General features: G+C 50.9%; 2 protein-coding genes across 2 annotated transcripts; one reads left to right on the top strand and one right to left on the bottom strand.

Annotated features, from left to right (window-relative positions):
• Positions 1-18,555: 18,555 nt before the first annotated feature.
• LOC128138498 (ADP-ribosylhydrolase ARH1-like) lies at positions 18,556-23,108 on the bottom strand. The gene is made up of 7 exons (XM_052779739.1): positions 23,035-23,108; positions 22,738-22,961; positions 21,658-21,756; positions 21,479-21,584; positions 20,274-20,353; positions 20,018-20,201; positions 18,556-19,329 (listed from the first exon to the last, which is right to left on the bottom strand). The coding sequence occupies exons 1-7, from the start codon at positions 23,043-23,045 to the stop codon at positions 18,957-18,959; spliced, it is 1,077 nt and encodes a 358-aa protein (XP_052635699.1). The 5' UTR covers positions 23,046-23,108; the 3' UTR covers positions 18,556-18,956.
• A 7,869-nt stretch (positions 23,109-30,977) lies between these two features.
• Positions 30,978-42,280, top strand: LOC128138487 (uncharacterized). Its single transcript, XM_052779737.1, has 9 exons — positions 30,978-30,987; positions 35,217-35,495; positions 36,951-37,010; positions 37,461-37,532; positions 37,993-38,064; positions 38,265-38,336; positions 39,939-40,046; positions 40,854-41,001; positions 41,189-42,280. Exons 1-9 carry the CDS (start codon positions 30,978-30,980, stop codon positions 41,571-41,573), a joined length of 1,206 nt encoding a protein of 401 aa, XP_052635697.1. The 3' UTR covers positions 41,574-42,280.
• The last annotated feature ends 26,873 nt before the right edge of the window (positions 42,281-69,153 follow it).

The raw sequence follows: 69,153 nt of genomic DNA, 5'->3' as shown, positions 1-69,153 counted from the left end.
GTCTGGAATCGAAAACTGATGCTTTGGACCCTGAACATTAGACTCTGCAAACTACAACTAAGCCTTTGCACCCTGAAAACGAGGGGTTTGGAGCCTAAAATGAGCATTTGGAAGGCAAAATGAAGATTTTGGACCCTAGAAATGCAGCTTTGGGCTCTACAAATGAGGCTTTGGACCTTCCAAATCAGACTTTGGGGCACAAAAATGATGCTCTGGGCCCTTTAAAATGCATCTTTGAACCTTAAAAGCGTGAACCCTGGAACTTTGGACCCCCCCAAATGAGGCTTTGGACAGTCCGGATGTGGCTCGGACCCTAAAAATGCCTGTCTGGATACTCAAAAAGCAGCTTTGGACCCTGAAAAAAGGCATTTTTGGAGCATAATGGGAGGCTTTGGAAGGCTAACACTTTGGATAGTAAAAATGAGGCTTTGGACCCTAGAAATTCAGATTTGGACTCTATAAAGAGAGTTTGGACCTTCCAAATCAGACTTTGGGGCACAAAAATGATGCTCTGGGCCCTGAAAATGCATCTTTGAACCTTAAAAGCGCAAACCCTGGAACTTTGGACCCCCCCAAATGAGGGCTTGGACAGTCCGTTTGTGGCTCAGACCCTAAAAATGCCTGACTGGACGCTAAAAAATGGCATTGGACCCTGAAAATGCGACTGTTGAAAATAAAATGAGCCTTTACAGTCTGAAAATGAGGGGTTTGTTGCCTAAAATGAGGCTTTAGAAAGTAAAAATGAGGCTTTGAACCTTAGAAATGTGGCTCTGGACTCGACCAATGAGGCTTTGGACCTTCCAAATCAGACTTTGGGGCTTCAAAATGATGCTCTGGGCCCTGAAAATGCATCTTTCATCCTTAAAAGCGTGAACCCTGGAACTCTGGACCCTCCAAATAAGGGCTTGGACACTCCACATGTGGTTTGGACCCTAAAAATGCCTGTCTGGAATCGAAAAGTGATGCTTTGGACCCTGAACATTAGACTCTGCAAACTACAACTAAGCCTTTGCACCCTGAAAACGAGGGGTTTGGAGCCTAAAATGAGCATTTGGAAGGCAAAATGAAGATTTTGGACCCTAGAAATGCAGCTTTGGACTCTGCAAATGAGGCTTTGGACCTTCCAAATCAGACTTTGGGGCACAAAAATGATGCTCTGGGCCCTTAAAATGCATCTTTGAACCTTAAAAGCGTGAACCCTGGCACTTTGGACCCTCCAAATGAGGGCTTGGACACTCCAGATGTGGCTTGGACCCTAAAAATGCCTGTCTGGACGCTAAAAAATGGCATTGGACCCTGAAAATGTGACTGTTGAAAATAAAAATTAGCCTTTACACTCTAAAAATGAGGGGTTTGTTGCCTAAAATGAGGCTTTAGAAAGTAAAAATTAGGCTTTGGACCCTAGAAATGTGGCTCTGGACTCGACCAATGAGGCTTTGGACCTTCCAAATCAGACTTTGGGGCACAAAGATGATGCTCTGGGCCCTGAAAATGCATCTTTGAACCTTAAAAGCGTGAACCCTGGAACTCTGGACCCTCCAAATAAGGGCTTGGACACTCCACATGTGGTTTGGACCCTAAAAATGCCTGTCTGGAATCGAAAACTGATGCTTTGGACCCTGAACATTAGACTCTGCAAACTACAACTAAGCCTTTGCACCCTGAAAACGAGGGGTTTGGAGCCTAAAATGAGCACTTGGAAGGCAAAATGAAGATTTTGGACCCTAGAAATGCAGCTTTGGACTCTACAAATGAGGCTTTGGACCTTCCAAATCAGACTTTGGGGCACAAAAATGATGCTCTGGGCCCTTTAAAATGCATCTTTGAACCTTAAAAGCGTGAACCCTGGAACTTTGGACCCCCCCAAATGAGGCTTTGGACAGTCCGGATGTGGCTCGGACCCTAAAAATGCCTGTCTGGATACTCAAAAAGCAGCTTTGGACCCTGAAAAAAGGCATTTTTGGAGCATAATGGGAGGCTTTGGAAGGCTAACACTTTGGATAGTAAAAATGAGGCTTTGGACCCTAGAAATTCAGATTTGGACTCTATAAAGAGAGTTTGGACCTTCCAAATCAGACTTTGGGGCATAAAAATGATGCTCTGGGCCCTGAAAATGCATCTTTGAACTTTAAAAGCATGAACCCTGGAACTTTGGACCCTCCAAATGAGGGCTTGGACAGTCCGGATGTGGCTCGGACCCTAAAAATGCCTGTCTGGACGCTAAAAACTGGCATTGGACCCTGAAAATGCGACGGTTGAAAATAAAATGAGCCTTTACACTCTCAAAATGAGGGGTTTGTTGCCTAAAATGACGCTTTAGAAAGTAAAAATTAGGCTTTGGACCCTAGAAATGTGGCTCTGGACTCGACCAATGAGGCTTTGGACCTTCCAAATCAGACTTTGGGGCACAAAGATGATGCTCTGGGCCCTGAAAATGCATCTTTGAACCTTAAAAGCATGAACCCTGGAACTCTGGACCCTCCAAATAAGGGCTTGGACACTCCACATGTGGTTTGGACCCTAAAAATGCCTGTCTGGAATCGAAAACTGATGCTTTGGACCCTGAACATTAGACTCTGCAAACTACAACTAAGCATTTGCACCTTGAAAACGACGGGTTTGGAGCCAAAAATGAGCACTTGGAAGGAAAAATGAAGATTTTTGGACCCTAGAAATGCAGCTTTGGACTCTATAAAGAGAGTTTGGACCTTCCAAATCAGACTTTGGGGCACAAAGATGATGCTCTGGGCCCTGAAAATGCATCTTTGAACCTTAAAAGCACGAACCCTGGAACTTTGGACCCCCCCAAATAAGGGCTTGGACACCCCAGATGTGGTTTGGAACCTAAAAATGCCTGTCTGGATCCTAAAAAAGCAGCTTTGGACCCTCAAAAAAAGGCATTTTTGGAGCATAATGGGAGGCTTTGGAAGGCTAACACTTTCGAGAGTAAAAATGAGGCTATGGACCCTAGAAATTCAGATTTGGACTCTATAAAGAGAGTTTGGACCTTCCAAATCAGACTTTGGGGCATAAAAATGATGCTCTGGGCCCTGAAAATGCATCTTTGATCCTTAAAAGCGTGAACCCTGGAACTTTGGACCCTCCAAATAAGGGCTTGGACACTCCACATGTGCCTTGGACCCTAAAAATGCCTGTCTGGAATCGAAAACTGATGCTTTGGACCCTGAACATTAGACTCTGCAAACTAAAACTAAGCCTTTGCACCCTGAAAACGAGGGGTTTGGAGCCTAAAATGAGCATTTGGAAGGCAAAATGAAGATTTTGGACCCTAGAAATGCAGCTTTGGACTCTGCAAATGAGGCTTTGGACCTTCCAAATCAGACTTTGGGGCACAAAAATGATGCTCTGGGCCCTGAAAATGCATCTTTGAACCTTAAAAGCGTGAACCCTGGCACTTTGGACCCTCCAAATGAGGGCTTGGACACTCCAGATGTGGCTTGGACCCTAAAAATGCCTGTCTGGATGCTAAAAAATGGCATTGGACCCTGAAAATGCTACTGTTGAAAATAAAAATGAGCCTTTACACTCTAAAAATGAGGGGTTTGTTGCCTAAAATGAGGCTTTAGAAAGTAAAAATTAGGCTTTGGACCCTAGAAATGTGGCTCTGGACTCGACCAATGAGGCTTTGGACCTTCCAAATCAGACTTTGGGGCACAAAGATGATGCTCTGGGCCCTGAAAATGCATCTTTGAACCTTAAAAGCGTGAACCCTGGAACTCTGGACCCTCCAAATAAGGGCTTGGACACTCCACATGTGGTTTGGACCCTAAAAATGCCTGTCTGGAATCGAAAACTGATGCTTTGGACCCTGAACATTAGACTCTGCAAACTAAAACTAAGCCTTTGCACCCTCAAAACGAGGGGTTTGGAGCCTAAAATGAGCATTTGGAAGGCAAAATGAAGATTTTGGACCCTAGAAATGCAGCTTTGGACTCTGCAAATGAGGCTTTGGACCTTCCAAATCAGACTTTGGGGCACAAAAATGATGCTCTGGGCCCTTTAAAATGAGGCATTGTACCTTAAAATCATAAACCCTGGGACTTAGGAATGAGGCTTTGGACCCTGAAAAGGAGGGTTTGGACCCTAAAACTGAAACTGTGGGTCCTCCAAAAAGGCTGTGGGTACTGAACAACAGGCTTGGACCCTAAGTACGAGGATTTTAGTCCTCAAATGGGGCACTGGACCCTTACCATGAGGCTTTGGACGTGAAGGAAATATGCAGTTTTGCAGCCTAAAATGAGGCCTCGATAGCAGACTCTGGGCCTTCCAAATGATGGTCTGCGCCCTCAAAATGAGTCTTTGAACCTTTACGAAGCGTGTGACGGAATTACTCCTTCATTGTTTATCATGTTGAGCAGCTGCATGGATTACTAATGTTTCACAGTATTAATTCAGCAGGCTCTCAGTCACTTACTGAGGACCTGCGATGGGTAAGGGGTCTCTCTTCCTTGGGCAAGGATCTGAAACCTTGAGAGGTGTCCCTGCTCAAGGGGACAGTCGCTGGGCGTGCAGTCCAGCTGCACTTCAGGGAGAGCTCAAAGCGGGCACAACCTGATGAGCGAAGTGGCTGGCTGCTAGCCAATAGCCGAGACGGGCTAGATGTCTTCGTTTCCTCTCCGGTATCTTGTTCTGTACTTTGGTTATCTTGCACTTTTGGGTGTCGAAACCACCTTTCGAAGTCTTTTCCGAGACACCTTCGCTCCCTCGCCTGTGAGCCAGGGGCTCCCCAGCTTGCAAGTTCACCCCCAGGACGCCAAGGAGCCTGTCGCTCCTTAGTCACCCCGCACCAGAGCACGGCTAGGGGTCAAGTGTATCCATCCCACCCGTGCCGGCGAAGGACCGCCGTGAACAACTACAAAAGCCGACGCTCTTCCGCAGCTTCCCGTCCCCTCAGAGCTTTCCCTCCCCTCAGGGCTTTCCCGCCTCTCTGCCGCCTCCCGAGAGCGGCGCTGGGATTGGGCAGTGCAGGCCCAGCTCTGATTGGCGGCGCTTCCCGCGGCAGCAGCCGATTGGCTGTCGCTCTGCCGGCCGGGGAAGGCTCTGGGCTGGAGGGGGGGAGCGCTCCGGGGCGGGGGGGGGTGGTTGTCATGGCAGCGGCGCGGCGCGGCCCAGCCCCTGCCGCGGCCTGCGCTGTCAGGCGCTGGTGGGGGGGGCTCGGGGCCTGCCCTCAGGAGCAGCACCGCGAGTTACCGCTGGGAAGTGTCAGGGAAATTCCCTTCCCCAGCGGGAATCCTGTCGGCCAGGCTTTAGGGCAGGAGAGCGTATGAACTTTGTGGCTGTAGCTGTGAGTTCAGCACAGGGGCTGCAGGGTGAGGAGGTGCTGGAATGTGGCCGCAGGCGCTGGGGTTGCTGCTGCCGAAGGAAGCCAAACAAAAGGCAGGGTGCTAGGGCAATCCAGCTTGCTTAGAAGAATGAGCACTGCCTGCGACTAGCGTCAGGCTTCAGACCACCCTGTCAGGATGGCTTTGTCCCCTCAGAGCAAGTAGCGAGGCTTTAAAAACGAGGCTTGGGGCCCTAAAACTTAGGGTTTGGACCCCAGGAAGGAGGCTTTAAATCCTCAAAAATAATGAACGTTTGGGCCCTACGATGAGGCTTTCAGCCCTCCCAATTAGGCTTTAGGCCTGAGAGAGTTAGACCCCCAAATGAATGTCTGGACCATAAAAATGAGTATTTGGACGCCCAGCGTGCGGCTTTGGCCCTTAGAAATGAGTCCTTGTATGCCCCGAATAAACCTTTGGACCCTGAACCTGAGGATTTTCTTTTTAAGTGGGGGCTTAGACCCTACAAATGAGCATTTGGGCTGTCAAAATGAGGCTTGAGACCCTTCAAATGAGGAGAGGGATCCTACAAATGAGGCTTTGGGCCCTACAAACGAGACACGCAGGGAGAAATTGTGGCTTTAAAGATGAGGCTTTGGACCCTAAAAATTAAGATTTGGACCCTAGAAATGAGGCTTAGAACCCTAAAAACGAGGCATTGGACCCCGAAAATGAGACTTTGGAACCTCAAAATTTGGGACTAGAAACAAAAGACAAGAATTTGGACAATAAAATGAGATTTTGGACTCTAAAAGAACGATCGGGGTCTTATAAATGAGGCTTTGGAGCCTCCAAATAAAGCTTTGGACCCTAAACCCAGTCCTTCGTTCCCTAACAAGAGGGTTTAGACCCTACAAATCAGTATTTAGCCACTCAAAATGAGGCTTTGGACTGGGAAATCAGGTTGTGTCCTATAATAAGGATTTGAACCCTATAAATGCATCTATGGATCCTAATAACGAGGGGTTGGGCCATATAAATGGGAACTTTGACTCTCATCATCCCAGTAAACTAAAACTGAGGCTTTGGGCTCCAAAAATGAGGCTTGGTACCCTAAAATGGGGGCTAAGGCCCTACCAGTGAAGCTTTGGATTCTAAAAATGAAGGTTTTGATCTGAAACTGCCTCTCTGAGCCCTAAAAATGAGGCTGTGGACAAAGAATGCCCCAAGCCTGTCAGTGTTTAAGAGGCATTTGGACAATGCCCTCATTAACATGCTTTAACTCTGTCAGCCCTGAATTGGTCAGGCAGTTGGACTAGATGATTGATGTAGGTCCCTTGCAACTGAAATAGTCTATGCTGTTCTATTCTAAAAAACCGAGGCTATGGGAGCTAAACTGAGGGTTTGGACCCTAAAAATGAAGCTTTGGACATTCAAAATCAGACTTGGGGCATTAAAAGTGATGCTTTGGGTCCTTAAAAAGGCTTTGCACCTTTGAAGTGGGGTTTGGAACTTACAGATGAGGGTTTGTATCCTAAAACTGAGGTTTTGGACCTTAAAAATGACTTTCTGGACCCCCAAAAGGAGGCTTTGGGCCCTAAAAATGAGGCTTGCATCTTGAAAATGAGTGTTTGGCTCTTAAAAATGAGTCTTTAGAGACTAAAATGAGGCTTTGGGGCCCTTAAATAGGTTTTTGTGCCTTTAAGATGCAGCTTTGGGCTCTCAAAAGGAGGCTTTGTACCCTAAACATGAGGGTTGGGCCTCAAAAATGATGATCTGGGCCTTAAAGAGGAGGGCTTTTTTACCCAAAGTGTGCACAGACCTTGTAGCCCAAGGGGCAAGACTTGGATGGTATTCATACCTCAACCAGGCATGTCCTTGAGCAGCCTGATGGGCCCTGCCGTGAGCATGGGGTTGGGCTGGAAACTGCTTGATGTCCTGATTTGACGAGCTCAGCTGGACAGGGTGACACTACAGACTCCCCGGTGAGACACATCTCACCCCAACACTGAGCTCCTGGTTCTGGCTCTCAAGTTTGGCACTTCAACAAGATATTCAAATTCCCAGCCTGGCACTCTCAGATCTCTTGCAAACGGTGCAGAAAGATCTGCCCCTGCAAAGTGAAATTCAGCTTTACAGACACTCATCACACTGTTCCCCTCAGGAACAACCTTCACTCAAGGTCAGGCTTGAATTTTTAGGGACCTTTGCCCCAGATGCTGGAGGGGGTCCTAAGCAGAAGCTTCCCGTAAGGACGGTTTGGTTCCTGGGTTGAATAGGATGGATTTGGGCAAGGAGGAAAATGCCAGGAAACAGGAGGCTACGTGATGAGTGTCATAGTGCTGGGACTGGAGATGGACCTTCTTGGCCCATGGGATGGCCACATGGGGCACCTACTTGGAGGATTTCCTAAGTAGAGATATAAATAGGATATAAATTGGGTAAATTGGGAGTCAAGAGCCCCAAGTGGAAGTAGAAAGTCCAGCCCAGCAGAGCTGGGCTCAGCCTTGCTCTCTTTCCTTCCCTGGTCCCTTATGGCCCTGGGTGAAAGCTCAGGTGGCCTCCACTGCCCCTGCCATAGGTGCCCTCCATGCCTCCCGAGCTGCGCTCGCATCTTCTCCTTTCCCCTCCAGGGACTTTCAGTTCTTCACAACATTGCTCCAAGTGTCTGGTTGCCCTCCCTTGCCCTAGCAAGCAGGTTCCTTTCCATAGCGGCCATGAAAAAGGTCCCTTGGATGGAAGAGGTCCTGAAAGAAGGTCCCTCAGATGGCCCTGCTTCCAGGACCATGCTGGGCTGATCTCAGAGCCATGGCCAACTGTAAAACCCTTCTCCCCCATTCCAGTGAAGGACCATTGCAAACAATTTAAAAAGTCAACACTCTTTTGCAACCTCTCCTTTGTGTTTTTACTCATCTCTTTCCCGAGCTCCTTGTGTCCCAAAGACAGATGGGTTTCTTGAAAAGAAGAGAGACTTCTAAAACAGTACTGCACGTTTTGGGAGCTCTTTGCCCACAGGAATGGCTTCAGGTCAGGACACTGAGGGCAGGGCAGCTGTTTCTCTCCCTCTGTTTGCCCCTTCTCTGCAGCCTCTCCAGCAGCAGTGGTTTGCTCCCAAGCTGTGCCAGGCGCACCCAAAAAGCCTTTCTTTTCCCACCGGGGATGTGAAGGAGCAACGAGCTGGGAAGAAACAGTCCCCTCTCTGGCCCAGAGCAGCCTTGTGGTTAGTTAGACCTTCCAAACATGGCCACATAACATGCCCTTGTGTGTTTCCTGAGGCTACAGAAAAGAGAACGCCACTGGAAAATGAGTACCGTGCCCCAGGTGATGGAAAAGCCCAAGGTGGCAACTTAGCCATGACATCAGTTAGAACTAAGGGCTCTTTGAAGAGTCCCCACCGTCCCTCTAAATCTGCATTTCTAGAAGGAAGCAGCACCCCAGAACACAGATTCAAATCATGTACCTGTTTTGCTCCGGGCACCCCAAGCTCTGGTCATTCTGGCTTGGGTCACTCCGTCCTGGGTAGCCGTGATCTTCTCTTCTGGTAGTAGCATCGCATTGACCCCTCGTCCACCGGTGGCATCAGAAAAGAGGTGTTATAGAGGGGCACCTCAAGTGGGCTGGTTTCAGGGCTTGATGGCGAAAGTATGGCTATTCGGGGTGGTGGAGACAGGGTCTGGACTCCGCAACTGTGAAAGGTCTTTCCTTTGGCCATCTTCAGCTCTCCACCTTCATGGGCATCTTTCTTCTCTCCTTTTCCCTTTCCCCTGCACCTTGGAGGTTTTGCTGCCTGTGCTCGGCCCAGCTCTGATGCTCGGCCTTTGGGTGCGGGTTTGCCCTTGGGTTGGCCAGTCTTAGGCTGCTTTTTGGCAAAGGAGGCCCCTGGGATCTCTGGCAGCCGCCTGGAAGGACACAACAGGAGGAGTCTGCCTAAGGACACGGTGGGTTTGGGGCTGCATCCTGCCCGCAAGCCGTACGCCTGTTTGCGCAGCCTCTGGCAGCTCAGCTCAGGAGAGGAAACCCCTGAGCTGAGACCCTCGGCTGACACACGGCTGTCCCCATGCACAGCTCAGGAGGCCATGCTGGGGGTCTCCTGAATGGCTGGAGAGGAACCAGCCCTGTGAAATGGGGAGCTCCCGGCAGCCTCATCCCACCCCTCCAGGCGCTGCCTTCACCACTGTTGGGCAGCGATGAACGGCAAGTGTTTGGGTCTGCGGAATGGGCTCTTGCCGGGTCAGAAAATGACCCTGTGCAGCACCAGCACTGAACCTCCAGACTCACCTGACCCGCAAGTTGTTCCTCATCTCCATCACCGCCTTATCCCAGAGCTGCTCACCTTCGTTATTAGTCAAGCTTGAATTAGCAGGCATGGGCGGTTCAGGAAATCTCGCTGGAACCGGGAAGGAGAGATCTCGTCATAAGAGCACTGTTGTGACGCTGCCGGCCCCACTGATACACAGGGGCGCTCAGGCCTCTTCCCAAAACATCTGAGTGGGCTGTTCTGCTTCCCTCACAGCTGCCAGAGGCCTCATGCCCTCCTCAACACTAGCTCTTTCCCAGCCCCTCATTTCCACGGTGTAATACGGTTTTGCAGCCACACCATTGGCGCCAGATTTGGGAAAGAGGAGCAGGTGCTGTTGAGGTGACAGTCTCTTTTGGAGATCTAATTCCTCGGGGGTGGGTGGGGAGGGGGGGACAGGGTCGTGGATTGCACCCTCCCACCACACCCTTGGGCGCATCCCACCCCAGGGCTCTGTTTTGGTGAAGCCAACGAGTCGTCGGGAGAAAAAGCTGTGCCAAGCTGGTGTGAAGCTTTGGTGCAAGTCAGAGCCTTTTGACTATCATCACCGGGGACATTCTCATCAGATCACAGAAGCTGGTTGCCCGCGCTATGGAAACGAGCCAGAGAGGTGGCAAACCCTCTTTTTTCTTCCCCTTGTCCTCAGCAGGGACATTTCTCAAGGCCTTCAGAGGGTCCCTGGGTGTTGGTTTGGTCACAAGCTCCAGTTCAAACCTGGAGACAAAGAGATGACACCAGCATGACCCACGGCACCAGCAGCCCTTGCCGCTTGCCGCGATCACCTGCTCACTGGCAGATTTTGGCACTGTTGTAGAGGCCGTTGTTTTCTCAAGTCAACTATCCCCCATCCCTGAGGGCTGTCCTAGGAAATGGGGTCACCTGCCAAATAAGTCCAGGTCACCTAAACTCCTCTGCCTGTGCCATCAAGTCTGCCTTACAGGCTGGGGATATGAATGATCGTCACTGCCTGTGTCTCCATGGGAGGACACCCATGGTCATAAGGAGCAAATGCTACCAAACTGCAGCTGAGCAGCTGCATCAGCTGGAAACATACTCACTCAGGAAAGATGATAACACGGCCAGAGAGAGTCAAGGAAGCAATGGATGCCACCCGGGACACCACCATTTTGAGCAGCTGGGGGACCTGCAACAGAGGAGCATGAAGGTGGCAGGAAATCCTCAATGTGGCCGAGGCACTCCATTTAGGAGGAGTCCAAGGCAGCGAGAGGTGTTGAGACCGTAGCTCTCACTGGTCATGACTGGCTGGCCACGTCCTGGCGGGCCACATGCAAGCAGTGCTGGGGCACTGCAGTGGGACTGCCCAAGCAGTGGGGAAACCAAAAGGCTCACCTTGAATGCAGCCTTTTCTAGGTTCCTCTTCCCAGACATCCTTTCCAGGAAGTCAAAGTAGAATCTCATTTGCACACTCCTGCCTTCGATGAGGAGCACCCCCACGTCCCTCAGGACAAGGGCAACGTTCTCCCCCTTCCCCAGGCACTGAGACAGGAGGGACGTGACGCCTAGGATGCAGCCCTCCACTTTTCGCCGGGACACAGAGGCATCCATGGCCACCTTGGCATATTTCATAGGCTCCAGCACCTTACTGCCTGGAAAAACACACAAGAGGGACGGAGGCGCTCACCCAGTGGCCCTTCCACAGGCATTTCCCAAGGGCTGCTTATTGCGGTCATCGCCCAGAAAGGCCCCATTTTTGGACCTGCTCCGCAGAGGGGGCAGTTTGCTTTCAGAAAAGGGATGCGATATCCCCTTTCACCCCAACCGTGCAGGCAGCCAGGGTTTAATCCGCCATCTTACCAGGAAGGTTGTCTTTATTCTCCACGAGATTGTGCACAGTTGCAAGGTTCCTGGCCAGGCGAAACACCGGCCTCTGGATAATCACAATCTCGTTCCCAACCTGTGTCCGTGCGGGGACCACATCGAAGGAGCCGAGGGTGGGAATTCGGACCCTCTGTGAGTGGAAGAGAAGGGAAGAGCTGAAGGGTGAGGACCGGCTGGAGGGAAGAGATGGGGGTGGCCCTGTTTAGGCCGGACCCTGCCAGCTCCCGCTGTTCAGAGGCACGAGCCAGGGCAGTGGGGAGAGCTTTGAGGAGGAGATGCTGAGTCCTCTCCCCCTGCTTTCCCCTCCAAAAGAACAGTGCTGGAGTCAGGGCAGAAGCAGCCCAAGGGCATCCAGGGGTCTCCAGTGACCGGGATCAGCCCTGTGGTACAGTACCACTTACCACAGGTGATGCCACCCTTGCACGAGCCCTGTTTGTCCCTCAGTGTGGACTTTTGGGGGGGGTGTCCTGCTTTCTGAGGAGGGGAAGAGTAACTGCAGGCCATGCCCCAGGGCCATGGGGACTCCCCACTTCCCTGGGTGGATGAGGAGGATGCGGGTGTCACCCCACCTTGTGCAGCAGGAGCTGTTCTTGAACGTAGCCGGCCACTGCATCCCAGACAGAGGTTCGCTCTGGAAAGCAAAGGAAGATCAGGTCCTGCTCTGCATTTGCTGGCCCTCAACCCTCCAACATCCCCTGAGCTGCGGCACATTGGCAGATGTGAAGTGTCATTGCTGTCCCCAGCCCCAGATGGAGACACCCCTGAGATGGCTGCTGTGCTGAGTCTCGCCTACACAATGCTACAGCTGTTGGTCCTGACAAAGCTCCTGCGGTGGCTGTGGCTGCCTGTACCTTTGGCGGTGGTGCTGGGCATCATGAAGGTGTGCTCCATCCCATCCCAGAAGTCCATCTTGGTCCGCCTCACGCTGGTGGGTTGCTCCTTAGGGGCGACAGCCATGTAGGAGCTCATCCCTGCGTTCATCCTATGGATGCTCCTCCAGGGTGCAGGACCCACTGTGGCCCACTTTTGTACTCCTGTGCAGCCATGTCAGAGACCCAGTGTGACACCACGGTGACATAGCCACTGCTGACTCTGCTGCCCACTGTGACATACGAGTGACCTGCTGCCCACTGTGACACGGTCTCAAGTGACCTACTGCCTGCTCTGACATCCATCGCCTTCTGCCTGCCGTGACATTGCCACCACTATAACTGTTCACTCAGCTCCTGCTCAGGTTTTGGCTGGACACGCAGCTCGCACTGAGGCCTGACGTGTGCTGGGAGCAGGGCCATTAGGTCAAAGCGTGGGCAAGACATTTGCAGGACGCGATAGACAAGACAGGGTGACGGCTGTTCTACAGCCCTTAAAACCTGCAGCTCACTGTCTCCTGCGGCCTTCGCCGCCTGTATTTTTGCATAGTAACTGTCTGGCAGTTTCTTCAATATCCACTAACTTCGGGAAGTGGTATAGCTGGGAGGCAGAAATACGTCAGCTTGCCCAAAAAGCTATTGAAGCGGAGCCAACAGCAGCCGGACTGTTGGGGCTGACGTGCTTCCCAGTGCGATACAGGGGACACCCCCACCATGACGGAGGAGGAAGGATGAGCACTCCCACCATTGCCTCAGGAACTACTTTGCTCATAAGCACATGAGTTGGAAGTGAGGAGTTAGAGAACGTGGGAGTGAGACATGTCGTGAATTACTGAGTTAGTGACTCCAGGTGTCAGACTAGTCTGTGCTAGCGGGATTGAGCCCTTCTTTGATGCATTTGGTTTTTTTCCAATGAGCTTCATAAAATAAAGTTTAATTTACAGAGTACGTTGGCCTGCAAATTTAAGAGATCCAAATGGACCGTGACATTGCATTGGTATCAGAAGCGGGATCTCTCTCAGACGGATTTTGTTGGAGGCACAAGGTGCTTCGCCATGCCAACTGAGGCACTCACTTAAGGGTGAGTGTAGAGATACTGCGTGTCTGTACATGCATGTCATGAAGCAGAAAGAAAATCTGGACAGTGAGCAGCCACAACTGGGAGATAAATTTGAGAGGGGGGAGTGGCAAAACCCCCCAAGTGGGATTTATCCTGGGTTGAGAGCCACTGCATGAATACTGGTAATATTTGGCATGAGTTTGACAGATGGCAGCTTTCCTGTCAGTTAAGGAAGGGAAAAGGAAAAGATGTGGTGTGTTGGCTACTGGAGAGGTGTCTTAGAGCAGCAATGGATACGACTGATGAGTTGAAGGGGGAGGATGTATGACTGAAAGAAGAAAACAAGTGTCGTGGTTTAACCCCAGCCAGCAACTGAACACCACACAGCCGCTCACTCACTGCCCCCCCACCCAGTGGGATGGGGGAGAAAATCGGGAAAAGAAGCAAAACTCGTGGGTTAAGAACGGTTTAATAGAACAGAAAAGAAGAAACTAATAATGATAATGATAACACTAATAAAATGACAACAGTAATAATGAAAGGATTGGAATGTACAAATGATGGGCAGTGCAATTGCTCACCACCCGCCAATCGACACCCAGTTAGTCCCCGAGTGGCGATTCCCCCCGCCCCCACTCCCCCCAGTTCCTATACTAGATGTGACGTCCCATGGTATGGAATACCCCGTTGGCCACTTTGGGTCAGCTGCCCTGGCTGTGTCCTGTGCCAACTTCTTGTGCCCCTCCAGCTTTCTCGCTGGCTGGGCTTGAGAAGCTGAAAAATCCTTGACTTTAGACTAAACACTACTGAGCAACAACTGAAAACATCAGTGTTATCAACATTCTTTGCATACTGAACTCAAAACATAGCACCTTACCAGCTACTAGGAAGACAATTAACTCTATCCCAGCTGAAACCAGGACAACAAGGAAAAAGAAAACCGAAGGAATACTTGGGGAGTAAGGTGCAGAGAATTAAAAATGCAACTGAAATTGCTTGAGTCAAAACTTTAGCCCCAGGTAACTGCTGAGGCTGAAGGGTGCGGGAGGAGGTTGCTGGGAGCAACTGCAATAGGGCCAGTTAAAGGTTATTGTGCCTTGTGTGAAGATGGTATCTGGAAACGGGTTGGATTCAGTGGAACTACTTGTGGCCGCTGCTCCCACTGCTACAGACCCCAGTCCCGAGTTAGGGATTGCTACTTTGCCACGTTCCTCATTCCACAGGAGCCCAAATGTGGATGGTAGATAAGGACAGTTACGCAAGACAGCCTGCACTTAGGAAGCAATGAGTTTCTGTTGTAGGCCTTAATGGGCACGTCACTACCCACGCACTGGTCAGGGCTAAATTATTTCTGTCTAATGGATGGACAGTCCTCCCGACTGCACTCCAGGTCCCTGCAATATATATGAAGTGTGGATGTACTGAAGGGTCAGGCATGACCCCTGCTCATGCTATATTGGCTAAAGAGCTAGAAGGTTGCTGTGGTGCAGTATACAGATGTCTTAATAGAGGGCCACTCTACAGAACCTGTGGAACCGGACAGTCAATTGGGGTCACGTGTGAGGCTTTGGACTCTACTAATGAGGCTTTGGTCCTTCCAAATCAGACTTGGGGGCTTAAAAATGACACTCTGGGGCCTTAAAATGAGTCTTTGAACCTTAAAAATGGACCTTGGAACTAATAAATTAGGTTTTGTACTCTATATATGTGGGTCTGGGCCTTAAAAATGAGTGTTTGGACCCCCAAAAGTAGGCTTTGGTCTTTTAAATTTATGCTTTTTGCCCTCATATTGAGGCTTGTCTTATAAAAATAAGGGTTTACACTTGAAAAACTCAGGGTTGAATCTTAAGAATTGTGCTTTGTGCTTTGAAAATGATCATTTAGGCTCAAAATTTTTGCTTTGTTGCATTTTAATGGGTTTTTTTTGCCTTTAAGATTCAGGTTTCCACTCTAAGAATGAGGTTTTTGCCTTAAACATGATGGTTGGGACTCAAAAATGAGGAGTTGGGTGTTAAAAAGGAGGGCTTTTTCACCCAAATTGTGCGCAGATCTTGTAGCCGGAGGGGCAAGGCTTTGATGGTGTTTGTTCCTCAGTCGGGCATGTCCTTGAGCAGCCTTCTGGGACCTGCTGTGAGCATGGGGTTTGGGCTGCAAACTGCTCAATGTCCCCTCCGACCAGAATTATTCCTTGATTTTAAGATTTCCCCCCATAGAAAGACCCAGTTTGACAAGCCTAGCTGGACAGGGTGACACTACAGACTCCCCAGTGAGACACATCTCACTCCAACACTGCGCTCCCGGTTCTGGGTAGATCTCTTAATTTTGGCACTTCAACAAGATGTTCCAATTCCCAGCCTGGCATCCTCGGATGCCCAGCTAGACCCCAAGCAATGGCAGCCCCTGCCAACCTCCACCTCCCTGTCTAGTTTTATTGCTGAGCATGACATCATATGGTATAGAATATGCCGTTGGTCAGTTAGGGTCAGCTGTCCCAGCTGTGCCCCTCCCCAACTTACTCATTGGCAGGGCAGCATGAGGAGCTGAAAAGGCCTTAATGCTGTGTAAGCACTGTTCAACAATAACTAAAACATCAGTGTGTTATCATCAGCACTGTTTTCAGCACAAATCCGAACCATAGCCCCATACAAGCTACGATGAAGAAATTTAACTATCCCAGCCAAAACCAGTACAGGTGGTTAACCCTGGTTTCCCATCACCCCTTAGGCCCATCACCCTTGGGGTAGTTAAACCTGGGGTCCATCAGCCATGGGCTGGTAAAGCCCAGCATCCAATCAGCGCAGTGGCCCATCACCACTGGGTTGTTTAACAATGTTGGGCCATCATGTCTTTGGCCCATCACCCTCAGGGTGGTTAAGCCTGGGACCCATAACCCCTTGGACCCATCAGCTTTGGGGTGTTTAGCTGTGGGGGTCCATCACCCCTTGAGTCCAGTCACCCTTTGGGTGTTTAACCCCAGGGGCCCATCAGCTTTGGAGCCCCTCAGCTTTGGGGTGTTTAAACTCCAGGTGCCCATCACTCCTTGGGCCCATCAACCTCGGGGTATTTAACCCTGGGTTCCCATCACACTTGGGGTGGATAACCTTGGGAGCCCAGCACCCCAGGTGCCCACCAGCCTTGGGGTGGTTAACACTAGTGGCCGGTCACCCCTTGGGCCCGTTATCCTTGGTGGCTTAACACTGGGTGACCATCACTTCTTGGGCCTATCGCCCTTAGGATGGTTCAACACTTGGGGGCCCATCGCCTCTTGGGCCCATCACTTTTGGGGTAGTTAACCCTGGGGGCCCATCAGCCTGGGGCCTCATTGCACTTGGGGTGGCAAAACCTGGTTTCCCATCGCCTCTTGGGCCCATTACCCTTCAGGTGGCTAACCACTGGGGCCCACCAACCCTTGGGCTAATCACCTTTTAGGTTGTTAACCCCGGGGTCCCACATCACCCTTGGTATGGTTCACCTCAGGGGACCTCACCTTGGGTTGTTAACCCTGGGGACCTGTCCTGGGTTCAGCTGGGATAGAGTTAATTTTTTCAGGAACCTGGGAGGTGGGGGGGCATAGCCGGGGCAGCCGACCTGAACTAGCCAAGGAGCTCTTCCATACCATGTGACATCATGCTCAGTATATAAATGGGGAGCGGGCCGGGGGGAGGGCGCTGGACTTTCGGTGGCGGAGCGTCGGGTTCCAGGTGGTGAGCAGTTGCACTGTGCATCACTCTTTTTTTGTATATTCTTTCATTAGTACCGTTGTTGTTGTAACCTTTTTTTTTTGTGTTGTCCCAGTAAACTGCCCTTGTCTCAACCCTCGAGGTTCCAGGTTTTTTTCTTTTCTCTCCTCCATCTCCTCCCTATCCCACAGGAGGGGGGCGGGAGGAGTGAGCGAGCGGCTGCGTGGTCCTTTGTTACCGGCTGGGCCGAAACCACGACAGGACCCAACACCATTTTGGCCTATCACTTTTGGCATGGTTAACCCTGCAGGCCCATCACCCATGGGCTGATTAACACTGAGGGCTTATCGCCCTTAGGGCCCATTATCCTCTGGGTGGTTAACCCTTGTGACCGTCACCCTTGCGGTGGTTAACCCTGGGGGTCCATCATCCTTGCTGTCGTTAATCTTGGGGACCCACCAATGCATGGACCCATCACCGTTGGCCTAGTTAACCCTCGGGTTCCCATCACCTCTCATGTGATGATGGCCTCATCGCCCTTCAGATGGTAAACCCCAGGTGGCCATCACCCCTTGGAGTGGTTAACCCTGGGAACCCATCATCCCTTGGGCCCATCACCCTTGGGGTGGTTAACTCTTGGGGCCCATCAGCCAGGGCACTCCTCCCCCTTGGGGTGGTTTACTCTGGGGCACAGCACACACAGGGTGTTTAACCCTGGAGGCCCACCACCATGGGGGCCTATCGCCCGAGGGGTGGTGAAACTTGCTCTCCAGTCACCTCTCGGGCCTATTACCCTTCGGGTTGTCAGCCCCCACCAACCCCGGGGGCCCATCACCCTTGGAGTTGTTAACCCTGGGGGCCCATCCCATCTTTGGCCCATCAGCCTTGGGGGGGTTAACCTTGGGGACCCACCGCCCCTTGGGCCCATCACGCTCAAGGTGGTTAACCCCCAGGGCCAACATCCCGGGGGACAACCACCCTTTGAAGTGGTTAACACTGGGGCACATAACCCTTGGGGTGTTTAACTCTGTGTTCCCATCACTCCTTGGGCCCATCACCCTTGGACTGGTTAACCCGGGGGGCCCATCAGTGGGGGGCCCATCACTTTTTGCCTCGAAGGACCTTGGGCTGTGGTTCCTGCTAAGGTGACCATAAGTAGCAACATGTGAAGGCGGCCATCACCATCCTGGGTGGCACTCGGAGGGGTGTGGCAGGACGGTTGTGTGCTTCTTCCTCTCCACTCGGGACTGATGAGCCCACCCTTTGAACACTGGGTCCAAGTCCTGGGCTACCGGTACGAGAGAGACGGAGTGACTGTGAGAGAGTCCAGTAAAGGGCCCCTGAGATGCTCCATGGCCGGGAGCCTCTTGGAGGGGCTCTGTGAGCCAGAACGGTTCAGCCTGGAGAAGATTTGGCTGTAGGGGGTCCCACCCGGGTGGGATCTCAGCAATGGCAGTGACAGGACAAGAGGCGCAGGGCACAAACCTAGACACAGAGTGACCTGGGAGGACACTTTTTTACTGTGGGGGTGACTGAGGCTCCTCAGGGAAGTTCTGGGGTCTCTAACTGTGGAGGGATAAAAGGCCACATGGATGTGGCTATGGTGGTCTCCGTGGGGCTTGCCTGAGGCCCCCAGCACCCCTTGAAGGGCCCCGCTTCCCCCCAGGGACTCTCCCAAGCTCCCCCAGGATCCCGTGAAGGTCCCAGCTGACCCCCAGGGACCCTCCTGAGCTCCCCAGCACCCCACGAAGGATCCTGCTGGTGCCCAAAGACTCTCCTGAGCCTGCCAGCACCCCATGAAGGGCCCTGCTGACCCCCAGAGACCCTCCCAAGCTCCTCCAGGATCCCCTGAAGGTCTCTGCTGCACCCTGGGGACCCACAGGGGCTTTCCTGGGAGGGGGACAGAAGGTGATGCCAGGGACACGGGGGGGCTCAGTGTTTCCCCCAGGCCAGCGCATGGAGGCGGTGGGCAGCATCGCGCAGCCGCCCACGGTACTCAAGGCAGCAGTGCAGCCCAGGGGGGATGGGCGCCAGCCCCCCCCGCAGCCCCCAGCACCCAGCGGCGATGGTCCCCGTCGAATCGCTGTCCCCGCCGTGCAGCACCGCCCTGGCACACAGGTCCCCCCAGCACCCACCGGCTGCCAGCAGGGCCTCCAGGGCCACCATGGGTGCGTCATGGCCGCTGCGCCCTGGCCACCCCTCCAGTGCCCAGCCCAGGTACGCAGCATCCCGCTCAGCTGGTGACGGAAGGGACGGCACCTGTGGTGGGCCGTGACCCTCCAGAAGCCCCCGGGATTCCAGGTACCTGCAGGGACACGGGACACTGAGGTCACTGGGAACACTGGAGTCATTGAGGACACGCGGACACTGGGGTCACTGGGGATTGTGGGGACACGGGGATATTGGGGTCAGCAGGGACGTTGGTGTCGTTGGGGAAATTGAGGTCATTGGTGTCACCGGTGACAATGGGGTAATCAGTGGTGCTGGGGGTCACTGGGCTGTGGCTTTCCAGCAGCCCCTGTGACAGCAGGTACCTGTGGGGACACTGGGGACAATCAGGACACCCAGGGGCACCATGGCAGTGGATGCAGTGGGGACACCAGTAATACCAGGGAAACCAAGAGCACCAGGGACACCGAGGTCAGTGGGGGTGTGGGGTGGCCCTGGGCCACATTCCCACAGCTGAGGATGGCGGCACTGGTTGGGATGCTGGGAGCAGCAGGGACAGGATGGGCACCGGTGGCCCTGCAGACAGAGTGGCCACCAGGGTCAGCAGTGACACCAGTGACAGTGGGGCAGGGGACACTGGGGACATCCAGGCACTGGGGCAGAGCAGCGACACCAGTGGCACCAGTGCGGTGTGCCTCCAGGACTGGGAGAGAGCCTTGCAGGCACTAGTGACACCAGTGACCCCCTGAGCCCCTCCCAGTATCCTCACCAGCCACTCCCAGTGCTCCCAGTGACCCTACAGAACCCTCCCAGTACCCCCTCACCGGTGCCAGGCATCCCCAAAGAAGGGCCAGGCGGCAGCGTTGTCCCCCACGGCAACCCCAGCACCCTCCACGTAGTCCCATGCGAGGGGCAGGACCCGCAGCAGCTCGGCCCCCCAGCGCTCTGGGGGCTCCCCCCGAGCCCCCAGCGCCCCAAAGAGGGCCACCGCCAGTGCCCCGAGGTACCCTGTGGGGACAGGGATTTCAGGGGGGGCTTCAGTGTCCCCTCCTCCCCTGTCCCCCCCTGCCTGGCACCCACCGGTGGGGTGGTGGTGGGTCATGCGTCCACTCTCGATGCTCACCCGGATCAGCGTCGGCAGCTCCCGGGCGTGGGGGTACCTGCATTGGCATCAGCCCTGTCCCCGTCCTCCCCTGCCCCCTCCCTGTCCCTGTGTCCCTAGCCTTGTCCCTATCCCCATCCCGCCACCCTTGTCCTTGCTGTCCTTGACCCTGCCATCCCCATCCCCCCCCCTCCATATCCCCCTCTCTGCTCTGTGACCCCTATGTCCCTTCCTCTCTGTCGCTGTCCCCATGCTCTCTCTCCCCTAGGGCCCCCTGCCCCAGCTCAGACATCCATGGACCCCCATGCCCACTGTCCCCAGCTTCCCAGTGCCAGCACCACCATATGCCCCATCCCCAGTCCTTGTCCCCTCCAGGTCCAACACCCCCATGTCCCCATCCCGCTCTGTGTCCCCATTCCCCCACCTCTTACACCCCCATGTCCCTGCTACCCCCATCCCCATCACCTCATGCCCCCTTCCCTCCAGCTCTGACACCCTCATGTCCCTGTCCCCCAAGCTCTGGCACCCCCATGTCTCCATCCCCATGTCCCCCCATCCCGCCTTGTCCCTCTTTCCCCATGTCCCCATCCCCCCCAGGTCTGACAGCCTTGTGTTCCCACCCCAGTCCCCTCCATCTCCCTGTCCCTTCCAGCTCTGACACCCCCTTGTCCCCGTTCCCCAGCTCTGACACCCCCTTGTCCCCGTCCCCCGTGTCCCCGTCCCTCTATGTCCTCATCCCTCCAGCTCTGACACCCCCACGTCTCCATCCCTGCCTCCCCTATGGCCCTGACACCCCCGTTACCTGACAGCCCCACGTCCCCAGCCGCACTATGTCCCCATCCTTCCGTCTCTGGCACTCCAGTGTCCTGTCCCCCTGTGCCCCCCGCCCCCCACGTCTCCACCCCCCCAGCTCTGACATCCCCATGTCCCCATTGCCCCAGCTCTGACACCCCCGTGCCCCTGTCCCTGTCCCCGACCCCCCCATGTCCCCATTCCCCCCGCTCTGACACTCCCATTCCCCCATCCCATCCATGTCCCCATCCCTCCAGCTCTGCCACCCCCATCCCCACCCCCATCCTGCCCCTGTCCCCCCAGCTCTGATACCTCCGTCCCCCCCATCCCCACGTGTGCCCCCGTGTCCCCATCCCCGCGCTGCTGTCCTTTCCCATGTCCCTGTCCCCACCTGAGGCCGATGGCCAGGCTACGCATGGCGGCCCCGCAGCCAGTGCCGGTGGGGTTGAAGGGGATGCGATAGCCCTCAGGCTCCCCAGGCCGCAGCTGCGAGGTGCCTGGGGGGGCGGTCAGTGGGGTGAGACCCCCTGACACCCCCTGACTCCCCCCAGACCCTCAGACCCCACTCACCCAGGATGCTGGTGGGCCCCGGCTTGCGGCCCTCCATGTCGCCCATGGCGGCCACGTAGCGGCGAGCCAGCTCCTGCAGGAGGGGTTCCCCCTCCAGGCCTGGGGGGGTTAGTGAGGACCCCCCTGGGCCACCCAAACTGGAGGGGAGGGAGAGGCCCCATGCACCCCCCAAATCTGAAGGGGAAGAGGAAGACCCCCAGTGCCCCACCCCCAAATGGTGGGGAAAGGGAACACCGCTCCGTAGAAAACCCGAAACTAAAGGGGAAGGAGGACACCCCCCAGGGACCCCCAGAAGTGGACGGTAAAGGGGACACCCCCCGAGGACCCCCAGAACTAGAGGGGAAGGGCGACATCCCCCATGCACCCCCCACAACAGGAGGGGAAGTGGGACAACATCCATGAACACCCCAAAACTCAGGAGAAATGGGGAATCCTCCTGAGCACCCCCAATTGGGTGGGAAAGGGGTAACCCCTTCTGGGCCCCCCAAATTGGGAGGGGGAAGTGGGTCCCCCCAGCACTCAATATGGGAGGAAAGGGGACATAAATTCCCACAAACTGTGGGGAAAAATAGGAGCCCCCCCGCGGGGAAATGGGGACACCCCAATTTTTGGGGGGCAGAAATACGGAACCTCACTGGAGCCCCTAAAAGGGGGGGCAGAATTAGGATGCCCCCAAACCCCCTCCAGGGCTGGCCAGGGCCCCCCAAAAGCCCCTCCCAGGGACCCTCCAGTCTAGGTCAGGGGTATAACAGGAACCTCCAGCCCTCCCCAGAAGCCCCCCTAAGCAGCTCAGAGGTATAACGGGGACGCTCAGACCTCCCCAGGGTCCCCCCCCATACAGCCCAGAGTATAACGGGGAGCCCCAACACCAGCCCCGGAGCCCCACCATGCAGCCCAAGGTTTATAACAGGGACCTCCAAACCCCCCCAGGGAACCGGGGGGGGGTGTTATAACAGGGACAGCCCCCCCCGCCCCCGCCGAACACTCGCTCCACTGTGGGCCTGGGGTACAATGGGGACGCCCTCTCCTGGGGACCCTCCCCTGTGTCTGTGGGGTGCAATGGAGACTCCCCCCCCTCACCTGTGGCCAGGCCCTCGGCGGTCGCGAGGTGGAGGACAGTGTCATCGCTGACGGGCCACTCAGGGGGCTCGAGGGTGATGGCCTCCAGCCCCCCCAGCTCAGCCAGCTCGGCATGGATCTGGGGTCCCGAGGTGCAGTACTCCCAGCGGCCCCCCCGGTAGCCAAGCGCATCCCCCACCCCACTCAGCACCATGGCTGCTTCGTAGGCTTCCACCGAGGGCACCCTGGGAGAAACAGTGGGGTTTCAGGGGGGTGCCAGCGGTGGGGGGTATGCCGCGAACCCCCGGGGACACTCACGTCTCCTCCATTGCGGCAGCAGCTGGGGATGCCCGTCAGGTTTGGGGCACGGGGCCAGCGCTGGCCGGGGGCCCTTAAGGAGGATGAGGACACCCTGGGGACTGGGGACTGGGGGGGGGGGCGCGGGATGGGGTACTGTCCCCATGGGGACGGGGATGAGGGACACCAGGACCTCTCTCCTTAGGGGGTGGCAGGGAGGGGAAACGCTCTGGGGGGGGCCAAAAGACACTGAGAGGGGACTGGGGGGCTCCGGGGGGCACCCAGAGGGGCATGGAGGGGGGCTGTACCCAAAGAGGGCTGGGGATACCCAAAGGGCATGGAGGAGCCTGGGGGGGGCACCCTGAGGGGACTGGGGGACATCCAAGAGGGAGAGAGGGGACACCCAAAGGGACCTGAGGAGTGCCCCAAAGGGACCCGAGGGGTGCCCCAAAGGGGCACGGAGGCACGTGGGAGGCATCCAAAGGGGCACACGGGGAGCACCCAGCAGGGCTGGCGGGGTACCCAAAGGGGATGTCCAGAGGGGAGGGAGGCCTCTGAAGGATTTGGGGCACAGAGGGATGGGTTTAGCAAGCCCCAGGGGAAGGCAGTGACAGGGAGAAAAGGAGTATCTCCAAGGAAAAATGTCTCTGCCAAGTATTTTCCCATATTTATCTCACTGGGATGGGGCAAAAAACATAGCCCCAAGCCATATTTTGGGGTGAAATGCCCCAAAACTGCTGTCACCTGGGTCCTGCCCGCATGGGGCAGCGATATGGAGCCCTGCTCTGACAACTGGCATCAGCTCTGACTTAAAACTGCTGGGTTTGCTGTTGAAAAGTAGTAAAATTAATGTTCGGTGGTGGGCAGCGAGCGGTTAAAAGATCGTCCTTAAATTTCAGAGCTTTAATTACAAGTCAAGCAGCAAAGCCTCAGTGCAGGCCCCATGCCAGTCACAGAAAAGTGCAACTCCTGGCTCCCCAGCACCAGGTTCTCATCTTTATTTTTGGCCCAAATTCTGCCAAACAAGACACAAATCTTGGATCTGTTGGTAAAAGTCCTGTTGGGGATGGGGGGGTGGTTGGGCAACAGGTGGTTGGTAGTAAAATAGGTGAAAAATCAGGTTAAAAATTCATTGTCAATTTGGAAAAAATTAAAAAAAAAATTGGTGTACAGAAAGTAACAATTTTTTGGATGTATTTTTGTTTGGACATATAGAAACTGATGTTGTACATAAAGTAACAAGTTTTTGGATGTATTTTTTTTTGGACATGCAGAAATTGAGGTTTCATCCTGCCATGCTCCAAAAAGTATGTTCAGGCCCTAAACAGGAAGCTAGGGACTGTGTGGTCCCGGGTCAGGAAAGGGGCAGGGGACCCCCAAACCCCGCGGGTCAGGTCTAGGACAGGGGCAGGACAACTGCAAACCCTGCAGGTCATGGACCAGACAGGGACAGGGCACCCCAAACCCCATGGGTCAGGGCCAGGACCGGTGCAGGGAAAGCCCAAACCCCGTGGGTCACCGCCATGGCAGGGGTAGAGAGCCCCAAACCCATGAGTCAGTGCCAGGACAGGGGCAAGAAACATCCAAACCGCACAGGTCAGGGCCAGGACTGGGGCAGGGCACCCCCAAACCACACAGGTCAGGGCCAGGACTGGGGCAGGGCACCCCCAAACAACACGGGTGGGTGATGGCCATGACAGGGCAAGGCACCAACTAACCCCAACGGAGAGGGTCAGAACAAGGGCCAAGAACCCCCAAACCCCACGGGTAACGGCTCAGACAGTGGATCAGGTCCAGAACAGGAGCAGGGCACCCCCCAAGCCAAGTTGCTTTGGGGAAGGGAGCAGGCCAGGATACCCCGAACCCCAAGGTTCAGGGCCAGGACAGGGGCAAGGATCCCCCAACCACCACAGATCAGGGCCAGGACAGGGGTAGGGTGCCCCCAAACGGCACTCGTAGTGGCCAAGACGGGGGTGAAGAACCCCACACCTCGCTGGTCAGGGCCACGACAGGCACGAGGCAGCCTGAAATCCCCACGGGCCACGGCCAGGGCGGGGCAGGGAACCCCAAACCTCACAGATCGCAGCCCATGCAGGGGCCAGGTGATAGCATATTTCCATACATTCTGTATGGTATGCCTAAATAGTTTGATGGTTTTAATATTTTGTACCAGCCGTGGAAACTGGTTTGCTGCTAGGTGACTGTAAAAGTGAGATTTGGTAAATAATGATTAGAAATCTTATACTAACACTATGATTGAAACAACAGACAAAAGGATAGCCAAGCAATTAACTAGTAGAGGTAGTTACTCATAAGTTTTGCAGTTCTTTGCTCTTATGACTAGATGTTCCTGTACGCTAGATGGGAACAATGTTGAAACTGACCACATGTGACTGAAGCTGCGTTAAGCTTCAAGGTCAAAGAACAAGGTCAAGAATAAAGACTTCAAGGACAGCCAACAAGAACTTCAAATGGGTCGGTGGTCGCAAAAGCAGCCCTTCCACTCAAATGGATCCTTCACTGCGCGTGATCGGATGTAGGCAGTCCTGAGATAATCCGTTGCAATTATTTTTATGTATACGTATACTAATCTGATTCATATGCAGTTAGTTATTCTATATAACCTGTTAGTGCTAAAGCTGTGGTATGCACGCTAGGTGGAACCATCCCCCGTGCATCCAGCGCTGCAATACAGAATGCCTGCTTTCTAAAACCCCAAGACGAGCCTTAGAGAGTTTCTTCAACCGGCTTTTCGGTATCACAGGCACCCCCAAAAGACTGGATCGGGGCCAGGACAGAGGCAAAGCACCCCCACACCTGCGGATCAGGCTGTGGTGGGTTGACACGCCTGGGGAAGGGGTTGTTAAGAGCTGGCTTTATTCCTCAGGACCCTGCTCTGGTTCGGCTGGCGCTACATTACGTTCCTTTCCCCAGGTCGAGTCCGTTTTGCCCGCGACGGTAACTGCTGAGCGATCTCCCTGTCCTCCTCTCGACCCACGAGCCCTTCGTTCTCTTTTCTCTCCCGCTTCCCGCTGAGGGGGGGCAGTGACAGGGCGGCTCTGGGGGGCCCCTGGCGTCCTGCCAGGGTCAGCCCGCCGCAGGAGCGCCCCGGGGCATGCTGGGAGCTGTAGTCCTGGGGCCTGCGGGGCTGCCGGGGGCCCCGGGGGTTCCCGGGGCATGCTGGGAGCTGTAGTCCTGGGGCCTGCGGGGCTGCCGGGGGCCCCGGTGGTTCCCGGGGCATGCTGGGAGCTGTAGTCCTGGGGCCTGCGGGGCTGCCGGGCGGCCATGTTGGTCTCTGCAGTCTCTGCTGCGGCTGCGGCCCGGCTGAGGGGAGGGCTGGGGCTGCCCGTGAGGCGAGCGAGGCCCTTGGGCGGGCGCGGGGGTGTCTCCTGCCCGCTGCCCGCTCCCCGCTCGGCTGGAGCCGGGCCCGGCCGGGGCAGCCCCGGCAGGGACCCGGGAGCTGGGGAGGGGAAGGAGCCGGAGCCGGAGCCGGAGCTGGAGCTGGAGCCGGAGCCGCCACCGGGCACAGGCAGCGGGCGCCCCGACTGCCAGAGCCCCCCTGAGCCGCCCCCAGCACCTCCCCTGAGGCCTGTCCCGCCGCCCCAGGCCGCCCCACGGCCTGTCCTGGCAGCAGCGAGCCGGGCCTCGGGTGCCCTCGGGCCTCGGCTAAGGCGGGTGCGGGGAAGGAGTGTTACCGAAATCCGGACTAAAACTCCTTCACAGCAGTGAGAAGGTAAGAAGCGGGCACTCCTTTATTGCAGCGCTGGGCACACGGGGGATCGCTCCACCTACCGTGTGCACCTGTCTAGTCTAAGTGTGCAGGTTAAATACACACCTCTTATACATAGTCGCTAAGCTTCTGGAAAATGCTATACATAAGCATTAACTTTCCGATAAATCATTAGCATATGTAAATGTCTCTTCACGCAGGCGCAGTGAAGGTCTCTGGTGGTCTTCAGGAGCCCTCTGGTGGTCTTCCATAGTCTTCCTCACTTGTCCGCTTCTTGACCTCTTGGGGGATTCTGCGCGGTACGATTCTCACCGTCATCTATATTAGTTTACATAAAAGTGCATACTATGTCTATTCTTAAATATAACCTTTCTAATAATTGGTCCTTCAGTCACACCATCTTATTAATATTCTCATGTTCAAACAATCATTGGTTAATCTCACTTAACTCTACTGATTGCAATCCTCGATAATTAGATCGAGGTGGGAAGGGTAAGGGGTTTCCAAGCAGCAAATTGGTGTCCATACTGGTTTCCTTAGTTTCTTAAAACAAAACACTACAAATCAACAAATCTTTGTCAAAGTTTCTGTGGTGAACTGATTTTAGACACTACTTGAATTCTTATGGTTACACATAGTACGTTTTCTAAAGTTCCTAAGTTCCTACGACTACATTTCAAACTTAACACTCCCATACCTATGCTTCACAATTTTCTACTTCTTAATCAAACCAAACTCTTTTATATAATCAAATTTTAATTTCTTTATCAAAATATTTGCAACAGGAGCGGTGTCTGCAGGAGCTCCTGCAGCAGGAGGGGCTCCAGCCTGGGGCCGGCTGCAGGAACCGAAGCTGCTGCTGCTTTCCCTCTCCCAGAGGCCACACTGAGGGCTCAGGTGTCCGTTGACTGCATCTGGCTGAGGTGTGCCAGGTGGACTGTCTCTGGCTGTGTTCTCCTGGTGGCGGGTGGATGCTTGCTGCCTTTGGCAAGGAGCTGCTGCGGCTGAAGCCAAAGAGATCAGAAGAAGGTGAAGCAGCTGGAGAATGAGGACGGCTGGCCCTCTGTCTCTCTCCAGCTGCAAGCAAGAGGGCAGACCTCTGCGGGGGAGGAGGGATCCCTCTGCGTAGTCCTCGGCAGACCAGATCACCAACGTGCACCGTGGGCTCTGTATATGCAATGGCAAATATAGGGCGGCCCCGTAGTGGGTGGCTGTGTATCTAGGAAGCCTCACGTTGTCAGACACCAACGCATTCTCTTAGGTGGAGGACAGGCAAGTGACTGGAGCTGCAGAAGGGGAAGGCAGGAAAGGACACACAGACAGAGAAGGAAGTGCCAGAACTGTAAAGTTTGCCTGGTAATGCAGAGAGTCAGCGCTCCGGTGAGTCCCAGGCCCTTGGGGCCATGTCACCCCTCTTCTGCGCCCCTCAGTACTTCCCTGCCCCCTCCCCTTTCTCTCTGTGTAATTTTTTTCTCACTTCCCCTGTACCTCTTCCCCTATCTCTATTTTTGTGTCCTGCTCCCTGTCCCTCTCTTTTCTCCAGGTCCCTCTTTCTCTTTTGCTCTACTTGTCCCTTTTGGTTCCTTGCTGTCCCTCTCTCCTCCTCCCTGCCCCTCTGGTTTTTTCTTCCTCTCTCTCTGCCCTGCAGCCCGTTGCTGTTGTTGTCTTCTCTGACTCTTTGTCCAGATCTGCATCGCGCTCTGATTTTCACAGTCTCTCTGGCCTGTTCCTTGTCCTTTGTCTCTCTCTGCTAGTATGTCCCGCTCCGTGTCCTTATCTGCCTGCCCCACCCCCCCGTCCTTCTGCTTCTCTTTCTTTCTCTCTGTCGCTCTGTCCTGCTCATCCCTGTCTTTTTTCATTCTCTATGCCACTGCCCCTGTCCTTCTTCCTGTCCATCTCTTATCTCTCTGTCCCTCTCTGCTGCTCCCTGACACTTTGGGGTTTTTTCCCTTCTTCCACCTCCCTGCAGGGCTCCTGATACTGCTTTTGCTTTCTCCATCCTTCCGTGCTGCTCACCGTCCCTGTCTTTCTCTTTGTCGTCATTCTTGTCTGGCGCTCTGGCCTGCTCCCTGCCCCAGTGTTTCTCACTATATCCTTCTGTCCTGCTCCCTGCCCCTATTCCTTTTTGCTCCCTCTCCATCTTGCTGCCCACCCCAGGCTTTTTTTGCAATCTCTATCCTGCCCCCAGTCCTTATTTTTCTTTCTCTCTCCTGCCCCCTCTCCCTCTTTCTGCCTCTCTTCCTCTTTCCCTGCTGCTTCTTTTTCCATCTCTGTCCAGACCGCTGTCCCTTTTTTTGCTCTTGCTGTCCCTCTGTCCTTTTTCTTGTCCCCATCTTTTCTGTCTTTCTGTCCTGTTCCCTGGCCCATCCTTTCTCACTATATCCCCCTGTCTGTCCCTTCTTTCCCCTCTCTCTTGCGCAGTATTTTTCTTTTCTCCATCTCTCTGTCCTGCTGCCCATCACGGTTGGTTTTTCCTCCCGTGCTGTCCTGCTCCCTGTTGCTTTTTTCTGTCCCTGTCACTCTGGCCTGCCCCCTTTGTCTATTTTTTACTTCCTCCATCTCAGTCCTGCAGCACATCGCTAGTTGTTGCCTCTTCCACCCCTTTGTCCTGCTCCCCGCCCCTGTCCTTGTCTCTCTTTCCTTTTGTTCTGCCGCCCATCTTTTCCCCCTTCTGCTCCATCTCTCTGTCCTGCTCCCTACTCCTCTCATTCTCTCTCTGGTTCTCTGTTCTTCTCCCCGAGTCTTCCCCCTGCCCTCTACCTTTGTGTCCTGCTCCCTCTTCAGGTTTTGCCCTCTCTTAGTCACTCTCTCCTGCCCCCTGTCACTGTTATTTCTCTCTCCATCTCTGTCCTGCAGCCCAATGCTCTTTTTTCCTTCTCCATCTCTCTGTCCTGCTGCCCAACCCCAGCTTTTTTGCCTCCCTGTCCTGCTCCCTGTCTCTTTTTTTTTGCCTCTCTTTCTCTTTGTCCTTCCTCCCTGTCCCTTTTTTCTCTCTCTGTATCGCCTTGTCCTGCTCCCTGTCCCTGTCTTTCTCTGATGATCCATGTACTTACTGCTCCCTGTTACCGTCTTGCCCTGTCCCCCCCCTTCTTCTTGTCTTTTTCTTCTCTCTATCCCTCTGTCCCTGCTGCTTCTCTCTCCACCTCTGTCCTGCTCCCTGCCCCCATCTTTTCTGTCTTTATTTCTCTGTCCTGCTGCCTGTCCCATCGTTTCTTGCTATACACCGCTGTCCGGCTGGCTCTCCCTTTTATTTGTCCTCTCTTCCTCTTTCCTGCTTCTCAGCCCTCTTGTCCTCTTCCTCTGTCTCTGTCCTCCAGCCCCTTGCTCTTTCCCCCCCCTTCTCGGTCTCTTTGTCCAAATCTGACCCTCTCTTTATTTCTCAGTCCCTTTGTCTTTCTCCCTGTCCTTCGTTTTCTCTCTCCGTCTGTACGTCCTACTCCCTGTCCCTGTCTGTCTCCCCTTCCTTCTCCCTCTTTCTGTCCCCATCTCTCTGTCCTGCTCCTCACCCCTACTTTGTCTTCCTCCTCCTCTCTGCAGGGCACCTCGTCCCTGTTTGACTTCTCCATCTCTCTAGCCTTTCTTTCTCGGCTCCTCAGTCTTCTCCCTCATCTTAGTGTTCTCCTTCTAGTCCTCTGTCCTCCCCATCAGCTTAACTGAATGACCAGGTGTCCCTGTGCTCGGGTATTTCCTTAGCATTGCCCTAGGGAAGATCTGTGGTTTTAGGGCTAGGGATCATTAGGAGCTGGTCTCCTTGTGTAGGTGGCAGAGCTAGGTGTAGTTAAAGCAGAGGTTGTTCTCAGCTGGTGCTCTCTGCCTCTTGCTCAAACAGCAGGCTGCGGGCCTTCACTTGAAGGAAGGTTTCTTGTTCTGCGCTTCTTGCTCCTCAGGATGCTGCACAGGAGTTGGTGGCAAGTAAAAGCACTTGCAGTTGGCTTTTTTATGCAGTCTTCCTGTGGAGCTCTTGGTCTTGACCGATTTCTGGGAAGCAAGACCTGAGTGCCTGTGTGCTCCTAGATGCTGTGCTGCCTCCCCAGATAGGTCCGCCCTCCTCCACTGCTGCTTCTTCATTCAGTCAGCGGCGAGGCCGGCCGATGCAACGGTAAGTCGGCGGCTAAGCGCTAGATTGAGGCGGACTGGGAGGTTCCCGAGGCCCAGGAGTGCTGGGGAAGAGCGGAGGGACCCGTCCAGAGCCGGCGGCTCTGGCGAGAGAGGCTGACGCGGCGTGGGCGTTGCCATGGGCAACCGTGGGAGATTTGAACGGCCCTAAGGAGCGCCAGCGACCAGGAGCATGGCAAACAGGGCGTGGCGCATCAGAAAGGGCGTGGCGCGGCAGTTCGCACAGGCAGGGAGTGCAGGTAGGGCACAGCCCCCTTCTTCCCAGCTCGAGAAGGCTACTCAAGTGGTGGGTGTCGGCCCAGAGGGAGACCCAGGTATGGTTGCCACTCAGGTGAAAGCCATTGCTAGGAAAAATGTAGCGACGCAGACAGAGCTCCCATGTAAACATGCAGCTGTCCAGGTCTCTGGCTGCAGGGAGTGCCTGAGTCTATCGCTGATGTCAGAGGTCAGCAGGGACACCTTTTGTGTGAGGTGTGACCAGGTGGATGATCTACTCAGCCTGGTGGCAGAGCTGAAGGAGGAAGTGGAAAGGTTGAGGAGTATCAGGGAGCGTGAGAGGGAGATAGATTGGTGGGCCCACACCCTACCATCCCTGAGGCAGAGGCAGCAGATGGAGGCTCCACAAGAAGCGGAGGTTCCCTTGCCCTCCTGCCACCAGGCAGGAGGGGACCTAAGAGATGGAGGGGAATGGAGCCAGGTCCCTGCTCGGGGAGGCAGGCGAATCCGCTCCTGGTCTCCCTCACCTTCCCCCATGCCCCTACACAACAGGTATGGGGCTCTGGAACTTGAGGACCAGGCCAGTGAAGATCAGGGTGTAGATGAAGCCCTATCCAGGGAGGTGCCTAGGCCCAGTCAGGCAGCCCCACGCATTCTCACAGCCTCTGAAAAAAGAAAAAGGAGGGTAATTGTCGTAGGCGATTCTCTTTTGAGGGGGACAGAGGGCCCAATATGCAGACCTGACCCATCGCACAGGGAAGTCTGCTGCCTCCCTGGGGCCCGGGTAAAAGACATTACCAGGAAACTCCCTGGTCTGGTTCGGACCTCTGATTATTACCCATTGCTGGTTGTGCAGGTTGGCAGTGATGAGATTGCAGAGAGAAATCCAAAGGCAATCAAAAGGGACTTCAGGGCACTGGGACGATTAGTGGAAGGATCGGGAGCACAGGTAGTGTTTTCCTCAATCCCTTCAGTGGCAGGGAAATACACTGAAAGGAACAGGAAAAGACACCTGGTTAATACGTGGCTCAGAGGCTGGTGCCATCGGTGGAATTTTGGATTTTTTGATCATGGGGAGGTTTACACAGCACCGGTCTTGCTAGCGACAGATGGTGTCCAGCTATCTCAAAGGAGTAAAAGAATCCTTGCTCGTGAGATGGCGGGGCTCATAGAAAGAGCTTTAAACTAGGTTCGAAGGGGGTAAGGGATAAAACTAGGTGCACCAGAGATGAGCCTGGGGGCAGCATGCCGATGTTAGGGGTGGATTCGATAACCCAACTCAAATGCATCTATGCCAATGCACGCAGCATGGGCAATAAACAGGAGGAGCTGGAAGCCATCGTGCAGCAGGATAGATATGACTTAGTCGCCATCATGGAAACATGGTGGGACGACTCCCATGACTGGAGTGCTGCAACGGATGGCTACAAGCTCTTCAGAAGGGATAGACAAGGTAGAAGAGGTGGTGGGGTGGCTTTCTATGTTAGGGAATGTTTTGACTGTACAGAGCTACACGATTCTGATGACAAGGTGGAGTGCTTATGGGTGAGGATGAGAGGGAAGGCCAATAAGGCAGATATTGTGCTGGGAGTCTGTTATAGACCACCCGACCAGGTTGAAGAGACGGATGAATCGTTCTACAAGCGGCTGGCAGTAGTCTCAGAATCGTGTGCCCTTGTTCTCGTGGGGGACTTTAACTTTCCAGACATCTGCTGGAAATACAACACAGCAGTGAGTAAACAATCTAGGAGGTTCCTGGAGTGTGTGGAAGATAACTTCCTGACACAGCTGGTGGGTGAGCCAACCAGGGGAGGAGCCTTGCTAGATCTGTTGTTTACGAACAGGGAAGGACTGGTGGGAGGTGTGATGGTCGGAGGCCGTCTTGGGCTTAGCGACCGTGAAATGATAGAATTCTCAATTCTTGGTGAGGTAAGGAAGGTGTTCAGCAAAACCACCACTATGGACTTGCGGAGGGCTAACTTTGGCCTCTTCAAGGCACTGGTTGAGAGAGTCCCTTGGGAGACGGTCCTGAAGGGCAAAGGGGTCCAGGAGGGATGGACATTCTTTAAGAAGGAAATCTTAATGGCTCAGGACCAGGCTATTCCCATGTGCCGCAGGTCGAACCGCCGAGGAAAACGACCGGCCTGGCTGAACGGGGAGCTTTTGCTAGGACTCAAGAAAAAAAGGAGAGTTTATCATCTCTGGAGGAAAGGGCGGGCAACTTGGGAGGAGTACAGGGATCTTGTTAGATCATACAGAGAGAAAATTAGAAAGGCAGAAGCTCAGCTAGAACTAAATTTGGCCACTATCGTAAGGGACAACAAAAAATGTTTTTACAAATATGTTAACAGTAGAAAGAATCCCAAGGAGAATATCTTTCCTTTAATGGATACAGAAGGGAATGTAGCAACCAGTGATGAGGAAAAGGCCGAGGTACTTAATGCCTTCTTTGCCTCAGTCTTTAATAGTGAGTCCAGTCATCCTCAGGGTACTCCACCCCGTGAGCTGGAAGGTAAGGATGAAGAGCATGACATACCCCCCTTAATCCAGGAGGAAATAGTTAGGGACCTACTACGCCATCTGGACACTCACAAATCTATGGGACCTGATGGGATCCATCCAAGAGTACTGAGGGAACTGGCAGAGGTCCTTGCCAAGCCACTCCCTATCATCTGTCAGCGTTCCTGGTCAACAGGGGAGGTCCCAGGGGACTGGAGGCTTGCCAATGTGACTCCCATTTACAAGAAGGGTCGGAGGGAGGATCCGGGGAACTACAGGCCTGTCAGCCTGACCTCGGTACCGGGGAAGATTATGGAATGGTTTGTCTGGAGAGCACTCTCATGGCAAGTCCAGGATAAGAAGGGGATCAGGCCCACTCAGCATGGGTTTACGAAAGGCAGGTCCTGCTTGACCAACCTGATCTCCTTCTATGACCAGGTGACCGGCCTAGTGGATGAGGGAAAGGCTGTCGATGTTATTTTCCTAGACTTCAGCAAGGCCTTTGACACTGTCTCTCATGGCACACTCCTTGAGAAGCTGGCATCTCGTGGCCTGGATAAGTGGGTCTTTTTCACTGGGTGAAAAACTGGCTGGATGGCCGAGCCCAGAGGGTTGTGGTGAATGGGGTGAAATCCAGCTGGCGGCGGGTCACAAGTGGTGTTCCCCAGGGCTCGGTGTTGGGCCCTGTTCTGTTTAATATCTTTATCGATGATTTGGATGAGGGGATTGAGTGCACCCTCAGCAAGTTTGCAGACAACACCAGGTTGGGAGGCAGGGTCGATCTGCTTGAGGGTAGGGAGGCTCTACAGAGAGATCTGGACAGGCTGGATCGATGGGCTGAGGCCAATCGTATGAAGTTCAACAAGGCCAAGTGCTGGGTCCTGCACTTCGGTCACAGCAACCCCATGCAGCGCTACAGGCTTGGGGAAGAGCGGCTGGAAAGGTGCCCGGCAGAGAAAGACCCGGGGGTGCTGGTTGACAGCCGGCTGAGTATGAGCCAGCAGTGTGCCCAGGTGGCCAAGAAGGCCAACGGCATCCTGGCCTGTATCAGAAATAGTGTGGCCAGCAGAAGCAGGGAGGTGATTGTTCCCCTGTACTCGGCACTGGTGAGGCCGCACCTCGAGTACTGTGTTCAGTTTTGGGCCCCTCACTACAGGAAAGACATTGAGTTGCTGGAGCGTGTCCAGAGAAGGGCAACCAAGTTGGTGAGGGGCCTGGAGCACAAGTCTTATGAGGAGGGGCTGAGGGACCTGGGGCTGTTTAGTCTAGAAAAGGGGAGGCTGAGGGGAGACCTTATCACTCTCTACAACTACCTGAAGGGGGGTTGTAGTGAGGTGGGTGTTGGTCTCTTCTGTCAGGTGGCTGGAGATAGGACAAGAGGAAATGGCCTCAAGTTGAGGCAAGGGAGATTTGGGTTAGATATTAGGAAAAATTTTTTTACTGAGAGGATTGTCAAACATTGGAATAGGCTGCCCAGGGAAGTGGTCGAGTCACCATCCCTGGAGGTATTCAAAAAGCGAGTGGACAGCGTACTTCAGGACATGGTTTAGTGGGCATGGTTGATGGTTGGACTCGATGATCTTGAAGGTCTTTTCCAACCTAAATGATTCTATAATTCTATGATTCTTCCACACTCGTGTAGAACCAGGAGATGCCATAGTGTGCCGATTCAGTAATGCCCTGGCAGCGGGGCTGTGCTGGGGAGGCCTGGCGGAGGGGGTGGCCCGACAGGGCTGTGAGGTCACAGAGCCCCGCTTTGACATGCTGTGCTGCGCCAGCTGCGGGCAACACTGTGGCAGCAGCGGCAGCAGCGGCAACAGCATGGCGCGAGCCTGGGGGGCCGTGGTCCTCGCCTGCCTCCTCCTGCTGGCCCTGCAAGCCTGGGACGCCCAGGCTGCTCCAAGGCGAGCGCAGGGAGCAGGTAGGCAGGCGGGCAGGGGGCCAGCACCCAGCTCCGAGCAGGGCAGCGTGGCATCCACCGCACCTCAGCGGGGCAGCAGTGGGGCCAGGGCTAGGGCTGGGTCTGGGAGAGCAGCTGGGCCAGGCTGAGCGAGCCAGGCAGACACCCTGTGGGGAGGCATAGAGGGGCTGCAGCTGCTTCGGGGGCGTTTTCTGGGCGAGCAGGGGAGCTGGGAGCGGCGGTGCGGGGTAAGAAACCCGGCGCTGAGTCCCTGCGGGGCCCTCTCTGCCGCCCGGCCCAGTCTGCCCCCAGTATGTGTGTTGGGCCGGGGGTGGCGAGTAAGTGGTGCTGCAGGAGCCAGGCGACAGCCCGTGGCAGCACTTCTCCCCGGGCTGGCTGCAGCCGTGCCCAGGGCCGTGGGTCTGGCCTTCAGCCTTGGGGACGTCCCGGAGGGGCGTGCTCAGGACTCATCCGCTCGGGAAAATGGGAGCATTTCTGCTCTAGTCCTGCAGCCCTGCTCCCCTTGGATGACCCGCAGGTCCCCAGCCCGGAGGAACACGCGGGGTTAGCGCTGGCGCAGCCTTTCACAGGCTCTCGTCCCCAAGAAGCGTGGGCGATCGCTTTTTCCTCCAGTTCGTTGGTGTTGGCTTCCTCAGCCACTTTAACAGAGTGATTGGATGGAATTTGTTACAATGAAATCTGTGACTTAAGGATTCAAAAATGGCAAGGATCGCCCGAAACTTGCAGCAGGGTTGCACACAGGTGGAGGTTAAATCAAACCACACATGCGCACAGACGGAGAAGACGGTTCTGAACCACACACAGACAGGCGAAATAGTTCCGAACCAAATCACACAGAGACAAGCAAATAGTTCCGAACCAAACTCCAAATGCACACGCACAGATACAACAGTTCTGAACCAAATTTTATGCCGCCCCCCCCCACACACACACAGAGGTTAACCTATGATTAAAATTTCCCTTTCATGAGTTTCATGAATTACTCGCTTTTATGTACCGGCATTCGTCAACGGACGGTCAGTAAAGCTCGCGCAATCAGGCCCTTAAGTCCTCGCAAAACCGTCGACAGACGACAATCTTTCAATCCTCGCAAAATCTACCCTGGGTGGCGTCCCAGCTCAGGGGAGGTGCTGGGTCACACAGCCTGCTGCAGTCCCAGAGAGCTCCAAAGGTCTCGTCTTGGATCGCTGTTTATAGGGTCTCGAGATGATTGGCTTTGGTCATTATTTTACCTTCTGGCCACAGTTTGTGCTGAGTCATTCTGATACATAGTTCGGGCAGCAGATGGGCCAGGGGTGGCCAGGGGCTGCCTGGTGCCCTAAAGGCGCTTACAACCAAGATAACAGCACAATAGGGGGTTTTCCCAAAGCATGCATGGTTTATCCTGAGATCTCAGAGTGGCTCAGGGGGCTGCACCACCACACCTGTGTTTGATTACCTGTTTGGTTCCCGCAGTCCATGTTGATCAAGATGCTCAGTGGAATCCTGTTCCTGAGGTTGGGGGGAATCCCAGAGGTAAGAAGTATTCAGTCTTCATTTGTTATTGGCCTTTTGTATTTTTTAATATTTGGTTTGTTATTTGTTAATGTTTTGTTGTGGTAGTTCAGCCTTCCAATGGCCAGCAGGCTCTTCTCTGTAAGAATCGCGAATGATCATTTTTTCCTCTGGGGCTACATGCTCCCACTTTAGTGTGGGCTTCCTTTTGTGTGTGTGAGAGGTCTGGTGAGAAGGCCCTGAGAGGCCGTATGTTTGTCCATCTGGTCCTTGAGGGGTGTTGCACATGGGCTGGAGACAGAGGTTTGAAAGCTGCCGGTCCCAGCCAGGTCCCTCTGCAGCTTTGGACGTCTCAGCCCGCATCTGGGTCCCGTGTTGTTGCCTGACCCCCTTCCAGTCACTGCGGGTCACTAAGGAAGAGGTAGATCACAACATGCGATGGGAACGTTTTTCATCTCTGCTTGGTTACAGCTGTCCGTGGAGACAGGGGTTACTTGACTTCTCAACTTGAGCCTGTCCGTGAGCCTTGGGGCGATCCCACAGGTAAGGCCCTTCAGTGAATGAGCATTTACATTTTAATTTTCTGTTCCTGTGAAATTTAGCTTACTACTTTCTTGGCTGATGCTCAGGCACGCAGAAGAGCAGAGAGGGAAATGGGTCTGGCTCAGTGATGTGCCCCGGGGCGCTCTGCCTTGCTAAACTGTCTTTGCCAGCCTCTCCGCCCCTGCACTGCTTCTGGGGCTGGCCGCAAAGCCAGCGGGCACGTCGGGGTTGAGCTTGGAGCTGGTGTGAGCTCCAGGGAGTCCTTTCTCCCGACAGTTCCATGCCTGGTTAGTGGCCACTGCAGGCACCCGATAAATGTTTGCAAGATGCTCCTGAGTGGAAGGGAGAGAGGAGTGCTCTGGAGTAATCCTGTGTTTGAATTGCATTCACTGTCATTCAGATCTGAAGAAGTATGTTGAAGTATTTCACGGGAGCTGCTCTGTCCTATGTTCATTTACAGATGTGGCTGCAGGCGATGGTTATCCAGCTTCCTGGCTGGGTTTCAGGGCTGACCCACAGGCAGGTCGCATGGGTACGTCATGGCTTTTCACTTCTTTGAGAGCTGCCAGCTCAAAGTCCGAATGTCAGCCAGGTGCCTCTGCAGGTGTGAGAATACAGACCTGCATGTGCATGCCGTGACATTACGTGATCCCCTTGCATGTTCTGCTACTCAGTTATGACGATGTAGGTCAGAACACGTGATGGTAACTTCTCGTGGGTGTTTGGTTGCAGATGTGGCCAGACGGAGGGCTTTTCCAGCTCCTTGGCTGAATCCTGGGCTGAATCCCAGCTGGCATCCCAGGGGTGAGTAGTCAGTCTTTATTGACTTGACAGAATAAGCGCTCATTTTCAATATTTTATTCATGTGACATTTACCTTCATACTTCCTGTTAATGTCCTCAAAGACAAAAGTATAAAGCTAAAATAGGGAACTATTCCCAAAAGATATCTGCAGTTCCAAAGGAAATCCTGAAAGACTTGGAGAAAGCAGCACCTGGTTAATGTATTTCCCTCTGTTAACCGTACAGCTTGGGAAGCTGAGGTTTTAGATTCATGTGTGGACGTGCTGTAGCCTGCACAGCAGGAAGGGATCAGTCAGAACCTCGCTGCAGTGGCACTCGATTTCATGCCTTGCCTGGGCTGATGAACCACAGAGATGGTCCAGCACAGCGTCTGCTACCCGTTGTGGTTCTGGCTGAGTCCCAGAGGCAGCTGCTGCCCCAGTTGTACCATTACTGGTCAGAGCTGCTTTGTGCAGATGCTGGTATCCAGATGTCAGGAACCAGTGTGTGCTGAATTTCTGTTCAGCTCATGCACAGCCCAGTTTGCGGCTGGGCAAGTTCAAGGCAGGAATGACGTCCCAAGAAATCTTGGCTGCCCTTTCCTAATGTTGGAAGTCAGGTGCAGATGCTGATTCTGCAGGCATTTGTTTGTGATTGACGTTCAGCCTGCAGACTGATAGCTGTGGTAGGATGAGTGTGACTGTTGGTGCTGCTCCCGGAGCATGTGAGGCACGTGCGGAGGAGCTAATTGCTCATGAGCCATGAGGGGGCCAGCACCCTGCCAGTCGCTGGAGAGGAGAGGGCCCTTGGCTTGTGGAGACGATGCACAAGCAGCTTTCGGTCGCTGGGATCAGCAGGCTTTGCCTGGGCTGCAGGCAGGATCGATCCTCCGGCCGGGTTTGGAGCAGCCCGGGCTTCACAGCCTGGTCCAGCCCCTTTGCTCTCCCTGATGTCTGAGGACTCTCGGTGACACCTTGGGGTCAGGGGCGGGTCGCAGCCGGACACCCAGCTTGAGGCCGGACACCTCACTTGAAGGCGGCCTTAAGTGGATCGTTCAGTTAATTCAGTCTTGGGTGGTTTAGCTCTCCATTTCTAGTTGTGTTTCAGAAAACTTGGCTGTGGTTTCCTCTTGTTTTGGGGGACTTCACTGCCGCTTGTGAAAGTGCCCAGAACATGGTTGCAAGAGCTTGGGGTTCAGTCCACCGTGTGTGTCTGTTCCCCTTCCCGTGTGCTGGAGTTGGCATGGTGGGATGTGCTTCTCAGAAGGCCTCTTTCCCCAGCTGAGCTGGCTGCGGCTTTTTCCCATCCTCTTTGAAGGAAGCAATTTAGCATCATCTTGCAGTTTGCCAAAAATGCAGTACATGTAATGTGAACAAGAAGATCACACGTGCAATTTCCCGTTTCCCAGCAGGTCAGGTTTTGCTGTCTGTATTGGTAGAGTGAAAAGTGTCATGTGCTTAATTTTTTCGCTGTGAATGTCACATTCTTTGGACTAGATGCACTCCCAAAAGCCCAGGCTTTGTTTCTAAGCTTTATTAATGTATTTGGGGAGTATTGCCTCGTGAAGGTATCGTCTTCCTGATGAGGAATGGTTGCCTCTAATTGTCCCGCTTGCTTTCTACAGAGACCAACCGTAAGACTGTGCAGAAGGAGGCCTTTCAGAAGGGAAGCAGGCACACCGTGCCAGTCTCCGATGAAGAAAGAGAGGCAATGCAAGAGACTGGCATGCCAGGTAATTGCTGTCCCGTGGTCATCCGGTGTCACCAGTCAGAATCCCTGTGTGCCTGCAGGCTCTTCCCCCGGAGCCCGCTCTTGCACGTCATGTCAGCAGCCAAACCTGGAAGTGTTAGTGCAGAGAAGGTGTTGTCAAAGAAGCCAGGAGTGGCTCTCTGAGGACGACTGTCGTCTCTGGTGTGTGGAGGTTATTGCCAGCAGCGTGCCAGAGAGATGCTGTTAGACCTCTCTGGACGTGGTTAGAGATTGCTCACCTCCTGCCACACCCAGTTCCCAGGAATTTAGGAACTTTGCCCTTTTGGGCATGAGGCCATTTGAGGGCTACAACCCAGCCCTGCGCCACGCTCTCCCGGGGCAAGCCTTCCCCGCAGCGTGTGCATCGGGGCCGGGGGTGACAAGCAGGTGGCACTGCAGGAGCAAGGCAATAGCCCGTGGGCTGGCTCCCATCTTTCAGGCTCTGGGACGTCCTGAAGGGGAGTGCTCAGGAGATGTCCGCTTGGGAAAACAGGAGCGTTTCTGCTCTACCCCCGCAGTGCCGTTCGTTGGTTGAACTGCAGGTCCCCAGCACACAGCCCTGGCCTGCAGCCCGGAGGAACAGACAGGTAGTGCTGGTGCAACTGCTCGCTGGCACGTGGGCTCTTCTCCCCGAGAAGTTTAAGCGATCCTTCTTGTCCTCTGGCGCTAAGACACCAGAGCCAGAGGCACCAACCACTGAAAAACAAATCTCTTGGGCATGTGAAGCACACTGTGAGACTATCCATAGCGCAGAGCACAGTAACGTGTGGCGTTGTCTTTTCTCCTGCAGGGGCAGATGCTGGGAGAAGGTCTGAGGCTGCTGGTCACGAATTGCTGCACAAGTACTATATCCCAGTGACTGCAGTAGCCTTGGCTGTGGTGCTGTCTGGGCTAGTTGGATCTTGCATAGTCATTTCACGGCTGAGGAAGAGAGACCCGTGAGTTGGCTTTTCCCCAGAGTTAGTTATTGCTGCAGTTGGCAATGGGGTATTTGCAGTTAGAGTATCCTGGAGTGCCAAGGCAGCTGCTGGCAGTACTCTGCTGGGATTTCTGCTGTAAGATTTTTTTTACCTGGCCTCTTAATTCCTATCAATGAGTAGTCTTTTCTGAAACCCATTTCTACAGAAGGAGCCAGGGAGATGAAGCAGCACTGGGACAAGCTGATACTGACTCTGCCTGGAAAAGTGAAGATCCAACTAGAGATAAAGGCAAAGCAGAGTCAGGAGCAGGAACAAGAAAAGTTGAGGTTGCTCAAGAAAATGGGACTTTCAACAACAGCTCCAGCCCATCACCGTGGCCTTTTGTGGCAGAGCTCACGCAGCTGTACAGGAGCGCAAGCGCAGACCCCTCACCTCTGCCCGCTTGTCCCAGCTGCTCTTTCACCAACGATACCTCTTCAGTGGACAATTTGATTTCTCTCGACTCACCTCAGCCTAACCCCTTCTGGTGTCCCTGTCACCAGTTCCAACAGGGATACTGTACCTCAGAAGATGAGTCTTTTTTAGAGTAAATAAAAAATACATTTTGGCCAAAAGCAGTGCGTCCTTGGCTGTTTTGGCCGTTTCCGTCGGGGTATAACGCACAGAGCTGGGACCAGCGCTGGATCTGTGAGAGAAGCTGTCAGAGACCTGCGCTCCAGTGAGGGACCCCTTTGTCCCAGCATCAGCCTGGTTTCCCAGCTGGGGCTGTCAAGAAGGCTTTCACCCACCAGAATGGGGACGTGCTGGTGGGACGTGAGGTGCGAAGGGTTGTCCTTGAACTGACTGGGGATGCTGCCCTGAATGCGGATGGACTGGGCAGAGAGGGAAGGGGGTGCTGGAAAGGATGGCCGACCAGTGCTGAGCACATCAAGGAGGGCTGACGGGGTGGCAGAGGCTGCGGGGCTGGAGCAGTGTTCCCCACCCCAGACCCTGGAGATGATAAATGAGCGGAAAGCTGGAGTGGGGCTGGGTGGGAGAAGGAGCGGAAGGAATGTGATATTGGTAAGCAGGCTGGCATTAAAAATGGAACAGAGTATAACGAAATATTAATAATACTGTAAAAAGAAATGGGTTAAGCTTTGCAGACTGCCAGCAAAGGGGAGGAACACCTTTGGAGTACATCTAAAGTCACGCTGGCCAAATACAGCGGATCCCGTTGAGGCTGACGTGGAGGCCTGACTCGCGAGGGTCTTCTCGGAGCATGTCAGATGACGCAAAGGACGGACCTCAAACCCAGTCTTATCACAATTCCGCTCTGCAGTTGTGACTGAATGGTACAGCAGCCAGGCAGAACATCGTTCTAGGCTGCCTTGCTGGGCAGTACGAGCACCTCCTCCCAGCGCTCCTCCCCCTGTGCAGAGCACCCCATGGCCAGCCCCGGGGAAGCCCACCACGCCGGGATGTATGATTTTTTTCAAAAGAATCCAGGTACTGAGCAGTCTTGCAGGGAGCCATAAGTGGGAGACAAGTCCTGAAAACTGGGGGTGTGCAAGCGGTGCCCATGCTGGAGAAAAGGCAAAGGGGGAGAGCGAGGTTCAGGTGTCTCCTGAGAGGGCCTGACTCCGTCCCCTCGGGGTGTGGGTGCTGGGCTGGGGGGGGAGAGCTGCGGGTGGCACTCCCTGATGCAGGGATGGTTTTTGTCGGTGCGGCTCAAAGGAGCGATTGGTCAAAGAGCTGCGCTCCCCCACGTGCTCTCCATCTGGCCTCCTGAGTTCTGTTCAGTGGGACAGCTTGTCCCAACGGGTCAGCGAGAGCCTCCAGGCAGCAGCACTAGCGAGCCTCGGAGAGTGAACGTGGGCGAGCGCAAAAGAAATTGCGCACAAACGTGAAGGGTGGCCGAGAAGGGGGAGCAAAGCCATGACACTGGGAAAACTGGATTACGGCCGTCCCAGAGTGTAAGCAAAGCTGAGAGGAGAAAGAGAGGCTCCAGAGTGCATTGATTTGCAATGGCTTTGCAAGGTTCCTTTGTTTCTGCTGAAACCAAGGAAATGTTGCAGCCCCAGGATGTTCGCTCATTCGGAGATGCTAACAAAGTGAGAAAGAACATTTCCTGGCAATGTCAGACCTCCTGTGAGATCACCAGTAGCGCGCAGGACCCACTAACGTGCAGAATTGTTCCTCCGGGTGTGGATGGCAAGAGAAACGCAAATGCCGCAGACGCTAAGGATTTCCAGAAGTACTGCATAGAAGGTGCCATGGTGGTCTTGGGCTCCGTGCTGCTTGGCATGGTCTTGTGTTGCATGGTCCGTCTGCGGAGGAAGAGAAGACGGTGAGTTGTTGGGAGGGTTTTTTGCCAAACTTGTGTATTAGATGGCTGAGATGTATTAGACGGCTGAGATGTATTAGACATGAAGCATTTAGAGGTAAGGTATTCTGGAGTGCTGAGTTATTTACTGGCCAGACTCGACCGAGTCGGTTTCTGCTGTGTCATGTTTCAACTGACCTCTCAATTCATGGGCATTCTTTTCTGAAACACCTTCTTCCTGTGGGAATTGTTAGTTAAAAGTGACCCTGCCTGGACAAGAGCAGACCCAGCGACAGACGTATGCAGAGCAAGGTCAGAAAGTAAAACCAGCAAGGGATGACATGGCCACAGAAAGTGAGACCTGCAAGAGTGCCATCTCCCTACCATGCCCAGCTTTGGTCCCCTCGGTCTGCAGGGTCAGGTCTCCTTCCCGGCACGTGTAGAGCAGCCCGGTCAGGATGGTCAGGGCCGAGAGGAGACGAGCCGTGGGCAGGCGAGCAGAGCCCCAGCCGAGGGGTGCGGGGCGTCCCGTTTTCTGCATGGAGCTCTCCGTGCCCACAGCTCCCACGTGCAGCCGGGTGCCCGCACCCCACAGTGCACCCAGCGCTGCCCCGCACCCCACAGTGCACCCAGCGCTGCCCCGCACCCTCGCACCCGCCCAGCACCACAGCCACACTGGGGCCTCACCAGACTCTTCTCTCCACAGGCACCTCGCCGCAGCTTCAGGAGCCCGTATCACTTTGTATAAACTATGCATACCTTGCTGGAAGTGATCCAAGGTGAGACCATTGGAGCTCTCTGGGACTTCAGCGGGCTGTGTGACCCAGTGTCTCCACCTCAGCTGGGAAGCTTCTCAGGGTAGATTTTGTGAGGACTGAAGGATCGTCTTTTGATGATTTCATGAGGGCTTAAAGCCTTGAACAAGGATTTTGGCCCGAAAACGGGACTTTGGGCCCTACAAATGGGTCTTGGACACTCAAAATGAGGCCTTGGACATGAAGGAAACGGGGCTTTGAGCCCTAAGTAAGGCGTTTCTACCCTAACATGAGGGTTGGGACCCTAGCATGGAGTCTTTCAACCCTGGAATCAAGGATTTGGACCTGAAAATGAGTCTTTGGGACCTAAACCTGAGGCTTTGAGCCCTAAAATGGGGTTCTGGACCCTCCAAATGAGGGCTTGGACACTCCACATGTGCCTTGGACCCTAAAAATGCCTGTCTGGACCCTAAAAAGAGGCTTTGGACCCTGAACATGAGACTATGCAAACTAAAACTAAGCCTTTGCACCCTGAAAATGAGAGGTTTGGAGCCTAAAATGAGCATTTGGTAGGCAGAATGAAGACTTGGACCCTAGAAATTCATATTTGGAGTCTATAAAGAGGCTTTAGACCTTCAAAATCAGATTTGGGGGCATAAAAACGATGCTTTGGGCCCTGAAAATGCATCTTTGAACCTTAAAAGAGCAAACCCTGCACCTTTGGACCCCCTCAAATGATGCTTTGGACAGTCCGGATGTGGCTCGGACCATAAAAATGCCTGTCTGGAAACTAAAAAAGCAGCTTTGGACCCTGAAAAAGGCATTTTTGGAGCATAATGGGAGGCTTTGGACGGCTAAGACTTTGGAAAGTAAATACGAGGCTTTAGACCCTAGAAATGCGGCTTTGGACTCTACAAATGAGGCTTTGGACCTTCCAAATCAGACTTTGGGGCTTCAAAATGATGCTCTGGACCTTTTAAAATGCATATTTGAACCTTAAAAGCGTGAACCCTGGAACTTAGGAATGAGGCTTTGGACCCTGACGGGGAGGCTTTGGACCCTAGAACTGGAACTGTGGGCCCGGAATAAAGGCTGTGGGTACTAAAACATGGGCTTGGACCCTAAAACCAAGGATTCGGGCCCTAAAACGGGGCTTTGGGCTCTACGAATGGGTCTTTGGACACTCAAAATGAGGCCTTGGACATGAAGGAAAAGGGGCTTTGAGCCCTAAGTAAGGCGTTTCTACCCTAACATTAGGGTTGGGACCCTAGCATGGAGTCTTTCAGCCCTGGAATCAAAGCTTTGGCCCCTAGAAATGAGGCTTTGGGACCTAAACCTGAGGCTTTGAGCCCTAAAAGGGGGTTCTGGACCCTCTGAATGAGGGTTTGGATGCTCCAGATGCGGCTTGGACCCTTAAAATGCCTGTCTGGAATCTAAAACTGATGCTTTGGACCCTGAATATGAGACTGTTGAAAATAAAACTGAGCCTTTACACTCTAAAAATGAGGGGTTTGTTGCCTAAAATGAGGCTTTGGAAAGTAAACACGAGGCTCTGGACCCTAGAAATTTGGAAGGTCCAAAGCCTCATTTGTAGAGTCCAACGCTGCATTTCTAGGGTCCAAAATCTTCATTTTGCCTTCCAAGTGCTCATTTTTGGCTCCAAACCCCTCGTTTTCAGGGTGCAAAGGCTTAGTTTTAGTTTGCAGAGTCTAATGTTCAGGGTCCAAAGCATCAGTTTTCGATTCCAGACGGGCATTTTTAGGGTCCAAGGCACATGTGGAGGGTCCAAGCCCTTATTTGGAGGGTCCAAAGTTCAGGGGTTCACGCTTTTAAGGATCAAAGATGCATTTTCAGGGCCCAGAGCATCATTTTTATGCCCCAAAGTCTGATTTGGAAGGTCCAAACTCTCTTTATAGAGTCCCAATCTGAATTTCTAGGGTCCAAAATCTTTATTTTGCCTTCCAAGTGCTCATTTTAGGCTCCAAACCCCTCGTTTTCAGGGTGCAAATGCTTAGTTGTAGTTTGCAGACTCTAATGTTCAGGGTCCAAAGCATCAGTTTTCGATTCCAGACAGGCATTTTTAGGGTCCGAGCCATATGTGGAGTGTCCAAGCCCGTATTTGGAGGGTCCGAAGTTCCAGGGTTCACGCTTTTAAGGTTCAAAGATGCATTTTCAGGGCCCAGAGCATCATTTTGAAGCCCCAAAGTCTGATTTGGAAGGTCCAAAGCCTCATTGGTCGAGTCCAAAGCCACATTTCTAGGGTGCAAAGTCTAATTTTTACTTTCTAAAGCCTCATTTTAGGCAACAAACCCCTCATTTTGAGAGTGTAAAGGCTCATTTTATTTCCAACAGTAGCATTTTCAGGGTCCAACGCCACTTTTTAGGGTCCAGACAGGCATTTTTAGAGTGCAAGGCACATCTGGAGTGTCCAAGCCCTATGTTTGGAGGGTCCAAAGTTCCAGGGTTCACGCTTTTAAGGATCAAAGATGCATTTTCAGGGCCCAGAGCATCATCTTTGTGCCCCAACGTCTGATTTGGAAGGTCCAAACTCTCTTTATAGAGTCCAAAGCTGCATTTCTAGGGTCCAAAAATCTTTATTTTGCCTTCCAAATGCTCATTTTAGGCTCCAAACCCCTTGTTTTCAGGGTGCAAAGGCTTAGTTGTAGTTTGCAGAGTCTAATGTTCAGGGTCCAAAGCATTAGTTTTCGATTCCAGACAGGCATTTTTAGGGTCCAAACCACATCTGGAGGGTCCGAAGTTCCAGGGTTCACGCTTTTAAGGATCAAAGATGCATTTTCAGGGCCCAGAGCATCATCTTTGTGCCCCAAAGTCTGATTTGGAAGGTCCAAAGCCTCATTTGCAGAGTCCAAAGCTGCATTTCTAGGGTCCAAAATCTTCACTTTGCCTTCCAAATGCTCATTTTTGGCTCCAAACCCCTCCTTTTCAGAGTGCAAAGGCTTAGTTTTACTGTGCAGAGTCTAATGTTCAGGGTCCAGAGCATCAGTTTTCGATTCCAGACAGGCATTTTTAGGGTCCAAGGCACATGTGGAGTGTCCAAGCCCTATATTTGGAGGGTCCAAAGTTCCAGGGTTCACGCTTTTAAGGATCAAAGATGCATTTTCAGGGCCCAGAGCATCATCTTTGTGCTCCAAAGTCTGATTTGGAAGGTCCAAACTCTCTTCATAGAGTCCAAATCTGAATTTCTAGGGTCCAAAATCTTTATTTTGCCTTCCAAGTGCTCATTTTAGGCTCCAAACCCCTCGTTTTCAAGGTGCAAAGGCTTAGTTGTAGTTTGCAGACTCTAATGTTCAGGGTCCAAAGCATCAGTTTTCGATTCCAGACAGGCATTTTTAGGGTCCAAACCACATCTGGAGGGTCCGAAGTTCCAGGGTTCACGCTTTTAAGGATCAAAGATGCGTTTTCAGGGCCCAGAGCATCATCTTTGTGCCCCAAAGTCTGATTTGGAAGGTCCAAAGCCTCATTGGTCGAGTCCAAAGCCACATTTCTAGGGTGCAAAGTCTAATTTTTACTTTCTAAAGCCTCATTTTAGGCAACAAACCCCTCATTTTGAGAGTGTAAAGGCTCATTTTATTTCCAACAGTAGCATTTTCAGGGTCCAATGCCACTTTTTAGGGTCCAGACAGGCATTTTTAGGGTGCAAGGCACATCTGGAGTGTCCAAGCCCTCATTTGGAGGGGTCCAAAGTTCCAGGGTTTGTGCTTTTAAGGTTCAAAGATGCATTTTCAGGGCCCAGAGCATCATCTTTGTGCCCCAAAGTCTGATTTGGAAGGTCCAAAACCTCATTTGCAGAGTCCAAAGCTGCATTTCTAGGGTCCAAAATCTTCATTTTGCCTTCCAAGTGCTCATTTTAGGCTCCAAACCCCTCGTTTTCAGGGTGCAAAGGCTTAGTTGTAGTTTGCAGAGTCTAATGTTCAGGGTCCAAAGCATCAGTTTTCGATTCCAGACAGGCATTTTTAGGGTCCAAACCACATCTGGAGGGTCCAAAGTTCCAGGGTTCACGCTGTTAAGGTTCAAAGATGCATTTTCAGGGCCCAGAGCATCATTTTTATGCCCCAAAGTCTGATTTGGAAGGTCCAAAGCCTCATTTGCAGAGTCCAAAGCTGCATTTCTAGGGTCCAAAATCTTCATTTTGCCTTCCAAATGCTCATTTTAGGCTCCAAACCCCTCGTTTTCAGGGTGCAAAGGCTTAGTTTTACTTTGCAGAGTCTAATGTTCAGGGTCCAAAGCATCAGTTTTCGATTCCAGATGGGAATTTTTAGGGTCCGAGGCACACGTGGAGTGTCCAAGCCCTTATTTGTAGGGTCCAAAGTTCCAGGGTTCACGCTTTTAAGGATCAAAGATGCATTTTCAGGGCCCAGAGCATCATTTTTATGCCCCAAAGTCTGATTTGGAAGGTCCAAACTCTCTTTATAGAGTCCAAATCTGAATTTCTAGGGTCCATAGCCTCATTTTTACTCTCGAAAGTGTTAGCCTTCCAAAGCCTCCCATTATGCTCCAAAAATGCCTTTTTTTGAGGGTCCAAAGCTGCTTTTTTAGGATCCAGACAGGCATTTTTAGGTTCCAAACCACATCTGGGGTGTCCAAGCCCTTATTTGGGGGGGTCCAAAGTTCCAGGGTTCGTGCTTTTAAGGTTCAAAGATGCATTTTCAGGGCCCAGAGCATCATCTTTGTGCCCCAAAGTCTGATTTGGAAGGTCCAAACTCTCTTTATAGAGTCCAAAGCTGCATTTCTAGGGTCCAAAAATCTTCATTTTGCCTTCCAAGTGCTCATTTTTGGCTCCAAACCCCTCGTTTTGAGGGTGCAAAGGCTTAGTTTTAGTTTGCAGAGTCTAATGTTCAGGGTCCAAAGCATCAGTTTTCGATTCCAGACAGGCATTTTTAGGGTCTGAGGCACATGTGGAGGGTCCAAGCCCTTATTTGGAGGGTCCACAGTTCCAGGGTTCACGCTTTTAAGGATCAAAGATGCATTTTCAGGGCCCAGAGCATCATTTTTATGCCCCAAAGTCTGATTTGGAAGGTCCAAACTCTCTTTATAGAGTCCAAATCTGAATTTCTAGGGTCCATAGCCTCATTTTTACTCTCGAAAGTGTTAGCCTTCCAAAGCCTCCCATTATGCTCCAAAAATGCCTTTTTTTGAGGGTCCAAAGCTGCTTTTTTAGGATCCAGACAGGCATTTTTAGGTTCCAACCCACATCTGGGGTGTCCAAGCCCTTATTTGGGGGGGTCCAAAGTTCCAGGGTTCGTGCTTTTAAGGTTCAAAGATGCATTTTCAGGGCTCAGAGCATCATCTTTGTGCCCCAAAGTCTGATTTGGAAGGGCCAAACTCTCTTTATAGAGTCCAAAGCTGCATTTCTAGGGTCCAAAATCTTCATTTTGCCTTCCAAATGCTCATTTTTGGCTCCAAACCCCTCGTTTTGAGGGTGCAAAGGCTTAGTTGTAGTTTGCAGAGTCTAATGTTCAGGGTCCAAAGCATCAGTTTTCGATTCCAGACAGGCATTTTTAGGGTCCAAGGCACATGTGGAGGGTCCAAGCCCTATATTTGGAGGGTCCAAAGTTCCAGGGTTCACGCTTTTAAGGATCAAAGATGCATTTTCAGGGCCCAGAGCATCATTTTTATGCCCCAAAGTCTGATTTGGAAGGTCCAAACTCTCTTCATAGAGTCCAAATCTGAATTTCTAGGGTCCATAGCCTCATTTTTACTCTCGAAAGTGTTAGCCTTCCAAAGCCTCCCATTATGCTCCAAAAATGCCTTTTTTTGAGGGTCCAAAGCTGCTTTTTTAGGATCCAGACAGGCATTTTTAGGTTCCAAACCACATCTGGGGTGTCCAAGCCCTTATTTGGGGGGGTCCAAAGTTCCAGGGTTCGTGCTTTTAAGGTTCAAAGATGCATTTTCAGGGCCCAGAGCATCATCTTTGTGCCCCAAAGTCTGATTTGGAAGGTCCAAACTCTCTTTATAGAGTCCAAAGCTGCATTTCTAGGGTCCAAAAATCTTCATTTTGCCTTCCAAGTGCTCACTTTTGGCTCCAAACCCCTCGTTTTGAGGGTGCAAAGGCTTAGTTTTAGTTTGCAGAGTCTAATGTTCAGGGTCCAAAGCATCAGTTTTCGATTCCAGACAGGCATTTTTAGGGTCTGAGGCACATGTGGAGGGTCCAAGCCCTTATTTGGAGGGTCCACAGTTCCAGGGTTCACGCTTTTAAGGATCAAAGATGCATTTTCAGGGCCCAGAGCATCATTTTTATGCCCCAAAGTCTGATTTGGAAGGTCCAAACTCTCTTTATAGAGTCCAAATCTGAATTTCTAGGGTCCATAGCCTCATTTTTACTCTCAAAAGTGTTAGCCTTCCAAAGCCTCCCATTATGCTCCAAAAATGCCTTTTTTTGAGGGTCCAAAGCTGCTTTTTTAGGATCCAGACAGGCATTTTTAGGTTCCAAACCACATCTGGGGTGTCCAAGCCCTTATTTGGGGGGGTCCAAAGTTCCAGGGTTCGTGCTTTTAAGGTTCAAAGATGCATTTTCAGGGCTCAGAGCATCATCTTTGTGCCCCAAAGTCTGATTTGGAAGGGCCAAACTCTCTTTATAGAGTCCAAAGCTGCATTTCTAGGGTCCAAAATCTTCATTTTGCCTTCCAAATGCTCATTTTTGGCTCCAAACCCCTCGTTTTGAGGGTGCAAAGGCTTAGTTGTAGTTTGCAGAGTCTAATGTTCAGGGTCCAAAGCATCAGTTTTCGATTCCAGACAGGCATTTTTAGGGTCCAAGGCACATGTGGAGGGTCCAAGCCCTATATTTGGAGGGTCCAAAGTTCCAGGGTTCACGCTTTTAAGGATCAAAGATGCATTTTCAGGGCCCAGAGCATCATTTTTATGCCCCAAAGTCTGATTTGGAAGGTCCAAACTCTCTTCATAGAGTCCAAATCTGAATTTCTAGGGTCCATAGCCTCATTTTTACTCTCGAAAGTGTTAGCCTTCCAAAGACTCCCATTATGCTCCAAAAATGCCTTTTTTTGAGGGTCCAAATCTGCTTTTTTAGGATCCAGACAGGCATTTTTAGGTTCCAAACCACATCTGGGGTGTCCAAGCCCTTATTTGGGGGGGTCCAAAGTTCCAGGGTTCGTGCTTTTAAGGTTCAAAGATGCATTTTCAGGGCCCAGAGCATCATTTTTATGCCCCAAAGTCTGATTTGGAAGGTCCAAAGCCTCATTTGCAGAGTCCAAAGCTGCATTTCTAGGGTCCAAAATCTTTATTTTGCCTTCCAAGTGCTCATTTTTGGCTCCAAACCCCTCGTTTTCAGGGTGCAAAGGCTTAGTTGTAGTTTGCAGAGTCTAATGTTCAGGGTCCAAAGCATCAGTTTTCGATTCCAGACAGGCATTTTTAGGGTCCAAACCACATCTGGAGGGTCCGAAGTTCCAGGGTTCACGCTGTTAAGGTTCAAAGATGCATTTTCAGGGCCCAGAGCATCATTTTTATGCCCCAAAGTCTGATTTGGAAGGTCCAAAGCCTCATTGGTCGAGTCCAAAGCCACATTTCTAGGGTGCAAAGTCTAATTTTTACTTTCTAAAGCCTCATTTTAGGCAACAAAAACCTCATTTTGAGAGTGTAAAGGCTCATTTTATTTCCAACAGTAGCATTTTCAGGGTCCAATGCCACTTTTTAGGGTCCAGACAGGCATTTTTAGGGTGCAAGACACATCTGGAGTGTCCAAGCCCTCATTTGGAGGGGTCCAAAGTTCCAGGGTTTGTGCTTTTAAGGTTCAAAGATGCATTTTCAGGGCCCAGAGCATCATCTTTGTGCCCCAAAGTCTGATTTGGAACGTCCAAAGCCTCATTTGCAGAGTCCAAAGCTGCATTTCTAGGGTCCAAAATCTTCATTTTGCCTTCCAAGTGCTCATTTTAGCCTCCAAACCCCTCGTTTTCAGCGTGCAAAGGCTTAGTTTTACTGTGCAGAGTCTAATGTTCAGGGTCCAAAGCATCAGTTTTCGATTCCAGATGGGAATTTTTAGGGTCCGAGGCACACGTGTAGTGTCCAAGCCCTTATTTGTAGGGTCCAAAGTTCCAGGGTTCACGCTTTTAAGGATCAAAGATGCATTTTCAGGGCCCAGAGCATCATTTTTATGCCCCAAAGTCTGATTTGGAAGGTCCAAACTCTCTTTATAGAGTCCAAATCTGAATTTCTAGGGTCCATAGCCTCATTTTTACTCTCAAAAGTGTTAGCCTTCCAAAGCCTCCCATTATGCTCCAAAAATGCCTTTTTTTGAGGGTCCAAAGCTGCTTTTTTAGGATCCAGACAGGCATTTTTAGGTTCCAAACCACATCTGGGGTGTCCAAGCCCTTATTTGGGGGGTTCCAAAGTTCCAGGGTTCGTGCTTTTAAGGTTCAAAGATGCATTTTCAGGGCCCAGAGCATCATCTTTGTGCCCCAAAGTCTGATTTGGAAGGTCCAAACTCTCTTTATAGAGTCCAAAGCTGCATTTCTAGGGTCCAAAAATCTTCATTTTGCCTTCCAAGTGCTCATTTTTGGCTCCAAACCCCTCGTTTTCAAGGTGCAAAGGCTTAGTTGTAGTTTGCAGACTCTAATGTTCAGGGTCCAAAGCATCAGTTTTCGATTCCAGACAGGCATTTTTAGGGTCCAAACCACATCTGGAGGGTCCAAGCCCTATATTTGGAGGGTCCAAAGTTCCAGGGTTCACGCTTTTAAGGATCAAAGATGCATTTTCAGGGCCCAGAGCATCATCTTTGTGCCCCAAAGTCTGATTTGGAAGGTCCAAACTCTCTTCATAGAGTCCAAATCTGAATTTCTAGGGTCCAAAATCTTTATTTTGCCTTCCAAGTGCTCATTTTTGGCTCCAAACCCCTCGTTTTCAGGGTGCAAAGGCTTAGTTGTAGTTTGCAGAGTCTAATGTTCAGGGTCCAAAGCATCAGTTTTCGATTCCAGACGGGCATTTTTAGGGTCCAAACCACATGTGGAGTGTCCAAGCCCCCATTTGGAGGGTCCAAAGTTCCAGGGTTCACGCTTTTAAGGATCAAAGATGCGTTTTCAGGGCCCAGAGCATCATCTTTGTGCCCCAAAGTCTGATTTGGAAGGTCCAAAGCCTCATTCGTCGAGTCCAAAGCCACATTTCTAGGGTGCAAAGTCTAATTTTTACTTTCTAAAGCCTCATTTTAGGCAACAAACCCCTCATTTTGAGAGTGTAAAGGCTCATTTTATTTTCAACAGTCGCATTTTCAGGGTCCAATGCCACTTTTTAGGGTCCAGACAGGCATTTTTAGGGTGCAAGGCACATCTGGAGCGTCCAAGCCCTCATTTGGAGGGGTCCAAAGTTCCAGGGTTCACGCTTTTAAGGATCAAAGATGCATTTTCAGGGCCCAGAGCATCATCTTTGTGCCCCAAAGTCTGATTTGGAAGGTCCAAACTCTCTTTATAGAGTCCAAAGCTGCATTTCTAGGGTCCAAAATCTTCATTTTGCCTTCGAAATGCTCATTTTAGGCTCCAAACCCCTCGTTTTGAGGGTGCAAAGGCTTAGTTTTAGTTTGCAGAGTCTAATGTTCAGGGTCCAAAGCATCAGTTTTCGATTCCAGACAGGCATTTTTAGGGTCCAAACCACATCTGGAGGTTCCAAGCCCTTATTTGGAGGGTCCACAGTTCCAGGGTTCACGCTTTTAAGGATCAAAGATGCATTTTCAGGGCCCAGAGCATCATTTTTATGCCCCAAAGTCTGATTTGGAAGGTCCAAACTCTCTTTATAGAGTCCAAAGCTGCATTTCTAGGGTCCAAAATCTTCATTTTGCCTTCCAAATGCTCATTTTAGGCTCCAAACCCCTCGTTTTCAGGGTGCAAAGTCTTAGTTTTAGTTTGCAGAGTCTAATGTTCAGGGTCCAAAGCATCAGTTTTCGGTTCCAGACAGGCATTTTTAGGGTCCGAGGCACACATGGAGTGTCCAAGCCCTTATTTGGAGGGTCCAAAGTTCCAGGGTTCACGCTTTTAAGGATCAAAGATGCATTTTCAGGGCCCAGAGCATCATTTTTATGCCCCAAAGTCTGATTTGGAAGGTCCAAACTCTCTTTATAGAGTCCAAATCTGAATTTGTAGGGTCCATAGCCTCATTTTTACTCTCGAAAGTGTTAGCCTTCCAAAGCCTCCCATTATGCTCCAAAAATGCCTTTTTTTGAGGGTCCAAAGCTGCTTTTTTAGGATCCAGACAGGCATTTTTAGGTTCCAAACCACATCTGGGGTGTCCAAGCCCTTATTTGGGGGGGTCCAAAGTTCCAGGGTTCGTGCTTTTAAGGTTCAAAGATGCATTTTCAGGGCCCAGAGCATCATCTTTGTGCCCCAAAGTCTGATTTGGAAGGTCCAAACTCTCTTTATAGAGTCCAAAGCTGCATTTCTAGGGTCCAAAAATCTTCATTTTGCCTTCCAAGTGCTCATTTTTGGCTCCAAACCCCTCGTTTTCAAGGTGCAAAGGCTTAGTTGTAGTTTGCAGACTCTAATGTTCAGGGTCCAAAGCATCAGTTTTCGATTCCAGACAGGCATTTTTAGGGTCCAAACCACATCTGGAGTGTCCAAGCCCTATATTTGGAGGGTCCAAAGTTCCAGGGTTCACGCTTTTAAGGATCAAAGATGCATTTTCAGGGCCCAGAGCATCATCTTTGTGCCCCAAAGTCTGATTTGGAAGGTCCAAACTCTCTTCATAGAGTCCAAATCTGAATTTCTAGGGTCCAAAATCTTTATTTTGCCTTCCAAGTGCTCATTTTTGGCTCCAAACCCCTCGTTTTGAGGGTGCAAAGGCTTAGTTGTAGTTTGCAGAGTCTAATGTTCAGGGTCCAAAGCATCAGTTTTCGATTCCAGACGGGCATTTTTAGGGTCCAAACCACATGTGGAGTGTCCAAGCCCCCATTTGGAGGGTCCAAAGTTCCAGGGTTCACGCTTTTAAGGATCAAAGATGCGTTTTCAGGGCCCAGAGCATCATCTTTGTGCCCCAAAGTCTGATTTGGAAGGTCCAAAGCCTCATTTGCAGAGTCCAAAGCTGCATTTCCAGGGTCCAAAATCTTCATTTTGCCTTCCAAATGCTCATTTTAGGCTCCAAACCCCTCGTTTTCAGGGTGCAAAGGCTTAGTTTTACTTTGCAGAGTCTAATGTTCAGGGTCCAAAGCATCAGTTTTCGATTCCAGATGGGAATTTTTAGGGTCCGAGGCACACGTGTAGTGTCCAAGCCCTTATTTGTAGGGTCCAAAGTTCCAGGGTTCACGCTTTTAAGGATCAAAGATGCATTTTCAGGGCCCAGAGCATCATTTTTATGCCCCAAAGTCTGATTTGGAAGGTCCAAACTCTCTTTATAGAGTCCAAATCTGAATTTCTAGGGTCCATAGCCTCATTTTTACTCTCGAAAGTGTTAGCCTTCCAAAGCCTCCCATTATGCTCCAAAAATGCCTTTTTTTGAGGGTCCAAAGCTGCTTTTTTAGGATCCAGACAGGCATTTTTAGGTTCCAAACCACATCTGGGGTGTCCAAGCCCTTATTTGGGGGGTTCCAAAGTTCCAGGGTTCGTGCTTTTAAGGTTCAAAGATGCATTTTCAGGGCCCAGAGCATCATCTTTGTGCCCCAAAGTCTGATTTGGAAGGTCCAAACTCTCTTTATAGAGTCCAAAGCTGCATTTCTAGGGTCCAAAAATCTTCATTTTGCCTTCCAAGTGCTCATTTTTGGCTCCAAACCCCTCGTTTTCAAGGTGCAAAGGCTTAGTTGTAGTTTGCAGACTCTAATGTTCAGGGTCCAAAGCATCAGTTTTCGATTCCAGACAGGCATTTTTAGGGTCCGAGCCATATGTGGAGTGTCCAAGCCCGTATTTGGAGGGTCCGAAGTTCCAGGGTTCACGCTTTTAAGGTTCAAAGATGCATTTTCAGGGCCCAGAGCATCATTTTTATGCCCCAAAGTCTGATTTGGAAGGTCCAAAGCCTCATTGGTCAAGTCCAAAGCCACATTTCTAGGGTGCAAAGTCTAATTTTTACTTTCTAAAGCCTCATTTTAGGCAACAAACCCCTCATTTTGAGAGTGTAAAGGCTCATTTTATTTCCAACAGTAGCATTTTCAGGGTCCAACGCCACTTTTTAGGGTCCAGACAGGCATTTTTAGGGTGCAAGGCACATCTGGAGTGTCCAAGCCCTCATTTGGAGGGGTCCAAAGTTCCAGGGTTCGTGCTTTTAAGGTTCAAAGATGCATTTTCAGGGCCCAGAGCATCATCTTTGTGCCCCAAAGTCTGATTTGGAAGGTCCAAACTCTCTTTATAGAGTCCAAAGCTGCATTTCTAGGGTCCAAAAATCTTTATTTTGCCTTCCAAATGCTCATTTTAGGCTCCAAACCCCTTGTTTTCAGGGTGCAAAGGCTTAGTTGTAGTTTGCAGAGTCTAATGTTCAGGGTCCAAAGCATTAGTTTTCGATTCCAGACAGGCATTTTTAGGGTCCAAACCACATCTGGAGGGTCCAAGCCCTATGTTTGGACGGTCCAAAGTTCCAGGGTTCACGCTTTTAAGGTTCAAAGATGCATTTTCAGGGCCCAGAGCATCATCTTTGTGCCCCAAAGTCTGATTTGGAAGGTCCAAAGCCTCATTTGCAGAGTCCAAAGCTGCATTTCTAGGGTCCAAAATCTTTATTTTGCCTTCCAAGTGCTCATTTTTGGCTCCAAACCCCTCGTTTTCAGGGTGCAAAGGCTTAGTTGTAGTTTGCAGACTCTAATGTTCAGGGTCCAAAGCATCAGTTTTCGATTCCAGACGGGCATTTTTAGGGTCCAAACCACATGTGGAGTGTCCAAGCCCCCATTTGGAGGGTCCAAAGTTCCAGGGTTCACGCTTTTAAGGATCAAAGATGCGTTTTCAGGGCCCAGAGCATCATCTTTGTGCCCCAAAGTCTGATTTGGAAGGTCCAAACTCTCTTTATAGAGTCCAAATCTGAATTTCTAGGGTCCATAGCCTCATTTTTACTCTCGAAAGTGTTAGCCTTCCAAAGCCTCCCATTATGCTCCAAAAATGCCTTTTTTTGAGGGTCCAAAGCTGCTTTTTTAGGATCCAGACAGGCATTTTTAGGTTCCAAACCACATCTGGGGTGTCCAAGCCCTTATTTGGGGGGGTCCAAAGTTCCAGGGTTCGTGCTTTTAAGGTTCAAAGATGCATTTTCAGGGCTCAGATCATCATCTTTGTGCCCCAAAGTCTGATTTGGAAGGGCCAAACTCTCTTTATAGAGTCCAAAGCTGCATTTCTAGGGTCCAAAATCTTCATTTTGCCTTCCAAATGCTCATTTTTGGCTCCAAACCCCTCGTTTTGAGGGTGCAAAGGCTTAGTTGTAGTTTGCAGAGTCTAATGTTCAGGGTCCAAAGCATCAGTTTTCGATTCCAGACAGGCATTTTTAGGGTCCAAGGCACATGTGGAGGGTCCAAGCCCTATATTTGGAGGGTCCAAAGTTCCAGGGTTCACGCTTTTAAGGATCAAAGATGCATTTTCAGGGCCCAGAGCATCATTTTTATGCCCCAAAGTCTGATTTGGAAGGTCCAAACTCTCTTCATAGAGTCCAAATCTGAATTTCTAGGGTCCATAGCCTCATTTTTACTCTCGAAAGTGTTAGCCTTCCAAAGCCTCCCATTATGCTCCAAAAATGCCTTTTTTTGAGGGTCCAAAGCTGCTTTTTTAGGATCCAGACAGGCATTTTTAGGTTCCAAACCACATCTGGGGTGTCCAAGCCCTTATTTGGGGGGGTCCAAAGTTCCAGGGTTCGTGCTTTTAAGGTTCAAAGATGCATTTTCAGGGCCCAGAGCATCATTTTTATGCCCCAAAGTCTGATTTGGAAGGTCCAAAGCCTCATTTGCAGAGTCCAAAGCTGCATTTCTAGGGTCCAAAATCTTTATTTTGCCTTCCAAGTGCTCATTTTTGGCTCCAAACCCCTCGTTTTCAGGGTGCAAAGGCTTAGTTGTAGTTTGCAGAGTCTAATGTTCAGGGTCCAAAGCATCAGTTTTCGATTCCAGACGGGCATTTTTAGGGTCCAAGGCACACGTGGAGTGTCCAAGCCCCCATTTGGAGGGTCCAAAGTTCCAGGGTTCACGCTTTTAAGGATCAAAGATGCGTTTTCAGGGCCCAGAGCATCATTTTTGTGCCCCAAAGTCTGATTTGGAAGGTCCAAAGCCTCATTGGTCGAGTCCAAAGCCACATTTCTAGGGTGCAAAGTCTAATTTTTACTTTCTAAAGCCTCATTTTAGGCAACAAACCCCTCATTTTGAGAGTGTAAAGGCTCATTTTATTTCCAACAGTCGCATTTTCAGGGTCCAATGCCACTTTTTAGGGTCCAGACAGGCATTTTTAGGGTGCAAGGCACATCTGGAGCGTCCAAGCCCTCATTTGGAGGGGTCCAAAGTTCCAGGGTTCACGCTTTTAAGGTTCAAAGATGCATTTTCAGGGCCCAGAGCATCATCTTTGTGCCCCAAAGTCTGATTTGGAAGGTCCAAAGCCTCATTTGTAGAGTCCAAAGCTGCATTTCTAGGGTCCAAAATCTTCATTTTGCCTTCCAAGTGCTCATTTTAGGCTCCAAACCCCTCGTTTTCAGGGTGCAAAGGCTTAGTTTTAGTTTGCAGAGTCTAATGTTCAGGGTCCAAAGCATCAGTTTTCGATTCCAGACAGGCATTTTTAGGGTCCAAACCACATCTGGAGTGTCCAAAGTTCCAGGGTTCACGCTTTTAAGGATCAAAGATGCATTTTCAGGGCCCAGAGCATCATTTTTATGCCCCAAAGTCTGATTTGGAAGGTCCAAAGCCTCATTTGCAGAGTCCAAAGCTGCATTTCCAGGGTCCAAAATCTTCATTTTGCCTTCCAAATGCTCATTTTAGGCTCCAAACCCCTCGTTTTCAGGGTGCAAAGGCTTAGTTTTACTTTGCAGAGTCTAATGTTCAGGGTCCAAAGCATCAGTTTTCGATTCCAGATGGGAATTTTTAGGGTCCGAGGCACACGTTGAGTGTCCAAGCCCTTATTTGTAGGGTCCAAAGTTCCAGGGTTCACGCTTTTAAGGATCAAAGATGCATTTTCAGGGCCCAGAGCATCATTTTTATGCCCCAAAGTCTGATTTGGAAGGTCCAAACTCTCTTTATAGAGTCCAAATCTGAATTTCTAGGGTCCATAGCCTCATTTTTACTCTCGAAAGTGTTAGCCTTCCAAAGCCTCCCATTATGCTCCAAAAATGCCTTTTTTTGAGGGTCCAAAGCTGCTTTTTTAGGATCCAGACAGGCATTTTTAGGTTCCAAACCACATCTGGGGTGTCCAAGCCCTTATTTGGGGGGTTCCAAAGTTCCAGGGTTCGTGCTTTTAAGGTTCAAAGATGCATTTTCAGGGCCCAGAGCATCATCTTTGTGCCCCAAAGTCTGATTTGGAAGGTCCAAACTCTCTTTATAGAGTCCAAAGCTGCATTTCTAGGGTCCAAAAATCTTCATTTTGCCTTCCAAGTGCTCATTTTTGGCTCCAAACCCCTCGTTTTCAAGGTGCAAAGGCTTAGTTGTAGTTTGCAGACTCTAATGTTCAGGGTCCAAAGCATCAGTTTTCGATTCCAGACAGGCATTTTTAGGGTCCGAGCCATATGTGGAGTGTCCAAGCCCGTATTTGGAGGGTCCGAAGTTCCAGGGTTCACGCTTTTAAGGTTCAAAGATGCATTTTCAGGGCCCAGAGCATCATTTTTATGCCCCAAAGTCTGATTTGGAAGGTCCAAAGCCTCATTGGTCAAGTCCAAAGCCACATTTCTAGGGTGCAAAGTCTAATTTTTACTTTCTAAAGCCTCATTTTAGGCAACAAACCCCTCATTTTGAGAGTGTAAAGGCTCATTTTATTTCCAACAGTAGCATTTTCAGGGTCCAACGCCACTTTTTAGGGTCCAGACAGGCATTTTTAGGGTGCAAGGCACATCTGGAGTGTCCAAGCCCTCATTTGGAGGGGTCCAAATTTCCAGGGTTCGTGCTTTTAAGGTTCAAAGATGCATTTTCAGGGCCCAGAGCATCATCTTTGTGCCCCAAAGTCTGATTTGGAAGGTCCAAACTCTCTTTATAGAGTCCAAAGCTGCATTTCTAGGGTCCAAAAATCTTTATTTTGCCTTCCAAATGCTCATTTTAGGCTCCAAACCCCTTGTTTTCAGGGTGCAAAGGCTTAGTTGTAGTTTGCAGAGTCTAATGTTCAGGGTCCAAAGCATTAGTTTTCGATTCCAGACAGGCATTTTTAGGGTCCAAACCACATCTGGAGGGTCCAAGCCCTATGTTTGGAGGGTCCAAAGTTCCAGGGTTCACGCTTTTAAGGTTCAAAGATGCATTTTCAGGGCCCAGAGCATCATCTTTGTGCCCCAAAGTCTGATTTGGAAGGTCCAAAGCCTCATTTGCAGAGTCCAAAGCTGCATTTCTAGGGTCCAAAATCTTCACTTTGCCTTCCAAATGCTCATTTTAGGCTCCAAACCCCTCGTTTTCAGGGTGCAAAGGCTTAGTTTTACTGTGCAGAGTCTAATGTTCAGGGTCCAAAGCATCAGTTTTCGATTCCAGACAGGCATTTTTAGGGTCCAAACCACATCTGCAGGGTCCGAAGTTCCAGGGTTCACGCTGTTAAGGTTCAAAGATGCATTTTCAGGGCCCAGAGCATCATTTTTATGCCCCAAAGTCTGTTTTGGAAGGTCCAAAGCCTCATTTGCAGAGTCCAAAGCTGCATTTCTAGGGTCCAAAATCTTCATTTTGCCTTCCAAGTGCTCATTTTAGGCTCCAAACCCCTCGTTTTCAGGGTGCAAAGGCTTAGTTTTAGTTTGCAGAGTCTAATGTTCAGGGTCCAAAGCATCAGTTTTCGATTCCAGACAGGCATTTTTAGGGTCCAAACCACATGTGGAGTGTCCAAGCCCTTATTTGGAGGGTCCAAAGTTCCAGGGTTCACGCTTTTAAGGATCAAAGATGCATTTTCAGGGCCCAGAGCATCATTTTTATGCCCCAAAGTCTGATTTGGAAGGTCCAAACTCTCTTTATAGAGTCCAAATCTGAATTTCTAGGGTCCATAGCCTCATTTTTACTCTCGAAAGTGTTAGCCTTCCAAAGCCTCCCATTATGCTCCAAAAATGCCTTTTTTTGAGGGTCCAAAGCTGCTTTTTTAGGATCCAGACAGGCATTTTTAGGTTCCAAACCACATCTGGGGTGTCCAAGCCCTTATTTGGGGGGGTCCAAAGTTCCAGGGTTCACGCTTTTAAGGATCAAAGATGCGTTTTCAGGGCCCAGAGCATCATCTTTGTGCCCCAAAGTCTGATTTGGAAGGTCCAAACTCTCTTTATAGAGTCCAAAGCTGCATTTCTAGGGTCCAAAAATCTTCATTTTGCCTTCCAAGTGCTCATTTTTTGGCTCCAAACCCCTCGTTTTCAAGGTGCAAAGGCTTAGTTGTAGTTTGCAGACTCTAATGTTCAGGGTCCAAAGCATCAGTTTTCGATTCCAGACAGGCATTTTTAGGGTCCAAACCACATCTGGAGGGTCCAAGCCCTATATTTGGAGGGTCCAAAGTTCCAGGGTTCACGCTTTTAAGGTTCAAAGATGCATTTTCAGGGCCCAGAGCATCATCTTTGTGCCCCAAAGTCTGATTTGGAAGGTCCAAACTCTCTTCATAGAGTCCAAATCTGAATTTCTAGGGTACAAAATCTTTATTTTGCCTTCCAAGTGCTCATTTTTGGCTCCAAACCCCTCGTTTTCAGGGTGCAAAGGCTTAGTTGTAGTTTGCAGACTCTAATGTTCAGGGTCCAAAGCATCAGTTTTCGATTCCAGACGGGCATTTTTAGGGTCCAAACCACATGTGGAGTGTCCAAGCCCCCATTTGGAGGGTCCAAAGTTCCAGGGTTCACGCTTTTAAGGATCAAAGATGCGTTTTCAGGGCCCAGAGCATCATCTTTGTGCCCCAAAGTCTGATTTGGAAGGTCCAAACTCTCTTTATAGAGTCCAAATCTGAATTTCTAGGGTCCATAGCCTCATTTTTACTCTCGAAAGTGTTAGCCTTCCAAAGCCTCCCATTATGCTCCAAAAATGCCTTTTTTTGAGGGTCCAAAGCTGCTTTTTTAGGATCCAGACAGGCATTTTTAGGTTCCAAACCACATCTGGGGTGTCCAAGCCCTTATTTGGGGGGGTCCAAAGTTCCAGGGTTCGTGCTTTTAAGGTTCAAAGATGCATTTTCAGGGCTCAGAGCATCATCTTTGTGCCCCAAAGTCTGATTTGGAAGGGCCAAACTCTCTTTATAGAGTCCAAAGCTGCATTTCTAGGGTCCAAAATCTTCATTTTGCCTTCCAAATGCTCATTTTAGGCTCCAAACCCCTCGTTTTGAGGGTGCAAAGGCTTAGTTGTAGTTTGCAGAGTCTAATGTTCAGGGTCCAAAGCATCAGTTTTCGATTCCAGACAGGCATTTTTAGGGTCCAAGGCACATGTGGAGGGTCCAAGCCCTATATTTGGACGGTCCAAAGTTCCAGGGTTCACGCTTTTAAGGATCAAAGATGCATTTTCAGGGCCCAGAGCATCATTTTTATGCCCCAAAGTCTGATTTGGAAGGTCCAAACTCTCTTCATAGAGTCCAAATCTGAATTTCTAGGGTCCATAGCCTCATTTTTACTCTCGAAAGTGTTAGCCTTCCAAAGCCTCCCATTATGCTCCAAAAATGCCTTTTTTTGAGGGTCCAAAGCTGCTTTTTTAGGATCCAGACAGGCATTTTTAGGTTCCAAACCACATCTGGGGTGTCCAAGCCCTTATTTGGGGGGGTCCAAAGTTCCAGGGTTTGTGCTTTTAAGGTTCAAAGATGCATTTTCAGGGCCCAGAGCATCATTTTTATGCCCCAAAGTCTGATTTGGAAGGTCCAAAGCCTCATTTGCAGAGTCCAAAGCTGCATTTCTAGGGTCCAAAATCTTTATTTTGCCTTCCAAGTGCTCATTTTAGGCTCCAAACCCCTTGTTTTGAGGGTGCAAAGGCTTAGTTGTAGTTTGCAGACTCTAATGTTCAGGGTCCAAAGCATCAGTTTTCGATTCCAGACAGGCATTTTTAGGGTCCAAACCACATCTGGAGGGTCCGAAGTTCCAGGGTTCACGCTTTTAAGGTTCAAAGATGCATTTTCAGGGCCCAGAGCATCATTTTTATGCCCCAAAGTCTGTTTTGGAAGGTCCAAAGCCTCATTTGCAGAGTCCAAAGCTGCATTTCTAGGGTCCAAAATCTTCATTTTGCCTTCCAAATGCTCATTTTAGGCTCCAAACCCCTCGTTTTCAGGGTGCAAAGGCTTAGTTGTAGTTTGCAGAGTCTAATGTTCAGGGTCCAAAGCATCAGTTTTCGATTCCAGACGGGCATTTTTAGGGTCCAAGGCACACGTGGAGTGTCCAAGCCCCCATTTGGAGGGTCCAAAGTTCCAGGGTTCACGCTTTTAAGGATCAAAGATGCGTTTTCAGGGCCCAGAGCATCATTTTTGTGCCCCAAAGTCTGATTTGGAAGGTCCAAAGCCTCATTGGTCGAGTCCAAAGCCACATTTCTAGGGTGCAAAGTCTAATTTTTACTTTCTAAAGCCTCATTTTAGGCAACAAAAACCTCATTTTGAGAGTGTAAAGGCTCATTTTATTTCCAACAGTCGCATTTTCAGGGTCCAATGCCACTTTTTAGGGTCCAGACAGGCATTTTTAGGGTGCAAGGCACATCTGGAGTGTCCAAGCCCTCATTTGGAGGGGTCCAAAGTTCCAGGGTTTGTGCTTTTAAGGTTCAAAGATGCATTTTCAGGGCCCAGAGCATCATCTTTGTGCCCCAAAGTCTGATTTGGAACGTCCAAAGCCTCATTTGTAGAGTCCAAAGCTGCATTTCTAGGGTCCAAAATCTTCATTTTGCCTTCCAAGTGCTCATTTTAGGCTCCAAACCCCTCGTTTTCAGGGTGCAAAGGCTTAGTTTTAGTTTGCAGAGTCTAATGTTCAGGGTCCAAAGCATCAGTTTTCGATTCCAGACAGGCATTTTTAGGGTCCAAACCACATCTGGAGTGTCCAAAGTTCCAGGGTTCACGCTTTTAAGGATCAAAGATGCATTTTCAGGGCCCAGAGCATCATTTTTATGCCCCAAAGTCTGATTTGGAAGGTCCAAAGCCTCATTTGCAGAGTCCAAAGCTGCATTTCCAGGGTCCAAAATCTTCATTTTGCCTTCCAAATGCTCATTTTAGGCTCCAAACCCCTCGTTTTCAGGGTGCAAAGGCTTAGTTTTACTTTGCAGAGTCTAATGTTCAGGGTCCAAAGCATCAGTTTTCGATTCCAGATGGGAATTTTTAGGGTCCGAGGCACACGTTGAGTGTCCAAGCCCTTATTTGTAGGGTCCAAAGTTCCAGGGTTCACGCTTTTAAGGATCAAAGATGCATTTTCAGGGCCCAGAGCATCATTTTTATGCCCCAAAGTCTGATTTGGAAGGTCCAAACTCTCTTTATAGAGTCCAAATCTGAATTTCTAGGGTCCATAGCCTCATTTTTACTCTCGAAAGTGTTAGCCTTCCAAAGCCTCCCATTATGCTCCAAAAATGCCTTTTTTTGAGGGTCCAAAGCTGCTTTTTTAGGATCCAGACAGGCATTTTTAGGTTCCAAACCACATCTGGGGTGTCCAAGCCCTTATTTGGGGGGTTCCAAAGTTCCAGGGTTCGTGCTTTTAAGGTTCAAAGATGCATTTTCAGGGCCCAGAGCATCATCTTTGTGCCCCAAAGTCTGATTTGGAAGGTCCAAACTCTCTTTATAGAGTCCAAAGCTGCATTTCTAGGGTCCAAAAATCTTCATTTTGCCTTCCAAGTGCTCATTTTTGGCTCCAAACCCCTCGTTTTCAAGGTGCAAAGGCTTAGTTGTAGTTTGCAGAGTCTAATGTTCAGGGTCCAAAGCATCAGTTTTCGATTCCAGACAGGCATTTTTAGGGTCCGAGCCATATGTGGAGTGTCCAAGCCTGTATTTGGAGGGTCCGAAGTTCCAGGGTTCACGCTTTTAAGGATCAAAGATGCATTTTCAGGGCCCAGAGCATCATTTTTATGCCCCAAAGTCTGATTTGGAAGGTCCAAAGCCTCATTGGTCAAGTCCAAAGCCACATTTCTAGGGTGCAAAGTCTAATTTTTACTTTCTAAAGCCTCATTTTAGGCAACAAACCCCTCATTTTGAGAGTGTAAAGGCTCATTTTATTTCCAACAGTAGCATTTTCAGGGTCCAACGCCACTTTTTAGGGTCCAGACAGGCATTTTTAGGGTGCAAGGCACATCTGGAGTGTCCAAGCCCTCATTTGGAGGGGTCCAAAGTTCCAGGGTTCGTGCTTTTAAGGTTCAAAGATGCATTTTCAGGGCCCAGAGCATCATCTTTGTGCCCCAAAGTCTGATTTGGAAGGTCCAAACTCTCTTTATAGAGTCCAAAGCTGCATTTCTAGGGTCCAAAAATCTTTATTTTGCCTTCCAAATGCTCATTTTAGGCTCCAAACCCCTTGTTTTCAGGGTGCAAAGGCTTAGTTGTAGTTTGCAGAGTCTAATGTTCAGGGTCCAAAGCATTAGTTTTCGATTCCAGACAGGCATTTTTAGGGTCCAAACCACATCTGGAGGGTCCAAGCCCTATGTTTGGAGGGTCCAAAGTTCCAGGGTTCACGCTTTTAAGGTTCAAAGATGCATTTTCAGGGCCCAGAGCATCATCTTTGTGCCCCAAAGTCTGATTTGGAAGGTCCAAAGCCTCATTTGCAGAGTCCAAAGCTGCATTTCTAGGGTCCAAAATCTTCACTTTGCCTTCCAAATGCTCATTTTAGGCTCCAAACCCCTCGTTTTCAGGGTGCAAAGGCTTAGTTTTACTGTGCAGAGTCTAATGTTCAGGGTCCAAAGCATCAGTTTTCGATTCCAGACAGGCATTTTTAGGGTCCAAACCACATCTGCAGGGTCCGAAGTTCCAGGGTTCACGCTGTTAAGGTTCAAAGATGCATTTTCAGGGCCCAGAGCATCATTTTTATGCCCCAAAGTGTGTTTTGGAAGGTCCAAAGCCTCATTTGCAGAGTCCAAAGCTGCATTTCTAGGGTCCAAAATCTTCATTTTGCCTTCCAAGTGCTCATTTTAGGCTCCAAACCCCTCGTTTTCAGGGTGCAAAGGCTTAGTTGTAGTTTGCAGAGTCTAATGTTCAGGGTCCAAAGCATCAGTTTTCGATTCCAGACAGGCATTTTTAGGGTCCGAGGCACACATGGAGTGTCCAAGCCCTTATTTGGAGGGTCCAAAGTTCCAGGGTTCACGCTTTTAAGGATCAAAGATGCATTTTCAGGGCCCAGAGCATCATTTTTATGCCCCAAAGTCTGATTTGGAAGGTCCAAACTCTCTTTATAGAGTCCAAATCTGAATTTCTAGGGTCCATAGCCTCATTTTTACTCTCAAAAGTGTTAGCCTTCCAAAGCCTCCCATTATGCTCCAAAAATGCCTTTTTTTGAGGGTCCAAAGCTGCTTTTTTAGGATCCAGACAGGCATTTTTAGGTTCCAACCCACATCTGGGGTGTCCAAGCCCTTATTTGGGGGGGTCCAAAGTTCCAGGGTTCACGCTTTTAAGGATCAAAGATGCGTTTTCAGGGCCCAGAGCATCATCTTTGTGCCCCAAAGTCTGATTTGGAAGGTCCAAACTCTCTTTATAGAGTCCAAAGCTGCATTTCTAGGGTCCAAAAATCTTCATTTTGCCTTCCAAGTGCTCATTTTTGGCTCGAAACCCCTCGTTTTCAAGGTGCAAAGGCTTAGTTGTAGTTTGCAGACTCTAATGTTCAGGGTCCAAAGCATCAGTTTTCGATTCCAGACGGGCATTTTTAGGGTCCAAACCACATGTGGAGTGTCCAAGCCCCCATTTGGAGGGTCCAAAGTTCCAGGGTTCACGCTTTTAAGGATCAAAGATGCGTTTTCAGGGCCCAGAGCATCATCTTTGTGCCCCAAAGTCTGATTTGGAAGGTCCAAAGCCTCATTCGTCGAGTCCAAAGCCACATTTCTAGGGTGCAAAGTCTAATTTTTACTTTCTAAAGCCTCATTTTAGGCAACAAACCCCTCATTTTGAGAGTGTAAAGGCTCATTTTATTTTCAACAGTCGCATTTTCAGGGTCCAATGCCACTTTTTAGGGTCCAGACAGGCATTTTTAGGGTGCAAGGCACATCTGGAGTGTCCAAGCCCTCATTTGGAGGGGTCCAAAGTTCCAGGGTTCACGCTTTTAAGGTTCAAAGATGCATTTTCAGGGCCCAGAGCATCATCTTTGTGCCCCAAAGTCTGATTTGGAAGGTCCAAACTCTCTTTATAGAGTCCAAAGCTGCATTTCTAGGGTCCAAAATCTTCATTTTGCCTTCGAAATGCTCATTTTAGGCTCCAAACCCCTCGTTTTGAGGGTGCAAAGGCTTAGTTTTAGTTTGCAGAGTCTAATGTTCAGGGTCCAAAGCATCAGTTTTCGATTCCAGACAGGCATTTTTAGGGTCCAAGGCACATGTGGAGGGACCAAGCCCTTATTTGGAGGGTCCAAAGTTCCAGGGTTCACGCTTTTAAGGATCAAAGATGCATTTTCAGGGCCCAGAGCATCATTTTTATGCCCCAAAGTCTGATTTGGAAGGTCCAAACTCTCTTTATAGAGTCCAAAGCTGCATTTCTAGGGTCCAAAATCTTCATTTTGCCTTCGAAATGCTCATTTTAGGCTCCAAACCCCTCGTTTTCAGGGTGCAAAGTCTTAGTTTTAGTTTGCAGAGTCTAATGTTCAGGGTCCAAAGCATCAGTTTTCGGTTCCAGACAGGCATTTTTAGGGTCCGAGGCACACATGGAGTGTCCAAGCCCTTATTTGGAGGGTCCAAAGTTCCAGGGTTCACGCTTTTAAGGATCAAAGATGCATTTTCAGGGCCCAGAGCATCATTTTTATGCCCCAAAGTCTGATTTGGAAGGTCCAAACTCTCTTTATAGAGTCCAAATCTGAATTTCTAGGGTCCATAGCCTCATTTTTACTCTCGAAAGTGTTAGCCTTCCAAAGCCTCCCATTATGCTCCAAAAATGCCTTTTTTTGAGGGTCCAAAGCTGCTTTTTTAGGATCCAGACAGGCATTTTTAGGTTCCAACCCACATCTGGGGTGTGCAAGCCCTTATTTGGGGGGGTCCAAAGTTCCAGGGTTCGTGCTTTTAAGGTTCAAAGATGCATTTTCAGGGCCCAGAGCATCATCTTTGTGCCCCAAAGTCTGATTTGGAAGGTCCAAACTCTCTTTATAGAGTCCAAAGCTGCATTTCTAGGGTCCAAAAATCTTCATTTTGCCTTCCAAGTGCTCATTTTTGGCTCCAAACCCCTCGTTTTCAAGGTGCAAAGGCTTAGTTGTAGTTTGCAGACTCTAATGTTCAGGGTCCAAAGCATCAGTTTTCGATTCCAGACAGGCATTTTTAGGGTCCAAACCACATCTGGAGGGTCCAAGCCCTATATTTGGACGGTCCAAAGTTCCAGGGTTCACGCTTTTAAGGATCAAAGATGCATTTTCAGGGCCCAGAGCATCATCTTTGTGCCCCAAAGTCTGATTTGGAAGGTCCAAAGCCTCATTTGCAGAGTCCAAAGCTGCATTTCTAGGGTCCAAAATCTTCACTTTGCCTTCCAAATGCTCATTTTAGGCTCCAACCCCCTCGTTTTCAGCGTGCAAAGGCTTAGTTTTACTGTGCAGAGTCTAATGTTCAGGGTCCAAAGCATCAGTTTTCGATTCCAGACAGGCATTTTTAGGGTCCAAACCACATGTGGAGGGTCCGAAGTTCCAGGGTTCACGCTGTTAAGGTTCAAAGATGCATTTTCAGGGCCCAGAGCATCATTTTTATGCCCCAAAGTCTGATTTGGAAGGTCCAAACTCTCTTTATAGAGTCCAAAGCTGCATTTCTAGGGTCCAAAATCTTCATTTTGCCTTCCAAGTGCTCATTTTAGGCTCCAAACCCCTCGTTTTCAGGGTGCAAAGTCTTAGTTTTAGTTTGCAGAGTCTAATGTTCAGGGTCCAAAGCATCAGTTTTCGGTTCCAGACAGGCATTTTTAGGGTCCGAGGCACACATGGAGTGTCCAAGCCCTTATTTGGAGGGTCCAAAGTTCCAGGGTTCACGCTTTTAAGGAT

This window comes from Harpia harpyja, unplaced genomic scaffold (genome assembly GCF_026419915.1).
Source record: "Harpia harpyja isolate bHarHar1 unplaced genomic scaffold, bHarHar1 primary haplotype scaffold_47a, whole genome shotgun sequence".
Lineage (NCBI taxonomy): Eukaryota > Metazoa > Chordata > Aves > Accipitriformes > Accipitridae > Harpia > Harpia harpyja.
Note: the sequence above shows the minus strand (reverse complement) of the source record. Positions and strands in the feature narration are given on the sequence as shown.

What these genes read in the sequence shown, in the direction of transcription:
- LOC128138498 (XM_052779739.1), bottom strand. An exon ending in GGGGCCCACCAGCATCCTGG is followed by an intron (nt 21,585 to 21,657) that starts GTGAGTGGGGTC and finishes CCGCCCCCCCAG; the next exon opens with GCACCTCGCAGCTGCGGCCT. An exon ending in TTTGGGGATGCCTGGCACCG is followed by an intron (nt 19,330 to 20,017) that starts GTGAGGGGGTAC and finishes GTGTCCCTGCAG; the next exon opens with GTACCTGGAATCCCGGGGGC.
- LOC128138487 (XM_052779737.1), top strand. An exon ending in CCCACAGGCAGGTCGCATGG is followed by an intron (nt 38,065 to 38,264) that starts GTACGTCATGGC and finishes GTTTGGTTGCAG; the next exon opens with ATGTGGCCAGACGGAGGGCT. An exon ending in CGGCTGAGGAAGAGAGACCC is followed by an intron (nt 41,002 to 41,188) that starts GTGAGTTGGCTT and finishes CCATTTCTACAG; the next exon opens with AAGGAGCCAGGGAGATGAAG.